At 45.7% G+C, this 60,948-nt stretch overlaps 4 protein-coding genes, 1 long non-coding RNA gene and 1 pseudogene across 6 annotated transcripts in view; 3 read left to right on the top strand and 3 right to left on the bottom strand.

Annotated features, from left to right (window-relative positions):
* The first annotated feature begins 1,125 nt into the window (after positions 1–1,125).
* Positions 1,126–5,424, top strand: LOC120692645 (haloacid dehalogenase-like hydrolase domain-containing protein 3). Its single transcript, XM_039976024.1, has 6 exons — positions 1,126–1,555; positions 1,839–1,945; positions 3,810–3,918; positions 4,012–4,173; positions 4,350–4,523; positions 5,048–5,424. Exons 1-6 carry the CDS (start codon positions 1,280–1,282, stop codon positions 5,084–5,086), a joined length of 867 nt encoding a protein of 288 aa, XP_039831958.1. The 5' UTR covers positions 1,126–1,279; the 3' UTR covers positions 5,087–5,424.
* A 12,704-nt stretch (positions 5,425–18,128) lies between these two features.
* LOC120687248 lies at positions 18,129–19,595 on the bottom strand. The gene has a single exon (XM_039969237.1). It carries the CDS (start codon positions 18,877–18,879, stop codon positions 18,172–18,174), a length of 708 nt encoding a protein of 235 aa, XP_039825171.1. The 5' UTR covers positions 18,880–19,595; the 3' UTR covers positions 18,129–18,171.
* Positions 19,596–24,801: 5,206 nt separating this feature from the next.
* On the bottom strand, positions 24,802–25,664 carry LOC120691745 (homeobox even-skipped homolog protein 2-like). Its single transcript, XM_039974922.1, has one exon. It carries the CDS (start codon positions 25,454–25,456, stop codon positions 25,109–25,111), a length of 348 nt encoding a protein of 115 aa, XP_039830856.1. The 5' UTR covers positions 25,457–25,664; the 3' UTR covers positions 24,802–25,108.
* Positions 25,665–28,355: 2,691 nt separating this feature from the next.
* Positions 28,356–30,432, top strand: LOC120691462. Its single transcript, XR_005682240.1, has 3 exons — positions 28,356–28,655; positions 29,377–29,427; positions 30,201–30,432. It is a non-coding gene; the product is annotated as an uncharacterized LOC120691462 (long non-coding RNA).
* Positions 30,433–42,990: 12,558 nt separating this feature from the next.
* Positions 42,991–53,581, top strand: LOC120689245 (annotated as a pseudogene). Its single transcript, XR_005681212.1, has 16 exons — positions 42,991–44,198; positions 44,861–45,025; positions 45,121–45,494; positions 45,783–45,976; positions 46,085–46,164; positions 46,241–46,325; positions 46,512–46,802; positions 46,921–46,976; positions 49,656–49,938; positions 51,189–51,353; positions 51,450–51,615; positions 51,701–51,817; positions 51,950–52,143; positions 52,221–52,327; positions 52,412–52,481; positions 52,774–53,581. The product of XR_005681212.1 is annotated as a phosphatidylinositol 4-phosphate 5-kinase 6-like (transcript).
* An 831-nt stretch (positions 53,582–54,412) lies between these two features.
* Positions 54,413–60,948, bottom strand: part of LOC120687856 (rho GTPase-activating protein 7-like) — a 13,012-nt gene continuing 6,476 nt past the window's right edge. Inside the window, exons 11-22 of the mRNA XM_039969929.1 lie at positions 60,782–60,869; positions 60,122–60,365; positions 59,723–59,947; positions 58,501–58,818; positions 58,289–58,338; positions 57,506–57,566; positions 57,344–57,427; positions 56,584–56,697; positions 56,328–56,497; positions 55,940–56,006; positions 55,014–55,202; positions 54,413–54,928 (exon numbers count right to left, since the gene is read on the bottom strand). Coding sequence (XP_039825863.1) covers positions 54,740–54,928; positions 55,014–55,202; positions 55,940–56,006; positions 56,328–56,497; positions 56,584–56,697; positions 57,344–57,427; positions 57,506–57,566; positions 58,289–58,338; positions 58,501–58,818; positions 59,723–59,947; positions 60,122–60,365; positions 60,782–60,869 — 1,799 coding nt within the window. The 3' untranslated portion in view covers positions 54,413–54,739. The remainder of the gene's footprint in view (positions 54,929–55,013; positions 55,203–55,939; positions 56,007–56,327; positions 56,498–56,583; positions 56,698–57,343; positions 57,428–57,505; positions 57,567–58,288; positions 58,339–58,500; positions 58,819–59,722; positions 59,948–60,121; positions 60,366–60,781; positions 60,870–60,948) is intronic.

The raw sequence follows: 60,948 nt of genomic DNA, 5'->3' as shown, positions 1-60,948 counted from the left end.
CTATAAATAAAACTGACTACTAATTAGTATCAAAATAATAACACTAAAAATAAAAATAATAGGATTTCATGCCGCAAGTTTTCATATTTATTGTGTGTGTCATATGCTTGTTTTAAATCTATACATCACCATCAAATAGTAGGATAGCATGTTCTTTCTACATAGTGTGTGGTCCTGAAAGGACACTTAAGGCGACGCCAACCATAAGTCATGCAATCCGTCTCTAGAGAATTTGATGACACAATCAAAGATTTTGATGGAACTATTGTACTATGCGATAGAACTCGCTAGTTTACTCCAACCATATTGGATTTGATTATATAAAGTTTGATAAGTAAAACATAATTGCTTGCACAAGGATATATATTTTTGTAATAAGCCACACTAAATTTTTACCTTCCGTCAATTTTTCTACTAGAAATGAATTTACGTGATAACGTTGTATTCCTTCCCGTGATATTTTTAGATAACACGTACGTAATCTTCTACCCAAATATTTGGCTACGAAGAAAATGCTTTAAAATCAACCTGTCATGGCCGTCAAGCTGGCAAAGCGAGGAGCGGCGCTATGCGTCGACTCGGTGAGGTTGGCGCGCCTCTGCTCTTGGCGGCTTCGGCAGAGCAAGCAGTGAAGAAACTCTTTCACGAAGGATCTTCGCCGCACCACATGGACGTATTGCAGGACATATTTCCAATGTTGAAGAACAAGAACAATCGCTCTCTTTTCGTGGGATGAAGCGTTGACCGAGACCTACGTTTAGAGCCAATCATTTAGGTTGTGCGGGATGTAAGTAGTTCATGTTGAAGTTTATCTTTCGAGTTGTGTTCAGCTGGCTTGCCGTTTGTGTCCATCTGAAGTTCGTTCCATTTGGGTTGTAACCGAACACTATATCAATTTTTTCTTCATTTTAATACATTGATACGCTGCACGCGTATTTGAGAAAAAATAATCAGCGTGCCATGTTATCATTCCAAGCTGCAAGGTTTTCCCTGATGAACATGTTCCAGAAAGCCCCGAACCCAAGTAGTCCAAAACCAAACGAAAAACCGTCCTTGCCAAGAAGAAAACAAAACCGAAGCAGTACACACCACCACTTTGGGCAAGGAAAGAGCAACAGAAAAGCCACCGCCTGCCGCCGCACGCCCGCACCTCCCTCGCTTCGCCGCGCACATCTGACATCACACATCTCCATCCCCAGCGCCGCTGCCCATAGCATTTCCTGGTGCCGGCCGCCGAGCCCCGCGACCCCTCCCACCAGCTCCACCTGCACACGCGGAAATGGCGGCGCCGGCGTTGCGCTCGGCGGCGGCGAGGGCGCGCGCGGCGGCGCTCCCGGGAGGGCGGTGGCTGGGGACGTCGTCCGCGGCGGAGACGGAGAGGGAGAGGGAGAGGGAGAGGGGCAGGGAGAAGGAGGAGGAGAGGGCCGGGTGGGAGCTCTCGGCGGCGCGGGAGTTCTACGACTACCGCAAGTCCATCTACGGCGACGTCACGCACCGCGCCCTCCTCGTCGACTCCGTGGGCACCCTCGTCGTCCCCGCCCAGCCCACGGCACAGGTCGGTGAGATTTGCCGTTTCCTTCCTCTTCAAGGCCGCTTCTTCTTGTTCTCGCGACTCGCAGCGTCAGTCGGCGATCCTTACCTCAGGGTGTAGCGTGATACTGTGATTTGCAGTCTGGTTGGCGCTTGAGCTGCGCTCTTGTAGCGTGATAGCCTTATGCTACTCGGATTGAATTGTCGGGTGTCGATTTTATACTGCGTCAATGTGGCTCCTATGGTTCAAATTTGTCTGTAAATGTTTGTTTTTTTTTCTGAATTGTTTGTCTGTTCCCTCTGCTTAGGTGTATAAGAGCATTGGTGAGAAGTATGGAGTGAAGTATTCTGAAGATGAAATCTTGATGAGGTACAGGCGGGCATATGAGCAACCATGGGGCGGATCTCGTCTCAGGTGCGAATTTCTGATGCTTAAATATGCCATTTACTGACAGTTTGTCTTACTCTGTTCTGATGCCTGTCAGCCTGTGTAGGAATATCTGGTTATTGACAGTTGTCCATTAGATATTGTTATGCCATACTGCTCTGTTCCCCATCTGTGTACTCTTTTGGTTAGACTTAGTGACTGGTTGTTGGTGATGCTAGTTGATTAGCTGAAAAGGTCAATTTGCTGGCATTGGAGATTATTCTTCTTCCTTTTTCAGTGATTTGATTCCATGTGTTTTCAATGTTGTCAACTCCATATGAACCTGCATGAAAATTGGTGTGCAGTGCCTTGCATATCGTGCAAAACGATATTTAACAGTGATCAGTTCATGGAAGGATTAAGGATTCCTAGTACACAATTGCCTTGCCACTTGTACACACAAGGGCTCTCAGTTCAGCTGTTACTTATTAGCTGCCCTAGATTCACAAATAACGACAAATTGGAGGATAGCGGCTCCCGGTTCACCTGCTACTTATTAGCAGCCCTAGATTCTCAAATAACAACAAATTGGAAAAAAGGAAGGCCAAAAAATAGTGAAACGGTTAGATGAGGCAAGCTATTGCATTACTTTTCATTCATTACGATCTATTTTCACAAAAAAAAGGGTTGCTGCTTAAGGCTTCCATATCTCTATGTCCCCGGACACATATAGTTAGACATGTCTTTTATGGATCCTCAGACAACAAACCCTGCAAAATTACCCTTTTTCCAAAAGAAACTATGCCGCAGCTAGCTTGGTATGGTTAGTGGATAAGCAATTGCTTGTATTTTAGAGCAGGACTATAGTGTTACTTAATCTTATTCTTTGTTTTACAATTGGAATAGAGTTGCAGTTTGAAGTATTTATCATTATCATTTGTATCCTAAGTTATCAGCTTTATTCATCTCTTTACTTTCTAGTGCTATATTTTCATGATCTCATAATTCATGTGTTGACACCAAATTTTTTGTGGCAACATCATGTAAACACATTTATATGCTGTGTTTCCCAATCGCATGGTTTGATGAGAACCTTACCTCAAAGGTGCATCCATAGACCAATTTAATCTGGCACCATTTTTATTTCTTGTTTCCCATACTTTTTTTTATCGAACACGCTTGTTTCCCATACTTGGTACTGCAAATATACATAGATTTTTTTGGTTGATAAAATGGGCCCTCTTTAAGACTACCAGGAGAGCTTCCCTGGTATTGGCAGCCAGTAAGCTGTTAAGTTCACTTTTCTCCTTGCACTCATTTGTTCTTTTGTGATTACTTATGGGCAGCATCCTTTTATGGAAACCATCCAGAGATAATGTTATTTCTAGACATGTTTGGATGTGGGCATGTGCTGATCATTGCAAGCCTTTTATTTGTTTACTTTTTTGTTTATGTTTTTATTTCAAATTGATATGGTAGATCTAGGGATAGCACGAAGAACCTGTTCGTCGCCCTCCCTTGGAGGCTCTGACTACTTTTAGGGTTCTTCTTGCTTGCTTCTAACTGATACATGATAGTCTCTTTTATAGAGACAACTGACTTGACCCCTAAGCAATATCCTAACCGAATCAATCTAACTTATCTCCTTCCTAACAAACCAACTAATCCTTTATCCCCGGCACTGTTCACGCGGTAATGTTCACGAGGTACTGTTCACGCGCTACAGTACCTCGTGGGCCCTTGACCGGCTCCACTTGCCATAACACAAACCCATTGACTGTTATTGTTATACTCGTTCTGCTGTAGTACTACATGCTCCTGCTATTCTCTAAATTATCCTTTTTTAGAATGCCTGTTCTCTATATTAACATTGATCCATTTAGAGATTAACTTATTGCATAACATGGAGCAGGTATGTGGATGATGGGAGACCCTTCTGGCAGCACATAGTAACTTCTTCTACTGGCTGTTCAGACGCACAATACTTTGAGGAACTGTATCAATACTTTATGACGGAAAAGGTTACATTAACTATGTAGTCAACAAATAGAAATAACTTAAAATGTTGTCTCTGACTTCAACCAGACTAATGAGAAGCCTTTTGTGCTTGCTAGGCTTGGAAGCTTTGCGATCCTGATGCTGAAAATGTATTTAAAGCTTTAAGGAGAGCTGGTGTTAAAACTGCCGTTGTCTCCAATTTCGATACCCGTCTACGGCCACTTCTGCAGACCTTGAAATGTGACCACTGGTTTGATGCAGTTGCTGTTTCAGCAGAGGTTTGTTGACTTATATTGTCATTCCTCAGCTTTGGTTAGAAACAGATACACTTGCAACTGCAAGTTATCATGCAAAAACCTGTATATTCAGTTTGAAATATTATTGTCGTATAGTCATTATTTCCAGGCAATTTTCTGTGTTGAAACCTCTTCGTTTCTGTATACTCTACAAACAGGTTGCAGCAGAGAAGCCGAACCCAACAATATTTTTGAAGGCCTGTGAGCTTTTAGGTGTGAAGCCTGAAGAAGCCGTGCATGTCGGCGGCGATCGCAGAAACGATATATGGGGAGCTAGAGATGCCGGCTGTGATGCCTGGCTCTGGGGCAGCGACGTTCACTCTTTCAAGGAGGTACTTCTATTTCTTCTGTACACCTTACCCCCAGCATTTACCATTTCTTTAGCTGAAATTTTGTCCTGGGCAAAGTAGCCCCCTTTTCTTGGTATGTTGGTTGTACCTTGCAAAAGTGGTCTGGCAATCAGTGAACAATCCGAGCTAATCAATTCCACCATCCCAGCACATGCCAGGATTGTTCACTGATTGGTGTAGGCACGGGCGCACGTCCCACTGCGCTGTTGGTGAAGGGTAATGGGCAGCTCCGTCACTCACTAGAGGGAAATGATGGGTACATTTGTGGCCCAGTGAGTCCTATTTGCCACGGCCTAAAGAATAGTCCCGATGGGACCGGCACCAGAGATTCTGGATAACTATCTAGATATAGTGTATATCTGCATGCGTAGATTTGCCAAACTGATGTACAATTTTTTGAACTGAGGAAGTAGCTTTTTTTTCTGGGATAAAATAAAATCAGCGAAGCAAGGCGCCTGCTCTGACCTTTGTTTACGTTTACGCGTGTTTGCGCTCTTGGTGTGCAGGTGGCTGAGCGGATCGGCGTTGAGGTGACGAACAAGTGACCCAATCCACCAGTAGGGGTGCCGCCGCTCGCCAGCGACGAACACAGACACACAGTGCAGAACAGTGCCCAGGAGTGCGGTCGTGAAGATGATGGTGTACATAGGACATAGGATAGAGACTCTAAGTGACCCATCCTTGCTGTTGCTGTTGCTGGTCGTGCCCGTCGAATGGAAGGAAGACCTAGTAGAACTGTAGTAGTACTAAGCTAGTGAGGTGGTTCAACTCTGGAGCCATGTTAGCTGATGGCACCGCAGCCGTGCGGATACCAATACCAGACTGAGATTTAGCGAGCTAGGGCTTGCCCTGCTGAGACCTGGTTACTCTGGTTCATCTACAACTAGTGTCCCTCTGGGATGGTCGTGTCGTGTGACAACCACGCTGTGCGCGCGCGTCAAAGTTCATCGCGCCGGGTGCTTCTCACGTTGAATTGAGCCTTTCGTCCTACCCCCCGTTGGGCCCGCTGCCCCCACCCGATGGGCTCCCAGCCCTCGGCGGAGTTGATTATCCCGGTCGGCCCGTGACGCAAGGTTCGCTTTCGCACGCAGGCCGGGCCTTTCCCTTAGGCCTGTGCGCGTGTGGCCCGCCGCGCTTTTTTCTTTTTTATATTTTTAAAAAATAAAAATTTCAAAAATATATGTCCATTTTGAAATATTTCAAAAATATCCCCCGGTCGGCTCCCATAGGGCGACAGACCCTAAGTGTAATTATTTTTTTCTTCAAATTTGCAACGATGTCCCTGGAAAAAAAAGGGGGCCTGTCGCCCATTCCCCCTCGGGCGACCGCTGGGCCCGGCCCACGGGCGCGGCAGGGGGGCCTGTCGCCCCCCCGTGGGCGACAGGGGGGCCGTCGCCCACCCCCCCCCCCCACGGGCGACCGGGGCAACCCCCTATATAAGCTCCAACCCCCCCCTTCCCTCCTCATTTGAGCCCGAAAATTCCACCAAAAATCCAGAAAAAAAGAGAGAGGTGAGGAGAAGGGAAGAGGCGAAGCCCTATCGGATTCAGCACTTGTGATCTGCAGGTTAGTACATTTAGTTTATATAATTTTTTATTTAAGTACTACGCATTTAAGTAGGAGTAATTTAAGTAGGGGTGAGTAATTTAATTTAATTAGTGCTATAGTAGAACCATTTAAGTAGGAGTTTAATGATGCTTTAGTTTGTAGTTACGTAGTAGTAAATTAGTTTAGAAAATTAGTACTACGCATTTATTATTACAATTGCAGTACTACTAGAGACGTGTTTATAAATTAATTATGATTTAGAATAGAATTTGGCATATGCAGTATAGAATTTGAGTGTCACCACGTAGTTATGAATACTTATACGTTGTAGTTGAATTTCATACTTAGTTTTTACGGATTATTGAATAAAGTAGTGAAGTAAAGAGTATAACTCGATAAGTATTATGTAATATACAGATATGTCGAGCAAGATGCAGTTTCAAGTATTTTATGGTGACTACAATGTTATATATGTGCCAAATGGAGTAGATCTTTCTGCCTTTAAGTGCACATCTAGCGCCATAGATAAACCTCTGGAAAGGAGTTTTGGTTCCATATGTAAGTGGCTGCAGCGTGGATTCCGTGTTGATCCGTTGACATATGTGATCACCGTCCAGTCTCTTGTTAATTGGGAGGTAGAAAGTGAATTATGGGAATTGATGATGATACACAGCACTGATGACTGACAGAAGTACATGCAAGCAGCTCTAGAGTGTGGGTGGCCTCTGGCCATTCTTGTTCAAATTCGGGAGAAGACACAAAATGAAATCCAACATTGTGCAGATCAAGGAACTCCGAGTATTCGAAGAGAGACCAATTATTTTGAGCAAGATGAGTCAGAAGAGACGGAGAACCAAAACATGGGACCACAGGGCCTTGCTGATGAGGGAGAGAGGATACATATCATTGTCGACGAAATGGAGGCAGAAGACCAAACCGCAATAGAGATGGAAGAATATGAGGACTCATCTGATGACGAGCAGTACTCATTGCCAAAAGAGTGGAAGGAGCATGGTTTTGGCAGTCATGTCGCAGAAGATGTACGAAATCAGGAGTGGGAGTATGAAGCGCCCCGACCCAAAGATCAAGGCTAAACCATGTATTAGCTACCGAATAAGGTCTCCGGCATAATACATGTTACATCAAGTGGAGTCCAGAGTCATACAGAGCTTTATTTAACACGTACATGAGGAGTAAAGTGACAACACAAAGCTACACAGAACAACCATAGGATAACAACTAGCACAACGACATGCAGGACTAGCTCTTCATCCATCACGGCTCCACTCGATCAGCTTGGGTGCGGACGCGATCTACTCGTAGTCTTCTGGCACAAAGTCAGGATCCTCTGGAGAAAAATCAACAGGAGTGAGTACAAAAGTACTCAGCAAGCTCCACCTCACCCTACGGGAGGGGACTGACAGGCACGACACATAATAAGCACATTCTACTAACAATGCAACTAATGGTATGCAACCCTTCCCGACATAACCCACAATAGGTAGCTCACTAGTTGTCAGGACCACACCGTAGCCTGTCCATACCGTGGACACGGACCATTCGAATGGATTATACACTCTGCAGAGGTCGTACGCTTTACCCACACGCACTTCACCGTCTAGAGACGGCTCCGTCATAGCCGACACCCAGCCGTGGCTCAACCCCGACTAGTCGCCCCCAAACCCTCGGGTCTGGATCAATCCAGGTCTCACCCCAAAACATATCCACCTCGGACGACTACCAGGTTAGCCAGTGGGATTAGGCTAAGGTTTGCCCATACAAACTCATGTGGTCGTACTGAAAGTAAGCTAGGTGAGATGTCAAAACAACTCGGTCCTTATGGTTCACCAGGGCAGCAACCATCCCTCAACATATCAATTCGAGCCTACCACCACGGTAGCACTCACCTGCCAGTCTACCACCACGGTAGCGCCGGCTCCAGCACACCCAGCTGCCCTGGTCTCAGCCAGATCCCTTCGTATCCTAGCCTCAGCTCTGGATATGCATGACTACTCAGATGCATGCATGAGCACACTCAATCACTCAAGTACTGGTTTATGTAATCGATCCTAGACCCAGGCTACAGCTAAACGTCCTCACATGGATGCAACCGCTCACGTAGGGGTCGATGAAACTTGCCTTCGCTTGCGTACGCGTCGTCCGACGTGGCACGCTCCTGGTCGCCTTGGTTCTCCGGGTCCTCCTCCGGAATAGCGTCTGTCCCGCCAGCAAAGTACGAACGTACCGCCACACAACAGGATAAAACATATCAATACAACACACAAATATAATTTTATTTGATAGATTATACTTTTTGATGAGTTTTGGAACAATAATCGTATTAAACGGAGTTAAGATGAGCAAGATATTGATTTTACAAAGTGAAGGTTGTTTCTATTACGTCGATAAAAAGGTTAGGGGTACCAGCAAGGGTTAATATTTTGGCTATAAGTAGTTTGTGCGACTATTCTAGTGTATCAGAAAGAAATGGTAAAAGAGGCTCAGGGTAGCTATGAACGAGGGTGGCTTACCTGTGGTTTTTGGGTCTTGGGTCGGGAACAGTAGGAACTTGGGTTACGGAAACAGAGGGTATGGGGAAGCTTTTCTGGGTGGCCTTCCCGGAGGGCACGGGGTCTTTTATAGACGGGGTAAGGCAGTTCGCACGGGGAAAAATCTGGGCCGGTGCTGTGCGCGACGACTCAGCACAGTGCAGCCGCGATATGACGGAGCAGCGCAGCGGCAGGCAGGCTTGGTAGCTTCTTTACGCAAGCTGAAAGCATGGACGTTACAGCAGCACGGCTCTCGGGGACAAGGCAGTTCACTGGCCGAGGCAGGGGACAGGTTGGGCAGCTTCTTCACGCAAGCAAAACAGGGATGCTACAAACAGAGTTTTTATCAGCTCCCGGGAAGGAACAGCGACGAGCTGCGGATGGTGCGAGGCATCACGGTGCAGCACCCGGCTCAAATTATAGGCGGCCAAAAGCGGTTCGTGGCAAAAAAAAATCTCGGCCGGGATCTGTGCGCGGCGACAACGGCACAGCTACGTCGTGGAGTTCCGAGGCTGGTAAGATGATTTGACCTGCCGTGGGGCACGGCTCAGGTGTGGATTGCGGAGGTCATCGTCGAGCAGTGCGAGCGACGAGGGCGGGCAGGCCGTCGAGCAAAGCTGCAGCGGAGTGGGGGCACGACGCTGGTCGGCACGGCGTGGTGCCGGGTGCAGCGTGCGGTCCCGACGCGGGCCCATGTGCTCCGTGAGGGAGCCAGGCAAGCGTAGGAGACAAGCAAGCCTGGTTTGTGAGCTCGTACGTGGAGTGGACTCAGCAGCTCGAGCATGTGCGTACCGCAAGGATTGCTTAGTAGTTTAATTATGTAACACCTCTTATAAAGATAGTATTATATTAATTTACATTGCCTGTTTAATCACAAAATAAGTTTTATTTTAGTAATAAAAATAGGGATGTTACAGAGTACAGAGGGAATGAGGTAGTGCAAGGTGCAACATATCCAAACATTGAAGCCGTAAAAGATGCTGTGAGACTATGGGCAATATCATTGAAACGAGAATTCAGAGTCGTAAAGTCTGGCAGTAAAGAATATGAGGTGAAGTGTGTGAATGATGGATGTCCATGGCGAGTACATGCATTCAAGGGAAAATGGAAGTCAAACTGGAAATGTTCCATTGTGACAGAGCACACTTGTTTGCTGTCAGAAGTTCTTTCCTCGCATCGCAATATATCTTGCGACTTTGTTGCAAAGCAAATGTATGGGTTTATTATGGACAATCTAAATTATGAGCCAAAAATGATTGTTCGACACATTGAGCAGACTTACCAGTACACCATCAGTTATTTAAAGGCATGGCGGGCTAAACAAAGGGTGTTCGAGATGCGGTTCGGCACATATGAGGCATCATATGATAACCTACCTCGTATGTTATCCCAGGTTGCTGCTAGAAATCCTGGAAGCTTTTATGACACATACCTCGTACCAGCCGTGACTAGGGGACAAAGAATTATGCAACTAGCCTTCTTTTGCATAGGTGCTTGTGTTAGAGCATTTCAGTTTTGTCTTCCGGTGATCTGCATTGATGGCACATTTTTGACTGGAAGGTATAAAAGTCAGATACTCACCGCAATCGGTGTAGATTGCAACAACCAAATAGTTCCGCTCGCATTTGCATTTGTTGAGAGTGAGAACATAGACAGTTGGTATTGGTTCCTTGAACGAGTGAAGATTCATGTTGTTGCTGCACGTCCAGATGTGTGCCTTATTAGTGATAGGCATGCAGGTCTGCTGCAATCAATACTGAAATTGCAACGTGGAACTGCGACAACGCCTCCATTGTGGCCCGATGTCCAAAACAGGTGGTGCATTAGGCATATGGGTGCAAACTTCTATGACCACTTCAAGAACAAGGATCTTAAGAACCTGTTTAAGAGGTTGTGCACCCAAAATCAATAGAGAAAATTCAATGCATTATGGCAGATGCTTGATCAGTTGACTGTAGAGCTAATGAAGGTAAAGGCATCAGGAGCAGGCACGAGTCAGACTGCAGAGGCTAGGGATTCAATTGAGAAGCCATTTTCACACTGGATTCGAGGTGCAACTAAGGAGAAATGATCATTCCTGTATGATACCAACGGAATACGGTATGGTATTCAGACAACGAACCATGCAAAATGTTTCAATATGGTTATGCGTTCTTGTCGTGCCTTTCCTCTTGTGGGAATTGTTGAGTTCATCATGTATGGGTGCATGAAGTATTTCAGAGAGTGTTAGACGGCTGCAAGCATAAACATTAGCAACCCCCAAATTCAGTTTTGCAAAAGAGTGACACAATATATGCAAGAGAAGATTGAAAAGGCCAAACTGCACCGCGTCATATCGACAGGTACAATGGAGCATAGATTTGAGGTTCTATGCAAGGATAGAAGTGGTCGTGGTATCCGTAGAGATAGGATGGTACAGGAGAGTTTGATTACAGTCGATGGCAAAGCCTTCTGCTCCTGCATGAAGCCTAAGTTATTGCATTTGCCATGCTCCCATCTCATTGCGGCATGTGCAGAGTCTGCGTTGCAGCCAGGAGTATTTGTTTCACCTTACTTCAGCAAGGAAGCAGCTGTATCCACCTGGGGACATGAGGTATACGGAATTGGAATTGTGGGGCCTTTCACTCAGGATAATGAGAATAAGACGTTTATTCCTGATCCAGCCACTAAGAAAGGCAAAGGCCGCCGTCAGACACGTCGTATTCGGAATGGTATGTACGAGTCGGAAGCAAGCAAGGCACAAAAGCGTTGCAGCCAATGTGGAGCATTGGGTCACAACTACAAGAAGTGTCCTCAGAATGCACTTCACGATGCTGCTGACGTCGGTCTTTCCGGAAATCCCAGAGATGGAGCACCTCCTACGTTCAGACGAGCATCGGCGAGAATTGTTCATGGAAGGCATTCGGTGTCATGATCCACAATTGTATTTCATTATTTGTAATATGTAGTAATGAAATATTGCAGGTATATAATGAAATATTATTATACCTATGTGTCCAGTTTGTATGAAACATATATGTACCTATGTGTTCTCATATATTTTTGAAAATGTAGGTATGGAGATGGACTCCTTGCTAGACCCAGTTATCGACTCGAGCCACAGGTGTTACTTTACAGCTGTTGAGCACCGAGCCCTAGAGGTGCTACGTCCTCGTCCACCCGGGGAGGCGATCTCTATACACCACGATTGGTGTGACAGGTATGTAATGAAATATTATTGTTTATCACTTATGTATTCGTCGGTATTCCTTTATTTAGACAATTTTGTTTATTGCAGGTTACTTGAGGCCGGTCTACTGACTCTGAGCCGTCTTGTCGAGGTTGGGCCTATTCAGCTCGACCGATCCCTCCTGACGGCGCTCGTTGACAGATGGAGGCCGGAGACACACACGTTCCACCTCCCGTGTGGGGAGATGACTCCTATGCTGCAGGACGTGGCCTACCTCCTCGGCCTCCCTATCGTCGGGGAGGCTGTAGGTCCGCGTGTGGTGGCGGCCTCGTGGAAGGATGACCTGGAGGCCCGTTTTGCCCTGGTTGACCGCGTGGAAGAAGCAGGTCCGATCAACCCTAAACCCTATCGCCCCTGTCGCCAGGGTCTATATAGGGGGAGGGGACCCTGTCGCCCCCCCAACGGGCGACAGGCCCCTGTCGCCCCAGGGGTGGGCGACAGGCCCCTATCGCCCGGGGGGGGGGCGACAGGCCCTTTTTTTCCCAGGGACCTCGTTGCGAATTTGAAGAAAAAAAATTACGCTTAAGGCCTGTCGCCCTATGGGGGCGACCGGGGGGTATTTTTGAAATATTTCAAAACGGACATATATTTTTGAAATTTTTATTTTTTAAAAATATAAAAAAGAAAAAAGCGCTGGCCCGCCCGCCCGCCCTTGGACTCACTCACCCGGTGCTGCTCCTAGTGCTCTGTTTGCTATGCCCTGCAGTCGGTGGGAGCCGATGGAAGGTGCACGTTTTTTTTTTATAAAACCATATCTGTATTAGGAGATAAGGAATACATACAAAGACGCATACGAATACAGATACGGGACTACATGATACAGAGACAGCTGTACCACCAAACACGCAAAGAAGGCCCTAGAAAAAGCAGAAATTACAAGAAGGACCCTGGCCTCCATGCGCTCCATCCTCAACGGCGAACTCCGCCGCCGGCCAAGACCGGCGCCCAGAGGTCCCGAAGCCCAGATCCGGAGAAGCCCCATCGCTAAGAAGCTTTGAAACGAGCAGCAGTAGTTACCCGTCACCATGGGCGGGAAGAAGCCATCGGCGAAGGCACATCTGCCAGGGACGCCCCCCGGACCTCTCCGGACTTGGATCAACACTCGTCGTCGATGGAAGCCGAGGAGAAGTCGAGGCCGATCTACTCTCCGAACCTCCGCATCTCCCGCAGCTACCACTACCTGCAAGACAAAACGCGTCGCGAGCAGCGCCTCGTCGCCGAGGCGATGCCGACGCACACTCCTGTACAGAAGCCGGCGACACCGGACTCCACCTCCACGAGCTCGCCGGCAACGCCGGAGAAAAGCGCCACCGGGACGAGGACAAGCCCGAGAGGACTTATTCCCACACAGCGCCGTCGCCGCCACCATCTCGCCGCCGACGTCGGAAAACGAAAACCTAGATCTACCAAGATCCGAAGCTCCACACCCTCCACCGATCGGCGCAGGCGCAACGGTCCCGCGACCTCCAGATGGCCCTGAGGCCACTGGAGGCGGAGGGGACCGCCGGCCCCGCCGGTGGCGACTGCGTCGCCCCTTCTCGCCTCTCTCAGCTGTAGCAAAACGAGAGGATTCGAGAGAGGAGAAATTTTGGAAGCAGTGGCGCCCGTCTGTGGCGAGAGAGATCGAAAAGGGGGAGGTCGTTGGAAGGTGCACGTTGCCGTCGATGTCGGTCGAAAACATCAAACGATGCGCTACCGATCCCGATCTTTGGAAGGTGACCAACTTCGTGACAAAATGGCATTATTGCGGAAGCAAAGACGTGCTTCGTCGTTCAGCTCCCTGCCGGCAGCGCATTCCAAATGCAAGCACATGTTTTTTTTTTAAAGCTGCCAGGAGCACTGGCCCGCCATTTAAAAGAGAGGAGCGGCACCCGTGTCCAACCGCTGGTGGGCTGCCAAGCCCCAGCCAGACAACTTACCGCGCTCCCACAGCTCGGTCCCAGGTGCGGAACCAGGGATCGATCCCTGGTCGGCAGCTCCCAGACCGGAAGCATTACCACCACGCGATAAATCGCGTGGTCCGCATGTGCAAGCACATGTTCACAGGAGCTAGCAGGACCTTATCCGATCGCTACGTACAAGTCCGGTGTACGACAAGAGATGGAAGCACCAACCGATAGGGGCGCTCGTCTACTTCAATTAATTGACTTGATCATCAGGAACCACACTCTTCAACCTGCTGATGTTGCTAATAATATAAGCTGCCTGTTTGTGAAACGTGTTTTGTACCCGAAGCCAGCGAAATTATTTGAACCTGGCATAACCGCCTATGTAGAGAGAGAGGGAGCATGCATCCCACGTGTGGAAAGTATATAGAATAAAGAGTAAACTGCGTCACCGGTCCCTAAATTTGTTCGACCGTGTCATCCCGATTCCTAAACTCGTAAATCGATTGTTTAGGTCTTCAAACTTGTTTGGCTGTGTCATTCCGGTCCCTAAACTTATAAATCATCTGTTTAGATCCTCAAACTTGTCCAATCGTTTCATCCCAGTCCCTAAATTTGATTTTGAGTCTCATCTAACTCCAAACACGGACGATCTAAAACCTCTATATCAAAAAAATAATATATAATGTTTTCATATGAACTCGAATGAAGACAAACTTTATATCAAAATTGTATCTCTCGATACGATCTACAACTTTGCAGTTGAAAAGTTTTTGAATTAAAATTATTTAGAGTCCCAAAATTTAATTTTAACTTTCAAATTTCCAAATCTATAAACTTACAACAATATTTTGAGACCCTAAACAGTTTTAGTTCAAAAATATTTCAACTACAGAATTGTAGATTACGTCGAGGGCTACCATTTTGATATAAAGTTTATCTTCATTCAAGTTCATATGAAAAATTATGAATTACTTTTTGATATATAGATTTTAGATCGTCTTGTTTTGACCCATATGAGACTCAAAATCAAGTTTAAGGACTGGAATGACATGATTGAACAAATTTGAGAACGTAAACGTTTGATTTTCTAGTTTAGGGATCGGGATGACACAGTGAAACAAGTTTATGGACCGAGATGACACATATGCACAAGTTTGAGGATCTGAACGGTCGATTGTGAGTTTAGAGACCGGGATGACACAGTGACACAAATTTAGGGACCGGTGATGAACTTTAATCTAGAATAAAAAAACACAATGCACGATGCTGTCAAACGGAGACCCCCAAAAATGTCGTCGCTCCACCCAGAAACAAAAAGAGAAACAATGTCGTCGCTTCGATCCATAGGAGAAGATTGACTAGCCATTATTTAACGCACGAAAAGGGTTGCACTATCTAAGGCCAATTTCAATGAGGTATTATAGAAGTATTGTGAATATTAAATTTGCTGACATGATAATTATTACAAAACGGGAGAAGGAGCATTTTTATGAGATGTGAGAAGAGTGTCATCATCATAACAGGCTCAGTTACCTAGTTTACCGTTTTAGTAACTATACTATGACACTCTCTGCTAAGACTGGTCTAATTCGGAAATGGATACACGTAAAATACAGCCGCAATGCAAACAAGCGGCGGGCAGTCGTTGTCAATACAGAACCGATAGAAGCAGAGGATAGGTGGGAATGGAAACTGGCTAGAAATGCTAGTACGGAACCTGTTCGAGAATTATAGCTTGTGGAAACTGAAGGTACCTCTCAAGATTAAAATCTTTTGCTGGCATCTCATTAAAGGTGTGATACTCGCTAAAGATAATTTGCTAAAAAGGAACTGGAAGGAGATAAGTCTTGCCGTTTTTGTTGTTCCGATGAAAACATTCAGCACTTGTTCTTTGATTGCCATGTAGCAAAATTTGTGTGGCATACAGTTTACTTGACATTTGGCATTCATCCTCCAGTTAGTTTCACACATTTGTTTGGAACATAGTTGAGTGGATTCCCTCAAAATTTCAAAAAACTGTTGTTAGTTGGAGCTGTGGCTTTGTGTTGGGCCATATATATGGCTAACACGAAATGAGGCAGTTTTCAACAGAAGTTATCCTAATTTTTACCTGTAGGTAATTTTCAGATGAACCTTCTGGGCAAGACGATGGTCACAACCTGCTGAAAAGGAAGCGGAGCTGTTTGTGAAGGGCAATTGTAGGCTCCTGGAGGAAGCGCTGCTGGAGCTTTGTGCGAGGAGTGGCTGGAATCTCAGAAGGCGAATTGATTATTAAGGTTTCCCGAAATTGGCTTTTGCTAGAGGGTTAGTTCTGGTGCATTGCGGGTAATAGTCTGAGCAGTCTGTGTACTGCAAGTCTATATCGCTGTTAAGAACTTAAGCAGTATGCTGAGGTGTGCTGCTGGGGATGTTTTGTTGGCTACAGACATTCACTTGTGAATGCTTGAGGTCGAGATTTTTCTTCATCTAAAAAAAATTAAGCAGTAAGCACGGCACGGCCTTAAATTCTATTAATTGCAGACCGGATGGATCTCGTCGTCTCCCCGACGTACGCGTACGGTGCTCCATCCACTGCTGCCTGCTCCGAAGCCGGAGCATTTACAAGCTGCCTATGGCAGAATAGCTGACAGTGGGCCCAGGGCCTGCATTAATTTCGAAGGCATTGAGCCTAAGTTAATAGGACTGGCTTTATTTGGTTTCCCGGGCTAGGAAGTGCTAGAAAATTTTGACCGTTAATTACGGTGTCAAAGAAAGACAATTTATAAAACCAACTCCAGAACCCCTGTGCTAGGAACTCTAAAAAATCTAATGACGTCTTTGACCGCGTGATTAGAGGATGGTTACTATAGCATCACTGTAGTCAATCATCAATTAATTACCGTCATTAGATTCGTCGCGAAAAGTTATACTCATCCCTGAAAATTTTTTGCAAATAGATTTTATTTAACACTCTATGTATGCGATAATTTTTTTATTTGGGAAACATGCATTCTAGAAAGGGAACGTATTTAGTGCAAACCACAGTCTTCGTGAAAACCCGTGCAAACTATGACAAAAAAGTCGTCTAAATTCATCAAAAAAATCACACATATAGATGATATGATGATACACAATCTTGTAAAATATCTTGTCCAAACTCGACTTCGTTTGTGAGATATAAAAATAACAAATTTCTAACAAACTTTTTGGCTTTAAATTTGTTATTTTTATATCTCAAAAACGAAGTCGAGTTTGGACAAGATATTTTACAAGATTGTATATCATCATATCATCTACTTTATGTGATTTTTTTGTGAATTCAGATGACTTTATTACTATAGTTTGCATGGATTTTCACGAAATTATAGTTTGCACCAGATATATTTCATTCTAGAATCCTAGAATGGCGCCGGTAACCAAACAAGACCACTCTCCCGGGGGTTTGGTATCTAGTTCGTTCATTCCATGCATGCATGGCTCCCTCCACACACGCTGGCCGCCGGAGCGAGACGCACCGGACGACGAACGCCCTGGCCTGTTTTGATTGGCGCGACGTTCTCTGGTGCTGGCGGGCTTTCCCCGACTCCGGCCGAGCGCGCCGAGCATCATCAATTCATCAGCAAACCTTGGCACCTCACCTTGCTTGCCCTTCGTTTTCGATCCGCATGTTCGTACCGTCGCGTCCGGACGACGACGGTGCCAGTAACAGCAGCATCACCCCCCCCCCCCCCCCCTTCTTGTGTTCTGTACTGTACAAATATACAACGACGCACATAGCTAGCATCGTCCCCTCTCACTTTCTTCGTTCTCGAATGCTCGATGGATGGATGATATATATCAATCACGCCAAGTTTGGATTCCATCCGATCCCAGAGACGACATGCTCACATGCGTGCCTGCCTCCCTCGCTCTACGGCTGTACTGGATGTTGTGGACGCATGGTCTGGTTGGAGATGGGTAGCTGAAAGAATCTGGAGTACGTGAGAAAATTAACGGTTGGATTGCAGCTCATGTGGATGAGATGAACGGTTTTGATAGGACATGTGGCCACAAATACATACACGTGGACATCTATACAGTTAATTTCATTCATCAAGTTCAGATCGACATCTATACACAGTTAATTTCCTCTGACGAAACAAGAGACTCTGCAAATAGTACAAATCATCAAACCCCTACGACGCACTAAACTGGAGTACCAGCTAATTGTCTAGCAGCCGCTGCTGCTGCGCATCGCCAGCTTCTTCCCCGCGGATCCAATTTGCTTCGATCGATCTACCACCGACGACGACCGAAGAAGTGAGTGGCACGGTGGATGGATCACCACCAAGCTGCACGCAGCTGCTCGGCCGAGCAAGCTTCCCCTTTTTTTTTTGAAGGTTCAAGCTTCCCCTTTAGCTTGCACCTGCTGGCTGCCTCGCCGCGCGCGCTCGCTGCTATCTTTCCCCCTTGCTGGCGTCGAGGCCCAGGAGCCTGACGGCGACCGGCGATAGCCTCCCGGGGCTCACCGCGCCCAAGCCCCTGATCCTGCCCTTGCGCTCCTTGATGGTGTCCAGCCGCGGCGACCACGCGCGGCCCCTGGCGGCGCCCACCAGCTGCTCGTAGTGCTTCCGCAGCTCGGGGGTGCTGCACAGCGCCCCGGCGTCCTCGCCGCCGCGGGGCTCTTTGGGGGTGGAGCCGGCCTTGGACGTGACGGCCCCGATGAGGAACTCCGGCGTGACCTTGATGACGGTCCGCCCGTCGTCGCCCCTGACGTACTCGAAGGGGCTCTTGGGCCCCCCCGCGATGGACGGCGACCCCCCGCCGCCGGCCCTGTCGTAGGAGAGCGCGGCCAGGGACGCCGCGGTGAGCGCGTCGCAGCCCTGCGGGAGGCGCTCCACGGGGAGCACGAGGTAGGTGCCGCCGGCGAGGAGGCGGTCCTCGATGGCCAGCACGGGCGCGGGGCGGCCCAGGTAGAAGCCGTCGGCGCGGCACACCACGGTGCCCGCGAAGTCCAGCATCACCTGCCCCGCCAGCTTCCCGTGCCGCGCCGCCCGGGACTCCCCGCCCCACAGCACCAGCCGCGCCGCCCGCCGCCGCGACACCAGCGCCGCCGCGCACAAGTACGGCGCCAGGAGGCAGCCTACACCTCCACCATTGGCCATGTCAAAACTTCAAGCAGGTCGCCGGCGATCGACCGATCGACGACGGACCGGCCGGTAAGCGATCGATCGAGCTACTATACTGGCGAGATGGATACCGCCGCAATGGTGGGCAGGTCTGTCTGTAACTCTGTACACTGGCGGCTTGTCCGGGCGGGCCGGTCGCTGGATATATGGGTGTGGTCCGGACGACATGGCCGGAAGGAGTAGGTTTGACCGCCGTGAGAGGACGCCGCATGTGAGCAAAAACAACCAGGCCGCGAGCAGCTCGTCGGCGGTCAAAGTCGACGGCGTTCCGTCCGCGCGCGCGTGCCTCTCGCCCGTTTTGCCTCGCTTTCGATTCGGGAACAAGTCCAAGAAAACCCTTTTTAACGAGACGTGCCGCTGGTGTTTTTGTGTCGACCAGTGTCGATCACCGATATGACTCTCCGGGGTCTGGTCCGAGCGAGGTCGTCGTCGCCTTTAATTTGCGCCTTCCTTCGATGCCATGGATCCGGCCAGGAATCGTGTGTGGTTTTGAGGTAGCTGATGGGCGCTGTCAGAGTGCTCCTCCGGTGGCAATGCAAGCAATGCTGTGCGTTGGATGCGATGAGGGAGCCGGATCCAACGGCCAACGATTAGCGTGCCCCTAAACCACAAGTGTGTAATGCTAGCTAGCTTGACGAACACTATACGTATATACATTAATTAGACGTCGCTGTAACTTAATTGAGGTGCTTTTTTTTAAAAAAAAACTTAATTGAGGTGCTTCCGCCTACTTGTGGATGCCGTGCTGGCGTGGATTGCTCGAGTGGTGGTCTACATTATGCGTAACTAGCCGGGTTTTAAGACGAGATCTTTGGTTGACATTTCTACCCAAGTTGCCGCATATGCCGGTTACTAGCTACCTCCTTTTAGCTCAGATCTCATGACTTCTTGCATGCATGCATCTTGGTTTGCTGTTCTGTTTTAATTTGTTCTTCTTTTACGACGGTGAACTCCGGTGTTTTTTGGGTTTTCACCATTCAATTCAATGAAACAACACCTGACCAAAACATATAAAACACCAAATGGTCTTCGGTTCCCTTTTGACCGGCCCTTGGACAAACTTTTTTACCTCATCTCCGTCTCATGTGCGAGTTTTATTTGAGATACGCGTACCCTATTTGCATTGAGCTCTCAGAACGAAATTAACATATAAACGATTTTTCTCTCATCGCGATCTCTCACATTCAGGGATTAGATATTCTATTAAAACCAAGAATTCATGCGTCCACAGTTCTTGGGTTTAATGTTTTGGGATAAGTCTATTTTACAACCTCGAACTAGTCAAGAAGTCCGTTTTTCAACCTCCAACTAAGAAACCGGGTAACATAGGTCCTCGAACTGGCAAAACCGTCCGAATCACCCCCTCGATCACTGTAGCAAGCTGTTTTGAGGGCGGTTTTGCTACAGTAACATTTCCGAATTTCTAGAATTTCACACCTCTCAATTAAATAATAAAGAAAACATAGTTAATATTGTCTAAAAATCATGATATTTTTTTGGGAGGTAGATAAAAAGGCAAGGAATTTATTTTGGCTAGATGTGCTACATTAAACATAAAGGAATTTGAATTATAAAATTTAAAAAATAGGTAGAATTCAAAATTCCTTGAATTTTTAGGTCAGCTAAACCTTTGATAAAAATGCATTAAAATATGATAATTCATAATTTTTTATTTAGTTTAGTTAGGTACTTTTTATTGGCCCAAGTTCTTATGAAAGTTTTTGAATTCCTTCGCAATGCTCAAATTTGAATCAAATTTGATTCCTCAAATTTTAATTTATGAATATTCTATAGAACTTGGGCCAATAAAAAGTACCTAACTAAACTAAATAAAAAATTATGAATTATCATATTTTTAATGCATTTTTATCATAGGTTTAGCTGACCTAAAAATTCAAGGAATTTTGAATTCTACCTATTTTTAAAATTTTATAATTCAAATTCCTTTATGTCTATTGTAGCACATCTAGCCAAAATAGATTCCTTGTCTTTTGATCTACCTCCCAAAAAAATATCATGATTTTTAGACAATATTAACTATGATTTCTTTATTATTTAATTGAGAGAGGTGTGAAATTCCAGAAATTCGGAAATGTTACTGTAGCGAACCCGCCTTTGGCTGAGCCAGGGTTGTTTTTCAAACGGTTTCGTTAGTTGGAGGTGTAGGATGTCCGGTTTCGTAGTTCAAGGGCCAAAATCGGACTAGCGTGATAGTTCAGGGTTGAAAAACAGATTTTTCCCTAATGTTTTTCCCATGAAGATATGCTGGAGAAGAAAAATAAAGAATAATAAGTACATGATTGATGTATGCATGCATGCACCTCTAGGGGGCTCCAATTCTGTGTTCTTTCCATTCATGTCTGAGAAGTATAAAGATTCGTCAACTCCTGAAAACTTCATTTGGAATTTTGATCAAATGGCTTCTTCATCGATGAAATTTGACAATTATCCTACTATGGGAGTCTGTCGTTAGATCACTAACCTGGATTGGTTATATTTTTCTTTTCTTTTTACTGAAAACCGTGGCACTGAAAGGAAAATGAGAAGAAGATGGCTGAGAGTCAAATTCCAGGACATGATGACATGTTGTTTGTTCATGGCTAGAATAATTGCCGTATGTTATAGAATTCCAGATAAACTTTCACTGAGACTACAATCTCCGCCCGCATCATCTACTCTCATTATTGATTATTTCAATTCGTATGCTTCAGCAACCAAGTTGTTACGACTTACGAATTGGTACGGTGTTTGTCCACATTGTCACTGTACGACTAGTTAAACGACCTGAAAGTAAAGGAAAACTAAGGTGCCGCCAATTAACTTAGAAACTTACTCAATTCTGCATGTTTTATTTACTTGAGCTGAAACGATCAATGGTCAGTCTCGTAAGATTTTGATTTTCATTAGGCCACCAGGTCCTTAAAGTACCTGGAAAAACACACAGTATTAGTCAAAACTAAGTACTCCGATTGGCTGTTTGGTCAGACATCACGATCAGTGAGCTCACGAGAGATACGTCAGAGCCGTCACAAGAACAAAAAGAAACAGCACGGGCCGGGGTTCCAAGTCTTCACATGGTGGTTGGATAAAAAGTTTCAGTTCAGACGGAAAACGAATTATTCTTGCTTAAATTACAAGGGAAATTAAAAGGGAAAAAATATGTATACAAATATATATATGTTCCAACGAGGAACACATGGGACTCTCGACGACTTTATCTGTTCAAATTCATGATCAAGCATTCCTAGTTCATCTAATAAAAAGCATTCCTAGTTCCTACAGGTCCATCAATTTAAATTTAAATGTCCATGCATGTCGAATTTGAATCAGCTTAATCACAAGCGCGCCCTCGCTCAGTCTGTTGGTCATTTGTAGGTTACTATTATTTTGCCCCAAGAGAAAGTGTGGGTTCAAGGTGTTCCGAAACACCCAATTGTATTCCACAAACTCATTCTTCGTAATGATCTTCGGTACGGTAGGGGCAAATAATGAGTACCATCATCTTGAACCACACTTAGTGAGCATCGCTTTCATTTAAAATTGGATATACATAAATGTGATGTAGTATAATCTTTGTTCGCAGTTCAGAAGCAGCTCTCTTATTAGTTATCGTCATACTTAGCCAGCCAAATTGCAATTAATAATGTTCATACTAAGTCTGATGAATATTAGTTTTGTACGCGATGGAAGAGAAAGGAAATTATTATGGAATGGACTTTTCGTACTACAAAACAAGTTTTTCCTTTTCTAGCCATAAGTTCGAGTCCATAGTCTTGAGCTGCCCTCCCAGAGCTTCCAAGTAATGGATATGAGCCTTGTTTGGGTTGGCGCTAGAATCCTAGCACTAGAAGAGAATCTTTCCCGCATGAAAGACTGAATGAAGTCTATTTGTAAAATATTTTTAGGGATGGGTGTAACTTTTCGCGACGAATCTAAGGATGATAATTAATCGATGATTTGCTACAGTGATGCTACAGTAACCACCATCTAATCGCGCGGTCAAAGGCCCCATTAGATTCTTCATGGTCACTAGCGCGGGGATTCTGAAGTTGGTTTTGTAAACTGACTTTGTTTGGCACCGTAATTAGCGGTCAAACTGTCACTATTTACTAGCACGCTGTAAACCAAACGGAGCCATGGGGATGTGAGTTTTGTGATAATGTGGTCGTACACATACACTCCCTCTATTCTAAATTATAATTCGTTTGATTTTTTTGACATCAAGTTTAACCACTCGTTTTATTCAAAAGCTTGTACAAAATATTACTTTTTTATTGTGACTTGCTTTATTATTAATAAAAGTTCTTCAAAAATGATTTAAATTTGACTATGTTTACATATTTTTTCTTGAATAAGATGAGTTGTCAAATATAGGGTTCAAAAGGTCAAACGAATTATAATTTGAAACGGATGATGTACTTAGCAGTCTAGACCAACTGCAAGCATCATTTGCGTCCATGATGATTATTGAGGGATGTGTCCGCGCCGCGTCAGCCCCTTTGGAAAAGTGCAAGAAGAAACGCCACGGCCAGTATGTATGTATTTCCCTTTCAGGAAATGAACTCGTACACACTGACAGAGCGTGCGTCTTTCAACGGTCAGTCCTCGCAATCTCTCTGCTTTTGGCATCTACGCCGTGTCGATCAATTGCTTACTAACGTGTACTAGACCAGCATCGTACGTCTGGTCTCGGAGTATCGACATCCATCGTCGCCTGGGGCCTTGTTTGTTTCAAACATGCTATTCCATTCTACAAAAGAATCTCGCATGCATGGTATACTAACTGAAGTCTATTTGCAAAATCTTTCCAGGGGTGTGTGTAACTTTTCGCGATGAATTTAATGATGGTAATTAATCGATGATTTGCTATAGTGATGCTACAGTAACCATCCTCTGATCGCGCGGTCAAATGCCTCATTAGATTCTTTAGGATCACTAGCGCGGGGGTTCTGAAGTTGGTTTTGTAAACTGACTTTGTTTGACACCGTAATTAACAGTCAAACTGTCACTATTCACTAGCACAGCACCAACCAAACGAGACCTGGGTCATGCATGTCAATGATCGTCCATGTGCCTAGCAGCTGCTCCATTTGTTTACGACCTCGTCGCCGGTACAATCTGCTTGGCGGGAGTGACACCAGCGTGTTTGAATCAAAGAAATTAAACCATTATTCAACAGTAAGTGTCTCGTAAGCGCGCGGTTTAGACTTTTGCGCTTGCTAGCTGCAGCCTGCAGAGATGGTTGTTGATTTGTTCGAATCCATGCATATTTTACGTGCAATTAATGTATGTGCAAAAGTCTAAAATATTTAGTAGACTTGATCTTGGAAAAGTCTGACATGCATGACGGGCACACAAGGGCCATGAATTGAACATGCAAAATATAATGCAGCTACCACTCCTTCTTGCGACAGTTTTGTGCTAGTAGTAGACTAGTAGTAGTAGACCGTGGAGCAGGCTACCTACCAGCTGCTAGTGCTAGATCGATCGTGTGGCTCAACGATCACCATACTTATGGCCGTAAGAAGCAACCTGCATGCAGCTTAATTAATTTACAGTAGCTGGTCTACATACGGTTCTTGATCCGTAGATTATTAGCATTCTACTTGCATTTAATTTGGGACACGCGTGGGATTATCTTGATCTGATTAGCTGTGTGGTTGTTGATAATAAAACGTAGAATATTGATCTTTTTTAAAATGGAAACAAACTGATCTTATACAACAAATAAATAGAGCATATTATTATATGCTTTTGCATATAGCTTGACTGCTTGAGTCAGACCGATACCACGCGTTCGGCATGTCGATTGTCAACTCACTATAATAGTGTCACGTAGAAATCATTGCGTACCGGCACAGTTCATAAAAAGAAAGAGAAATAATTGTGTACGTATAATTCTGGACCGGTATGGTACGGTTATTCAAAAATAGCAGTACAAATACAAATTCTGGATAATAATAAAATACATGTAGATGAGTGCCCAGCGGCACGTTTATACGTGTATGACTGTATGTATATACTATGTACTGTGGATCTAGATTGCAGAAGAAGGTTGGGTACGACGTGGCATGGCCTGAACCGTCCGATCAACTAACCCCATCGACCACCGTCGAAGAGTGTCCTCAAGGCACGTACGTGCACCCTGTCCATGGACGTGAGCACGCGGGCAGCAGCAGCAGCTGCTGGCTTCATTTCCGACCCGCTACCTGCACCAGTCGTTGCAGTTGTCGGCCTTGCACCGCTGGTAGCAGCCGCCCCACTGGAAGAGGTTGTTGATAAGGCACTTGACGCGGCACGTCGCCTCGCAGATCTGGCAGTCGATGCTGCTCACCAGCTTACTCCGCGCGCCGCCGCCGCCACCACCACCGCCGCCTCGCCCGCCGCCGCGAGCGGTGCCGTTGCCGTCTCCTTCCGCGTCGATCGCCGCCGCGGCCTCCGCGGGCGCCTGCTGCGCGACCGCGGCGGCCGGCAGGAGCAGCAGCACGCAGATCACTATCGCCTCCGCCTTCACGGCGGCGGGCGACGACGGCGGCCAGGACGCAGGCCCCATGGGTACTGTCACGACGGTCAGGTGGGAGGATGGCGGGCTCGAATTGGCGCGAGAGGATGATGGAGGGATTGATTTGTACGTGCGGTGGCGGCGGCGGGTGCGCGCATGCCTTGGGCGTGATGGCAGCGGCCGGAACGGTGCTGGTGATCGGTGGTTGGGTCATGGCAATTGCCCTCGCTGTTGGGGTCAACTTCAATCTCCTGCTATGTAGGACTTTAAGCAAAAACTAAAGTTGAGTTGAGAAGTGTCAGACTGTCAGTTATGTTTTTTTAAGGGATCAGACTGTCAGTTATTGGTATAATGGGTTGGTATACTCTCTCCGTCCCACTATATTTGCACATCTACCATTCAAATTTTATCCCAAATAAAAGTGCACAATGGACTATCATGTCGTGTGCATGCTACTAACTGGCTGCTGCAGTTTACCGGAAGATGAGAACAAATAAATAAAAAACGAAAGAAAAAAAAAACAACCATGCAGCAAGGGAGGCTCCAGAAGCTCCTGGACCAGGCTCATGGCATCGCATGGACCTGACTATTGGAATTGTGAACTTTTGGTTGGAAAGGAGAGCCCCCGCGTCGCCCACCCCGCTTGGGCGACTCGGGCGGCGGCAAACCCTAGCTGCTGCCAGAGGGCACTGCCGGGAAGCCCCGCGCGGCCCTGGTAACGGCGGCGGCGAGGCTCTTCCCCTTGTTGGTCGCGAGCGCGCAGTGCGGGGTTGGTGCTCGCCGCCCAGGTTGTCCCCTGCCACACCCCCTCCAGCTCTCCTTCTCCGGCAAGGTTTCTCGGCCGCCCGGCGGCCGGGTCTGTACTCCCGGGGGGCGGATCTGGCGGCCCCACCCCTTTGTCCTGCACGACGGTGACTCGAGGCCCGCCGCCTTCTCCCTACCCTCCTCCTCCTTCTCCGGCGTCCAAGCAAGGCCTGCCGGCCAGATCCTGGATCCATGAGGGCGGATCTGGCGGCTTCACCTCCTCTTCGCCTCGCGGTGCCGGTCGCTGCCGCCCTGGGCCACGCGACTGCTGGTCGGGGCCCGCGGAGTGTGTGGGCGACCGGCGCTGTCGGTGCGTGCCTCCCGTCGTCGCGGCGTGTGGCGGTGGCCGGTGGCGCTGTCGGTGGCTTCTATTCTGCCTGATGGCCGGCGTTGTGCCCACTGCTCGTGTGAGCTGTCCAGGGCTCAAGCAGTTGGATTCACGCCGCTTGTTGTCTCGTCTTCGGGATCTCTTGCAAGAGTTCGGAGCGAAAGCTCTGCTCAGTTTTGACTGGGCCAACGATGATTGACACTTTCAGTCTTCCCTTGTTGAAGGCATCGTTGAAGAACCTCTTCTTGCATCCTCCCCATGGTCGGTCAGATAGGTGAAGTCGCTCCTTGGCACAAGATTTGGGCGAAAGCCCTGCCGAGCTCTGTCTTGGTTGATGATGATGGCGTTCTGGCGTCATTCTCCTCCCTGGAGGCATCGTCGTTGAAACTCTTGTGCCCGGGTGTTGTAGTCTCCTTGTCCTACCTGTTGTATTTGTGGATTTGCCACATTTTGCCCTTGTGCTAGGGCCTTTGTTGTTTTTCTTTTTTGTGGACAAGCCACAGTCTCGCCCATGTGACTGGGCTGCCGTTGTATGGTTTTAGTCCGGTTTCCCATAATTAACTGGACGAAAGGGTTTTGCCTCGTTTTCCCCTAAAAACGGGGTTGTTGATTCATTATCAATATACATTCAGGTGGGGATCCCCCCTTGACAGTTTGAAAAAACTATTGGAATTGTTCTTTTTATTTTCTGCTCTAGAATCGTGACAAGGTGGCAGAGGAGGATCTTTTCAAGGGCAAAAGTGTTATTTTTCATCTGTCTTGGTATACGTGCCTAAATCTAGAAATGGAATGCAAATATTTTGGGAAAGAGGGATTATTTTATTGAAACCGTAAGGTCTATTTGGGAGATAGCTCCACTCTAGAAACTTCACTTCACCATTTTGCTCAATTCCATCAAATTCACTCTATCATGTTTGGCTATTGTATGGCTACACTCCACCAGCTTAAGAGACCGTCCTAACTCTTTCGCACCACAAACCAGTGGCCCAGCTAAACCCACCATTCCACACCTTACTTCCATGTAGGTCCTGCTTGTCTAGCTTCTTCCACCTCCACTCCACTGTTCCCCTTCTTTGGCCCCTTCCAATCGAGGCAGCACAACACAGCACAAAGGAGGAGGTGCTCGTCGGGGAGGGCCTGCCGGGGTAGGGTGCGCGGCGGAGGGAGGCAAGGCCGCATGGAGGGCATGGTGCACGGTGGAGCGAGGCAGGGCCACTAAGGCGCCAGTGGCGGATGGAATCAGGGTGTGTGAAGTCGGCTGCGAAGGGAGGCAGGGTCATGGACTCATGGCGGGATCCTAGCAGCGCAACCTCCGATGCGGTGGTGAGAGCCCGAGGGCGGGCAACACTAGGATCCCCGACAAGCGGCGCGACCTCCGTGGCTGCGACCTCCATGGCGGGACCTCCGGGGCGACGCAGGACAATGGTGGCGCGACCTCCGGGGCTTTGGGATCCTCGGCGGCGGTGCAAGGTGCCCGGCGAGAGGTGACGAAGGATACCCAATGGTTCGCTCGGGCGACGACGTAGGAGAGCGAGGGGAAAAGAAGACCTCAAACCGTGATTTTTCACTAACTAGTGACATGGTGGGTAATTTCTCCCTACTCCACCTGCTTCAAATTTTGGTGTCCATAAAATTGGTGGAGTAGAGCTACTTTTTGGTGGAGTGGAGTGGAGCAGGTGGTTGTGTTTGGATATTTTTTTCGGGAGTTTTGTTTTAATGGTCCCTTCCATGAAATTTGCAGGAATATTAAAGCAGCCATACATTTTTTTAAATTTATTTTCGCTTGGGTTTTGTTTAGACCCGGCCCTAAACGTACCCTATAGAGGCCCGGTCCAAGATCAAGACCCGGTGCCCAGGTCGGAGGCGCAGCAGCCGCCGCCGCCGCCGCCTCCCTCCGCCCGATACAGCGCTGCCCCTGTTTCTTCGCCATGTTTTCTCACGTCGAGTTCAATTCGACGGCAGTGGCACCTACACCTCGCGCACCCCATCTGATCTTATTTCATCAGGCATTGTGGCAGCGGCGGCAGTGGCAGCGGCTCCCCCTCCCCCGGCAGGCATCATAACCTTTCCTCGCGCGGCGAGCAGTGGCGGCGTTTCTCACCGAACAGTTTTCGTCAGGTGCGACAGCGGCTCCCTTGCAGTTTCATCCGTCGTTGTTTACGTCTCCATCTCCCCTTCATGGTTGCTTGTGGCGGTGTGCTTGGATGGTGGCACCGGATTGGGGAATTCAGCAGGGTAGCGGAATCTGTCTTCCGGTTGATCCAGTTTAACTCTTCTCCTATTGAAACACTCAATTAGCAGTTGCACGCTGGACAAAGTGCAGTCTGGCTTCTGAAGACGTGAAGATGCTTGCAGAAACAGTTGTGGGAGAGGGCCACTGAGCCTGAGGTCAGAGGATGTAAAAGATGATAACGCATTAGCATCCTTTAACATAAATTCCGTTAGTACTGGCTATTATTAGCCTCATAATGAAATTAGACAAATATTAGTTACGAACTATTAGAAACTTTCAGATAGAGATTGACTAGTTGTCATCTCTGCATCGAGCTACATGTATGGCATGACATGAATGTTTGTTCCTATTTGATTTGAAGGCTTGTGGTTGAGAGATGATTACATGGGGGAGCGGGCATGCACATGTATCTAAATAGAGAAGTGGGCTGATCAGTATCAACAATCACAAAAAATAAGTAAATATATATGGAATCACAAGCAATTACGGTGGATGCCCCACTGGAAGTAGCTGAAATAAATAATATGGTTAATGTTTATCCTGTTTGCAGACCTTTTTGTAACGAATTGACCATGAGCTGACGCAAACTTCTCTTGCCAAATGTAGGCTGAGCCTGGAACATCAAGTAGAAGCACCAGACAGCAATCACGAGTTCAAGTGAGTTTAATTTAGTTATATTCTGTCTTCGTGGACCAAACATAATGTGAGGTAAATTGGCATAATGCTTGGAGAAATTTGGCTTTTTATCAAACATGATTTATCAATGGCTAGTAATTGGTATATTTAACAACGATATGTCAGTAGCTTTTATATCAAGATGCTTTACCTACAAACTTCCCTGTCATGAGCTATTTTATATACATTGTTGTTATCTGAGAACTGGCCAAAACACCTCGTCAGAGTTTATCCTTACTTGTTTGCTCATATTATATTTAGAATATTTCAATAATGTGCAAGCTACTGAATTCGTAATCAAACAAAGGGTGGTTGCATACTGGTGACCTTGGAGGGTTTGGTGAAAGATGCCAATGAATCATGTCTGATGGCCCTTTCCGATTAATGAGCTCTGCAGCAAACAGTACAGGCAGATTAGTTTGTTCAAAATTATTTGATTTCATGGAGCCTAGCTGTGATGCGTTAGTTATTCTTATATTTTGGAATGAACCCTGAATTGACTCATATGGTGTACTCCTTCAGGTCAGCTCTGTGTGTATGTGTTGTTATGTTTGATGACAACACAATTAGAAAAATAATTTACTTGCAATAATGAAATAGAGCCTCATCTCTTATCATTTTAACTGCTGTGTTGGTTATTGAATCACCTTCATATGGCTTCCAAAGTTCTGACTACACAATGCAAAAATTCTCTTACTGCATATCATGCCTTCCTGCTTCTTACTCACGTTACCCACTTCACTCGATACGTGCAGGGAATTTAAACAGATCTGAACCTCGAAGAATGGCTTCCTGATTCTGCCCCGTCATGTGGCCGCTGCTGGAGTGTTGGAGATGCTTTACTGGACCATTTGGAGTGCTGGACTTGTTATTACTTACTGAAGTCTATACGTGTGGAAGTGATACTTGTGAAATTTGATCTTGTGTGTTTTGCTTAAGAAAATGATATGAACCTTTGATTTTAGTTGAATATCTCTCTTCTGAAGACATGTGTTGTAAAGTCTGAACTCGTGCCATTTAGATTGAGAAGCCAACATACAAAGAGAGGGGAGGGATGGGAGGGGTGGGGGGGGGGGAGGTGGAGAGTAGGGGAGAGGAGTAGATAGTAGAGAGATAGAGAGAGAGCGATCGATATCTAGTTAGGAGTATAGGGAGGCGAGAGATAGATTAGAGAGAGAGATAGGAGAGTCTACGAATAGATATCTCGGCTTCTTATATTCGCTGTGCTTTCAGTCTTTATGGTATTGTTCTTGGCTTTTTTCTTCTGGCTCGCTCTTCTACTCTCTCTTGCCTCGCTCTCTCTGCTACTCTCTCTTCCTCTCCGTGAGACTTCGTGATCAGTAAAGAGTGGAACATCAATCTTGGACAAGGGAGCTCTGGCCCATGGAAACGGTGGCAGAGATGGCAAATTTCATCAAGCTTTGGGATTGGGTCCAGGAAGTACATCTCACTGATGAACTTGATTGTCGCATGGATGCTTTGCTGGTTGTGCAATAAATCAAGGTTGGATTACATACTGCCTATTTGAGCTTGAGTCACTATTTATTTATGTAATATCAATGTTGTAAGAAACTGAGCTCCTGGAATCCTTTGAAAAAAAAAGATAATGATGCATTGGCACTCAGTTTGAGAAAATAGAAAGTGGGATATTGCTCATGTGAAGTCTTTATTTGTTTGTTCCATTTTTCATATGATCCAATACATCTTATAGACAAATCAACACAGAAACTGGTAGCACTCGCAGAAACTGCTAGCACAATGAATATCATTGTACAGCTGCTAGAGCTTAACATAGTGTTCAACCATGGTGGCACAACCATACATCACTCGTTGGAGAGCATCATCTAGCTTAGTTGTGCACTTTTCTCATTGCACAGCTCCATCTCGGTCTTCTCTGCATGCATCCTGTCCTCAGCAATAGCTAAACTGAAGCAATAGCTGATTCAAAGTTCACACTGGTGGTGCCAACTAATACGCATCACGGAGCTCCACTGTTTGTGTACCAAACCAAATTGGTAGTAATATGCAAAGGGAGCAGGCAAACAAACACTAGTAGAAAACACGCCAAAGGTCCACCCTAAAAGTACCAGAATAAAGATACTAACCGGTGCCTAAGGCTCACCATAGGTACCGGGTGGTAACTTTTATATTAGTACCGGGCGGTACCATCAACCGGTACCTATGGATGAGCCTTAGGTACCGATTCTTTAAGAGCCCTAAGACTCATCCAAGGGTTATTTCAAAATGAAAGTATCTCTCTTCTCATCAAAAGTGGTGTGTATGCGAGATAGTAAGAAAGGTACACGCGGGGAGATTCTGTGTTCGAATCCCGCCCAATCACTTTTGCTAAAAAAATACTAGCCATAGACACCGGTTTTTTTACCCGATGCTCATGACCGTGATTATTGGTCTCGGTTTCCGAGTACCGGTTCAAAAACCGATACCTTAGCCCTTCACTAACCGGTGCCTATGGCCACTTTTCCAGTAGTGAAAGTGAGACGTCGAGGCCGTTGCAGCTTCCGATCAAAGTGGACGACTCGCGCGGTATGCCGCCGCCACTTCTGTGCCCGTTGACAACGGATCAGAGCAGCCGATCGGTGCAGCAGGGGACGTGCGAGGTAGGGCGGGGAATGACCTGCGTCGCCGCCACCTCAGTTCGCCGCGACAAAAATGATGGCAAAGAACAGTGGCAGGATGGAGGGGTCAGAAGCAGCCAAGCAGTAGTCTTCAACATCCAATTCAGTCCAATCCAACTACCCTTAATCCAAATCCATCCAATATAATCCAAACTTCAAGCACCCAGTGGGAGGCCATAAACCATCAGCCATCCATGACGCCCGGCCACGACAAAAACTCGTCGGAAGGAAGCTGCTGCTCGCCGGCCGCCGCTGTTCGACCACGCCACCTCCGCCCGTGGCTCGCCAGCTCGTACCTGTCTCCGCTCGCCGTCGCACCAGCTACTTCTCGCCGGTCTCCGTCCGCAGCTCGCCGGCATCGCCGCTCGCTGGCCGCGCTGCCTTGCCTCTGTTTTTCGGTCGCACTGCCTTCGCTCGCAGCTCACCGGGCATGCTACCTCGTACCCTCGCCTTCGTTTGTCGTCGCAGGATCCCCGACCAGCCTCCGCCCACGCGTCGCCGCCTTCACGCCCACGCCAACTGCTGCTCGCCGGCCGGCCGCATGTTGAGGGCACGCGAGAAGAGGCGCAGCTGCTGAGGTAGAAGAGGAAGGTAGGGAACGACCTGCACCGCCGCCACAACCTGCGCCGGCCACGACCTGCGCCGCCGCCGTCGCGAGAAAAATGGCGAAGAAAGAACATGGGTAGTGGACGGAGCGGGTAAGCCGCGAGAACCTAACGGAGTGGGTTTTCAGGGAAGCCTACCTAGGTGCTGGACTTGGACCGGGCCTCGGTTGGGCATGGGTACGGCCAGGCCCAAACAATACCCACTCGAAAAAAGTAAAATTAAATATCACGTGCTTTAATATCCGTGCAAATTTCATGGAAGGGTACACCGGAGCATTCCTCTTTTTTCGGAGTGGAGCTAAAATTGTTGAAGTGAAGTGCTTCCAAACAGACTCTTAGTCGCAATAATGTGATGAAATTGTTAAGAATCTTTGACTGAGGATGTTGGAATGTTTGGTTTCCAATGTATTGTACTGGAGATAATCGAAAAAATTAGTTTCGGAAAAGATATTACCTTGCAACAAACGCATGGTCAATAAACTAGTGCCCCGTATAAAAAAAGAAGATACCAGCACTAAAAAAGGCTGCCACCTGCAATGAAATGCCTGTTCGCCGGTTAGCATATTTGTTCATCAGCACCGGTGGTAATATTATTAACCTGCGCTTTTGCAGCATACCTGTTGCAGGATGGCGCCGATGCATTTGGAGAAAATCCCCCGAATCCGCGGTCGTGTCATACCCCCGCGGTGCCCAGGAGGAGGCAGGCGCACGGTCGGTGGTTGGTCGAAACGCCCGAGAAAATCGACGGCCCAAAGATTATGCGTACGCAGCCCACTACCACGGCATAAATCTAGCCCTGATAAGCTAGAACATGGGTCAGACACATCGCAGCAGCAGCAGCAGGAGGCGGTTTTTTTATTTTTATATTTTATATTTCTGTTTTTTACAAAAAATATATTTTTGATTTGGAAATTTACAGAAATATACCCCGCCGCCCCGCTGCCGGGCGGCCGGGACCTGGCCGCCTGGCAGCCGGGCGGCAGGGACTTAAATGCAAAAAAAAAGAAAAAATTGCAGACAGGTCTCTGGGGCCGGTCACCCGGCAGCGGGGCGGCCGCCCCCCCTGGCCGCCCGGCAGCTGGGCGGCTGGCCCCCCAGCCCTATATAAGGTGTTGGCAGCCCCTCACCCCCATTTGGCTTACTAAAAATCCAGAAAAAAAAAGAGAGGGAGGGAGGGAGAGGAGAGGTGACGGAGAGGCAAAGCGGCGAAGCCCTGTCGGATTTTCAAGGCGGCGACTTTAGGTAACTAAAATTTTCTATATTTTATAAATAGATTATGTTGTAATTTTTTTTGAAACAGTAGATTAGCAATCAGTTCAATTATTGTTAGGAGTGATTAGTGGTACATTTAGATGCAGTTACTTATAGTGATTAGCGTTGATATAGTACACTTAGTGTTAGATTTAGTATTAGAAAATACTAGAAAATTGTTAGAGAAGTATTAGAAAATAAAAAAAATGCAAGATAATATTAGAAAATTTTAGAAAATGTTAGAAATTTTTTTAGAAAATGTTAGAAAATAGTTTAGCAATCAGTTTAATTATTATTAGGAGTGATTAGTGGTACATTTAGGTGTAGTTACTGATAATGATTAGCGTTGATATAGTATATTAGCAATCTGATTGCTCACTTGTGATTGCCAGGGCTCAACACCATGGCATCCTCAGGATCCACCTACATTCCATGGAATAAGGTGACGGAAATAGTCCCCCAAGGAGTCCAGGTGCCTATGTGTTTTTGCGGATCCTTGTGCAAACTAATGAAATCAAGGGTTTTGGGGAACAACTTTGGCAAGAGATTCTTCATGTGCGAGAATTACGAGTACGACCCGCCCAAGCATTACGGCAAGGACCGAGCAAAGGTACTACAAAACACTATCAGAGTTTGTCACTTTCTGATCTAGTAATGACTTTTAACATGATTTGGGGAAAGACTCCACCGCCTCTATGTGATTTCGTGCAGTGGTTAGACACCGAGCAATCTCAGCAGGATAAGGACTACGTGGAGCGTCAAGTAAGATGGGCTGCACAAAGGTGGCAACGAATGCTGCATGAAGAACAGATGGAGGAGAAGCGCAAGAAAAACCAGGAAGATATTCAGAAGAGGATTGCAGAAGTGGAACGTCAGAAGGCAGAGGAACATGAAGCTGATAGGGAGAGGAAGCGAGAGAGGGCCCGCCGTGCTAAGGTAGCAGGGTCTGAAGCTATTAGGAAGGGAAAATATCCCCGGTGCACTCAATAAAGCACCACCATGTAATCCCGGCATTTTACATTTCCTAAGGCATGTTAGGTTTACTCACAACACGAGGTTATCGTGTTGCACGTGCCATGGTTTTCATTGTTCAAGTATCTAGTAGTACGAACGCCTTAGGCCTCTAATTTGTAATCGTAGCATTATTTACAAAACTGTATTGCAAACCGAAAATTTATGATTCGTAACTACCCTTCTATTTTCAGTACACTTTCCAGTTTTTCCAGTGAGATATGAATTTTGAGTTACCACTCTCTTCTGTGTTCTTGGATTGTTCTTCCAGCCATCATATATATAATCAGGGAGCGTATAGTGGAAACTCTATTAAATGCATGAACACTTCTCATCTTGTACAAGTTGAGTCTTTGATTTTTCTTTTCATAATTCGTCAAGGAGAGTTGAAAAGTACAAAACAACTCAAATAAAGCAAAACACAGAACAATTCAAATAAAGCAAAACACAGAACAATTCAAATCAAGCAAACACACAGAACAATTCAAATCAAGCAAACACACAGAACAATTCAAACACAGAACAATACCTTCGTAATATTACATGCTACAATCTGGTGCAAATACATATCCATACATAACGAAATGTAATTATTACATACATGTCGGAATACATATCCATACATCTGGTTCAAATACATATGCACACATAACGAAATCTAGACGCGACGGGCTCCAAAATCCGAAGTCAATCCATCGGTGGGATTTCCAGAAGGTCCAACCTCAGCACCAACATTATCTTCTTGCATTTTAGGGCACTTCTTTTAAGTGTGACCATCTGCTCCACACAGGTTGCATCTTTTTTTCTTCTTTTCTGCCTCAGACTCATCCATTCCGTTACGGATACGAAGTGTCTGCCGTCGACCTACCCCTCTCCTAGCATCTGGATTGGGAATGTACATTGGAGAGATATTTGGTGTAGTGAATGATCCCAGACTGCCTATGCCATATATCTCATGGCCCCAAGTGTGCACAGCGGTTTCTTTTCTGTAACATTGTGAAACAAAAACCCCAGGATCCAACCCAGATTCTGAACATGCCGCAATGACATGGGAGCATGATAACTGAAGAAGCTGTGGCTTCTTGCATCTGCAAAAAACCTTGCCTTCTGGCGTTATCAAGCAATCCTGAACGACCCCTTGTCTGCGGACACCCTGCCCTGTCCTGTCCTTGCATGAAACCTCAAACCTTTGATCCTTTGTGCCCATGGAGACCACTCTGTGGTATTGAGCCTTTTGAATCTTTTCTTTCATGTAGTTAGTGACCCTATTACAAAAAATCACACCTGGATCATTAAGTAAGACAACAGCTGCCTGGTACCGCTCTCTGAAGTACCTTGTGCATCCGTATATGATGAATTCAACTATGCTAACAAGAGGAAATCCACGAACATGACGCATTACCATATTGTAACACTCTGCGTGGTTCGTTGTCTCGATCCCATATCGACGACCACCAGTGTCGTATAGAATTGACCACTTCTCCTTAGGTGCATCCTTAATCCACTGTGTGAAAGGTCCGCCGCCGGAACGTCTCCGGCTGGAGGTTGAGGCTTGTTCCTTTAGCAGCTCGGCGCACATGTTATCTAGCACCTGCCACAATGCATCAAACTTCCGCTGCTGATTCTGAGTGCACAATCTCTTGAACAAATTTATAAGTTCCTTATTCTTGAAGCGCTCATAAAAATTTGCACCCATATGCCTTATGCACCACCTACTCACAACATCTGGCCATAGAGGAGGCTGTCCTCGACTTCCTTCATGTAGTTGCCTTATTGCCGCTAGAAGACCAGCATGTCTGTCACTGATGAGGCAAACATCAGGCCTTCCAGCAACAACGTGAATCTTCACACGTTCAAGGAACCAGTACCAGCTCTCTGTGTTCTCATTCTCAACAAAAGCAAAGGCGATGGGAACAACCTGCTTGTTGCAATCAACTCCAATCGCTGTCAGTATTGTCCCCTTATATCTTCCTGTCAAGAATGTGCCGTCAATACATAGAACAGGAAGACAATACATGAATGCCCTCACACATGCACCAAGGCAGAAGAAAGCACGAAGCAGAAACCCAGGTCCCCCATCTAAACTCGGTACAATGTAGGTATCAGCCGCACTTCTAGAATTTCTCTGCACAATTGCTGACAGCATGTGAGGTAAGTTATCATATGAGGCATCATATGATGCCTCATATGTGACAAATCTCATCTCAAACACCTTTTGTTTTGCCCACCAAGCCTTTGCATAGCTGATTTTGTATTGAAAACGGTCGTCGATATCCCTAATTATCAATTTTGGCTCATAATCAATTTTGTCCAGAATCACCCCATACATCTTCTTGGCAACAAAAGTGGATGTGATGTTACGGTGAGTTTGAGCAACAACAGTTAATCTACATGTATGTGGTGTAACAATTAACCACTCCCAGTGTGTCTTGTACTTGCCCTTGTAGGCATGTACTCGCCATGAACAATCGCCATTGACACACTTCACCTCATATTCTTTGCTGCTAGACTTGACAACTCTGAATTCCTTCCTCAACGATATAGCCCAAAGTTTCACAGCATCTTTCACAGCTTCAATGCTAGGATACTTTGCCCCCTGCACAACCTCATTCTCTCTGTATTCGTACTCATTACTCCTAATATCCTGTATCACTGGATTTCCAAAACCCTTGCCTCTCCATTCACCTAGCAACGGGTAGTCCTCATCGTCTGATGAGTCCCCACATTCTTCCATCATTCGAGCCTCTTGGTCTTAATTCTGTACAGCTTCCACAATTCCAGGTATCCGCTCACCCTCATCAGCTAAACCTTGCGGCTCAGGTTGAATGACATGCACGTTCTGATCTTCTTTTTCTCCTACCTGATCAGCTATACCTTGCGGCTCAGGTTCTGTGACATGCATGTTCTTATCTTCATTTTCTTGTTCCATTGCTTGGTTCATATGAGATGATGTACTTGTTGATCCTTCACCGAAATGGCCTGCCTTCTGGTGAATCTGAATTAGCATTGCAAGAGGCCACCCGCGGTCAAGAGCTGCTTGCATGTAAGTCCGCCATTCTTCGGTGTTTGCTATAAGCATCAACTCCCAGAAATCCCCTTTAGTTCCCCAATTTGTCACAGTCTGAACGGTTAGGAAATGAGTCTTTGGATTCACATTGAATATCTCGTGAAACCATTTGCGTATGGAACCAAAACTCATCTCTAAGAGTTTATCTATTCCGCACTCTCTTCGTTCAAAAGCTGATAGATCTACTCCATACGCATCATGAGAAATATATCCATCACCATAATGAACTTGAAAACAAAGCTTGCTCGACATATCTGAACACAGAATCATGATATTAAATTGATTGCTAATCTACTATTTCAACAAAATAATTACAACAAAAATAATTGCTCGACATATCTGGACACACAATCATGCTATTTGTAAAGCGTAGAAGAATTTTGGTTACCTGCAGTCGCCGGCTCGAAAATCCGGCAGGGTTTCGCCTCTCTCCCTCCCTCTCTTTTTTTTCTTTGTTTCTGGAATTGTAGTGATGCAAATGAGGGGTGGGGGGACCAGCCAACCCTTATATAGGGGCGGGAGAGCCGGCCGCCCAGCTGCCGGGGGGCCAGGGGGAGGGGGCGGCCGCCCCGCTGCCGGGCGACCGGCCCCAGGGACCTGTCTGCAATTTTTTTGTCTTTTTTTTGCGGATATGCCCCGGCCGCCCGGCAGCGGGGCGGCCGGGGTATATTTCTATAAATTTCCAAATCGAAAATATATTTTTATAAAAAATAGAAATAGAAAATATAAAAAAAGTTGGAGGTACACCTAAAGATCCTACTAGAAGTTTACTGTCCAGTTCCAGGACCCAGACTTACAAGTTCTCAACCATTCAGCCACATGATTGGAAACGACCGGCTAATCACGATCATATGGAGAATAATTGAACAACTAATCGCGCCCCAGGATCCAAACTTGAGCAGAGAACAGAGATATATCTCAGAGATTTGCATATGATTACATGACAGGGCATAAGAAGAGCCTATCATGAACCGGCGGCTCTCCCGGATGGCAATACACAATCTCGAGCTGAGTGTACGTGATGGGCCCTGTTCTCTATGAAATTGAGTGTCGTTTTGATTTCTCTAAATATATGATTCTTCCTATGTATCTAGATGTAGCATTTATCTAGGTGAACAACAGATGTTACGTATCTAGAAGAATCAAAATGGCACACAATTTCAAATAGAGGAACTATATTGTTTTCCTCCATAAAACTGCCACTGCAAAGCTCAACAGATACGTTTTTGCTTCTAAGGATTTAGTTTCTCTTTGTGAAATAAATACTCCCTCCGTCCCAAATTATTAATTATTTTAATTTTTCTAGATACATTGATTTTATTATACATATAGACATGATATATATATAGTAAAAATTATGAATATAAAAAAATTAAAACGACTAATAATTTAGGACGGAGAGAGTTAGTAGTACATTTGGCACAATGCATGAGCTGATGGTGATCCGATTCACCTGGTGGGCTCCAACGGGAATCCTAGGAAGGAGGAGTGGCCGCGCACAACTTAATGAGGAGGTGACAGGGAGGTGTCAGCTTAATTGGCCGTCTCTTTTTTTTTGGGGGGGGGGCGGGGGGGGGGGGGTGTGGGGGCCTAATTGGCCGTCGCTTTCCGACAGACGGGCACCAACACGGACAGTATGGGCCGGATGGACTGACAGCACTGATACTATGCAGATGATTTACAAAAAATTTAGATTTTGGATCAAAACACGGTCAATAGTCTCGCAAAAAAAAGTTTAGCGGCGCAATCGAAGAGGATCAAAACCCAGGCCCAGCAGCGTCCAATCCCAGCGCGAGATCGATCGAGCGAGGGATGGCCGGCGAAAGGCGGGGCAGCGAGGGGACACGGCGTGGAGCACCCCCGGGCCCCCCCGGCCGGCCACCGTGTCGCCCGTCCGGGCGGCAGCCAGCGACGTCCCGCTCCCCCTCGCGCGGGCGCTCTTCCTTTCCGCGCCGCTGTTCCGACGGGGTCGGCCGGTGGCCGCCCGTTCCCGGGCACAGCTCCGAGCGCTGGTTTTAATGGCGACACCAGACCGTGTCGCGTGTCTGCTGCTACTTGCCCCGTTCCGTTCAGGCGTTCACACGGCACATGGTGAATATACCATGAAGCCTGAACGATTATACGCGCCGCGTGTACGGTATTACAGGACAGAGGACGTGCAATCACTAGCTTTGAACTCTTACAAAAAACGACATGTAAAAGTTATGATATTGTTAGCAGGGTGGGTTTGTTCATCTAGAAATTGGCTGGAGAAATATAGGTATATTTCCAATGAGAACACGTGGGGTTTAAGAATGGGCGAGGGAGACATTGGAGCGCTACAAAATTTTCTTTTTTCTTTTCCCTTTGGAAGTGCCAGTGGCCATCGCCTATGGGTGTGATTGGTTGCTTGGCTTAACTCAATTCTGGTTAGGAGTTAGCCATGGCCAGACTAAGCCTGGTTGCGGCATTACCGAACCCCCCTGTTTGATTACTACACTAAGTTTAGCCTAGTTTAAGAAGTCTATGTTTGGTTGATCGGTTAGAATAGGATATGACCACCTCTTCTTTCTCAAGGTGAGTGTAACTCCACTTCACCACTTCTCAGAGGCAGCGCGGTGGCAGCGCTCGCGGCGAGGCTCGCGGCGACGAACGCCACCACGGCTAGGGGCAGCGTCGCCGCGGTCTCCGCACGGCCGCGCGCCTCGCAGCAGCTTATCGAGCAGGGGAGCCGCCATGGCCGGAGCCCAAGGGCGCCATGGCCGGCATTGGGAAGGTTGATGGCGCAGGCGTCGCCGTTCCGTCGAGCAGGGGACGGAGCTCGAGGAGTCGCTTGTCCGCGCCGGATCTCGAGCAGCAGGGGAGGAGGGGCCCGGCCGGAGGAGCAGATCCGGCCGCCGAGATCCGCACATGCATTTGGATCCGATCGGACGGGGTGTTGGATCTCCGCCGCGGCCGGCCATCGCGGGCAGGATAGCCCTCGTCGCTCCGCGCCGCCGAACGCGCCATCGCCGGCGTGCGCTTGCGACCATGGCCGCCGGGGCCGCCGCGACCATGGCACCTCCACCCCGCCGCCGTCGAGAGCTGCGCGGGCCAGTCACGGCGAGTGAGCACCGACGGTGACAAAACTCAGCTGGGCGCACCAAACTAGCACAATGCAGACTGCACTAGCTGGATACGCTCAAATCGGCCGTTCCCAGCAATGCAGCCCGGAGGGGTGCTTTTGCACTACCCAAACCTGGCTTAGAGGTCTATGCAGGGAACCAAACAATGGTCGGCTGCACTGCAGAAGCCTGTAGTTATATGGATGGCTCCGTGGACAACTCAAATAATATTATGGCCTAGTTTAGATCGTCTAAAAATTTAGACAAACTTTACTGTAGCAATTTTCAACTGAAAATTAGAAGGACTAGATATGATCTAATTATAAAACTAATTATACAGATGGACGGGAAATTGTGAGACGAATCTATTAAGTCTAATTAATTCATCATCAAAACATATGTTACTGTAGTAATTTAGTATCTAATCATGACCTAATTATGCTTATTAGATTCATCTCACAATTTACAAGCAAACTCTTCAATTAGTTTTTTATTTTATCTATATTTAATTCTTTATGTGGGTGCCGCAATATTTGATGTGACACTTTTGAAAATTTGAATTTTGGATATCCACAAATAAGGCCATAAAAATACAGTATATAATTTTATCAAGTAAATGTCTTGGTCTAAAAATTTATAAGCTTATCCATCTTATCTAATGCTATATAAAATACAGATAGTACTAGTACAAGTTATAATTCTTATTGGGGAATCATCATTCAAGTGTACTAGAAGCAAATCTTTGGCCCATACCAACCATCCGACGGTTATAAGAGCATTTCCAACAGCTTTTCTATAATCTTAGCTAAATTTAAAGTTTTAGAATCTTTGTAAAGAGATAGAAGACTTCCAATAGCGTGAGTAAACCAACAGACTCAATAAAACTACACTCTCCATATGTTACTGTGCCTGTTGACCCCACACGGCATCCTCTATTTTCTTATCTTATTCTCCACCTCCTCTCCTCTCCTCTTGCTCCCGATGGTCCTCGTCTGCACGGCGGCCGGCGCGGCAACGACGCCCAGGCTGTGCGTGGGCTCCTCCATACGGGGGCGGCGCTCAGCAGTCGGGGACGGTGAGGCCGGCGCTCGACGGCGGCCTGGGATGGCGAGGCTAGAGCTCGGCGGCGACCTGAGACAGCGGGGCCGGGGGCGGCGCTCGACGACGACTTGGGACGGCGAGGGTGGGGGCGGCGCTCGCCGGCAGCCTGGGATAGCCGCTGCGGTGCTCGGGGGCGGCCCCGGACGGCAGTGGCAGGGCCAACGCTCGACGGCGGGGTCGGCGCTTGGCGGCGGCCAAGGACAGGCGTGGGCGGCGCTCGTCGGCGGACCAGGATGGCGGGGGCGGTGCTGGGGGCGGGAACGGCGGTGGGAGGGGCGGCACTCGCCGGCAGACAAGGACGGGGGGCGGTGCTCATGACGACGATGGTGGGGACGGCGCTTGCCGGTGATCTGGGATAGCGGCGGCGGTGCTCGGCGGCAGGGGCGGTGCGGGAAGGGCGCGGACTGCAAGAGCATAGCAAAATACAGAGTCTGTTGGATCTGAGTTTTGATGAATTTTTTTTTCTTTTAGCTAACTCATTAAGTATATAAGAGCTCTTGAAGATGCTCTTCCATTTTTATTGATTGATACACACGAAAAAAATCCAGCTGTTGACGCCTCGATGGAATGGAATGCAATTATTTGCAAGGATTTTTTACCGATCCAGAGATAATATTCCAGAATAGAAAACCACGAGGAAAACAGAAAAGAAGCACGCACCTCGCTGCACGTTCCACCTCCCTCTCCTCCTCGGCCTCTGACTGACGGAGACATCCGCGCTGGCCAATTTTTTCCCCTCCTCCCTGGAAGTGGGCCGCCTCCCGATCTCTCCCACACCGACAATGCCGCCGGCGCTGCTAGGATCCCCGCGCGACCCCGCGCCGCGGCCGGAGAGAGCCCCCGACCACCACCCGGCAGGCTCAGGCCGACCAATGCGCGAGCGTGCCCGGCACGCGACGCGCGTGTCACCGATGCCGCCGCCCGCGGGTGGCGAGGACCCCGATGCCGACGCGGCGCCCTCCTGCAGCGGCTCCGCCGACGAAGGCGACACGCAGACGCAGGAGCGGTCGCTCCCCAACGGCGACATCTACACGGGCCAGTGGCGCGGCGCCGTGCCCCACGGCGCCGGCAAGTACCTCTGGGCGGACGGGTGCATGTACGAGGGCGAGTGGCGGCGGGGGAAGGCCACCGGCCGCGGCAAGTTCTCCTGGCCGTCCGGCGCCACCTACGAGGGCGAGTTCCTCGACGGCTTCATGTACGGCGCCGGCACCTACGTCGGCGCCGCGGGGGACACCTACCGCGGCGCCTGGGCGAAGAACCTCGAGCACGGCGCCGGAGACAAGCGCTACGCCAACGGCGACCGCTACGACGGCGAGTGGCGCGCGGGGCTCCCCGACGGCTGCGGACGCTACGCCTGGCGCGACGGCACCGAGTACGCCGGCGGCTGGCGCGCGGGGCTCATCCACGGCCGCGGCGCGCTCGTCTGGGCCAATGGCAACCGCTACGACGGTGGCTGGGAGGGCGGCCGCCCGCGCGGCCAGGGCACGTTCCGCTGGGCCGACGGCAGTCTCTACGTCGGCTTCTGGGGCCGCGAGGCGCCCGGCGGCGCCGTCTACCAGAAGGGCGTGTACTACCCGTCCCCCGCGGCGGCGGGCGACTCCCCACGGGGGCGCGACCCGAGGGACGTCTTCGCGCGGGAGCTGCCGGAGTGCGTGCGCTCCGGCACCGGGGCCCAATCGGCGCTTGCGTCTCTGAGATCGCTCAAATGGCTGATGCGGTCGGTCAGCGGACGCGGGAGCTCCTCCTCCGGGCGGAGCAATGGCTCGGGAGGCAGCCTCGTGCACTTCTGGGGGTCCGATGGAGATGTCAAGTGTGACCTTGGGGACGACTGGAGGCGCTGGAGTGTCAGGGAAGGGAGGGGGCTGCCACCGCCATCACCAGCCCCAGCGCCGCACCTGGCCAACATCGCGCCCCTGCGGGTGTTGAAGCGGCAGGGGGCGACCATTGCCAAGGGGCACAAGAACTACGAGCTAATGCTCAACCTGCAGCTCGGGATCAGGTGCATTTCTTGGCCGTGGTGATTATCTGCTTGATTTATTTTGGTGTGACCTGTAGCTGTAGCTGAACCTGAAGTAGTCGAGAAGCTTGAAATTGCAATTACATATCTCACATAGTTCTTCAACAGATCACATTGGGTCTCTTCAATAAATCTACGTTGGGCAATGTGAATTAAGCCTTAATACTGCCTCTTTGTGACAGCCTGCTATATCTACTTTTCAGAAATTAGTGAATCACTTAAATTTTGCCATCATGCATTGAGGATGCAAAACATCAAAAGCATCTAAAGCATTGTAGTGCAGAGTAAAATGGCTTCAAACTGGAACAACATTTCATGTTCCGGATTTTGATGAGCAAGCAGAGGGGATTGGGTGTTGTATTTTCATCAGCGTAGCACTGCCTTCTGAATTGTCATTATTAGTTAAACCTGAATGAAATTATATTTATATTGACTCGGTACTGGTTCTGCGTTGTGAAGTTTGATGACCTAATTTACTCTACTAATCACGCTTTTATGTGGTACATATTACATAAGCGCCATAGATTCCTAGTTCTTTTCATATATTTTCGAGGAGAGAGAATTTGTTCCTATCTTCAGAATGTCATATTTCTTTCTGACAACAGAAATAAATTTCTTACTTCCTGAATGACATTATGGAATAGGCATGCAGTAGGAAGACAAGGTCAAGCTATATTAGACCTCAAATCATCAGCATTTGATCCAAAGGAGAAAGTGTGGACAAAATTCCCTCCTGAAGGCTCAAAATATACCCCTCCACACAATTCGTGTGATTTCAAATGGAAGGATTACTGCCCAAAGGTGTTCCGGTTGGTCATCACACTCATAATAAAGATGCATAGTATATGTTCTTAATCATTTGATAGTGTTATGCTCATCAAAACACACATATGTTCAATATCAGTACTCTTCGTAAGCTGTTCAAGGTTGACCCAGCTGACTATATGCTGTCCCTCTGTGGAGATGATGCTCTTCGGGAGCTTTCATCCCCTGGCAAGAGTGGAAGCTTCTTTTACTTGACGAATGATGATCGCTACATGATAAAGACAATGAAGAAAGCTGAAGTGAAGGTATATCTTTTGCTGTCTTTTTCCAAACTCTTTCTAAGCTTCTTAAATTGGCAAAATTTTGTTCTAAATATATGGATTACCTATTACCATACAGATGCTTCTGAAGATGCTTCCAGCTTACTACAATCATGTCCGTGCATTTGAGGATACCTTGGTGACAAAGTTCTTTGGTCTACATTGTGTAAAGTCTGGAGTACAGCAGAAGAAGGTTAGAAAATTATATATTGTCCATCCCATCCTCATCATTTATCCTTGTTTCTTTTCCTTTTCTTTTGGAAACGGATGGCAGGAGATACTATTCACTAAAGAGAAAATAGAGCTTTAAAGATAAAAACTGACAGCAAGTTGTTTCACCAGGTGGATAAACACTGACACACTAATTTCACACCAACACTTAAAACATACAATTGCATACCAAAGCATTATCCTTGTCATTTGTTTATGAACAGAACATGTCTGTGGCTGATTGCATGTGTCCTTCATACTTACTACTCAGGTTCGTTTTGTCATAATGGGAAATTTGTTCTGCTCTGATCATACTATCCATAGGCGATTTGATCTAAAAGGATCATCTCTTGGCCGTATAACTGACAAGACACCGGCTGAGATTGATGAGTATACAACTCTGAAGGACCTTGATCTTAACTTTATCTTTCGATTACAGAAACAATGGTACCAAGAGTTTCAAAGGTGTGAACATCTTATGCATGGTTCTCATATCATTATGACCTAAGAATGGTCAGTAACCTTGTTACTTTTACCATTGTGCTAATGTAGATGTTAAATATCTTGAAGCAGGCAAGTGGATAAGGACTGTGAGTTCCTTGAGCAGGAGAAGATTATGGATTACAGTCTATTGGTGGGTGTACATTTTAGAGGTAAGGAAGACATATCTGCTTCTGCAGGTTGGTTGAAAACTCAAACCCTGACTTTGGTTATGTGCATTCATTGAAGGTGCCGTTGACGTTGATGGTGAAAAACTTGCTACACCTCGCCTTTCAAGATGGGATAGGGATCATTTTCGTTCTGATCCAAACAGGTAAAGATCCTTAAATATAGAAAAAAAATCCTAGTTATTGATTCTTGTTTATCTAGTCACTTTGTATAAGGTACCAGAACTCAAGTCACCATTCAGTTAATTAGTTCCTGAGCCTTCTAATCTGATAGTTCGTATTTACACTTCATGTATTCTGACAGTGGGGTGATTAATTTTCTGACTGAGCAGGTGGTCGAAAATTAAACTTGGGGCAAACATGCTGTCAAGGGCTGAACTGACAACCCGAAAGAATGATGGTGATATTTTTGGAGAGCCAACTGGGGAGTACTGTGATGTTATATTGTATTTCGGGATTATTGATATACTTCAGGACTATGATATTGGCAAAAGGCTAGAGCATGCTTACAAATCTTTTCAGTATGATTCAACATCCATCTCAGCGGTTGGTCCAAAACAGTATTCCAAGCGCTTCAAAGATTTCATATACAAAGCATTTCAAGAGGATAAAGTAGACAGCTGAAAGCATTTTGAGATCTTGTAGTCTGTGACTTGAAAAGGCGAGAGATCAAGCTGAGAACATTGCAGTGGGACAATTTCTTGATAGACTTGTACATGATCGATTTACTGCACTATACAGGAGTTCAGCAGTTTCCTTAGAAGGCACCAAGGCCATAGTTGCTGGAGCTTCTAGTGGTATTTCCAAGGATCGGATTGGCGGTCATGTAAATACAAGCAATGTGCACAGATACAGAGTTCAACAATATCCACGAACATAGGAAATGTAACTGACCGAACAAATTATACATAGAAACATGCAACCAAAAGTGCAAATCAATTCAGGGGTTGTAAATGTTCTTTTCCTCAGGAATTATTGTCCTATCTGGGAGCCTTTCAAATAGATTGAGGGGAAAATTTTGAGATTCTCAGTCTTGCGCTTCACACTTGATGAGGCGTCCAAAATCCTATTTTGACTCCTTTTCTGTTTTTTCCCCTCAAACACGCTGGAGAACTGCATATCATCGCATTAACGATTTGTACCTCTATCCCGTCGTCCATTGAGTTATCTGAATGCTTCCAATTGCTAGAGGAGGTGCAATGATGGCTTTTTTTTTTTGTTCTAATGTAAGACTGGTAAGGCAGGGAGATTAATTGTATCGTCAGTTAATGCCAATTGGAAGATCATCCTGCTGACGGTTTGTTGAGAGTGACAATGTATTTGGCATTTGCTATGCAATGCTGAGGTGGGCCCACTTATTGGCAGCAGAGGCATCAAGTGCATCAGTTTTTGGTCTGCCTGAAGGTTAGCTTGTGATGATGGCATTATGCTTCAGATGCTAGATTCCGTAATCTTGAGCATAGGTTTATGGCCTGCTAAATTGTTCACAGAATCAGTTTGTCCTGCGAAATGGCCCATCCTTAATACTACTAAGTGGAACCAAACAGCACGGAACGGAGGCTCGGTTTTTATAGAGGTGTTAATTATCCTTAGGTGCACCCCTAACTCTCTTTAGTTCAAAATTTTGTACTACTACTTCAAAAATAGATCTCATTTTGAAAAATTAGTATAAAATTTGTAACTAAGGGTTGGAGGTGCACCTAAGGGTCACCAATTTGCACCCCTAGATTTTTAGATCGGATGGTCCGTCAGAGCGCCTCATGATCCAAACCAAACAGATGTTAGTGGCTTGACCAACAGCACGGAGGAACCGGGCATTTTTGACAAGTTGTTTTTTCTTCTCGTGATTGATTTGTAAACAAGTGGACAATGATTTTTATTTTGAATTTTGAAGCTAGAGGAAGCACGATAAAGTACGACTCAGAACTTGTGTAGAATTTTTATATGTAAATTTAATACAAGAAAAAGGAAAGTAAAGACAGTAAGAGATTCTATAAATTTTAGGTGGAAACATTTTTAATAAAATAGGAAAAACACATAAATAGCTGGGCGATCAGAAAATAATAATAATAATAATAATAATAATAATAAGGTAGTTGTGGTATTGTGGAAGCTAATCATCTGTAAGCATACATAATCAAAAAATTAATGCACCTTAGTCATCCTTAGGAAACAACTAAATTGGAGATAAAGTAAAATGTGATTCTTGATAATATATAAAGCCATATAAAACATAACCATGCGTGCAACAAGTGGGATGCAGTGATTTTATCAATCTCAAGATCCTCAGTTTCTAGAGTGAAGTGCTTGTAGGTGTAGAGTGTGCGTGTATTCATTCATGGTGTTGAGTGGTTGCATATGCAAGTTAGGAAAAATAGTTACGCCATGGTTCCATTATTCAATAAAATAATGAAAAAGACTAAAAACAATAGCGTTACTTCCACCTGTTATTCAATACCTTAGGTGTAGCTACACCTAACTAATTATTGAACAAATTTTCAGTAATAACTGTTGCGTGTCATTACTAAATAATTCAGTAACTCACTAACTCGGTTCAGTAATTTATGATCAGCCCGGTCAGTAATTTTACAACTGGGTGTAGAATAGCGCATTACCATAACTTTACTTTATCTTTCAAGTGTAATACTTTAGTGTTGCATATAACTTAGAGGTGCTACATATGCACAACTTACAGTTGTATACTTTCTAGGCGTATACAATAGACCTTTATTTTAAATACAAATGCGCTTTGATCATAGATATCAGATTTGTAAATATAGAGAAAATAATTAACCATAGAATAAAGTCTAGCTAGCCACACAATTTAGCAGTACTTAGGGTCTGTTTAGTTTCAAAAAAAAATGTACAGTAACTTCAAACGTTTGACCATTAATTAGGAGTATTAAATATGGATAACTAACAAAACTCATTACATAACCCCCGGGTGCAATCGCGAGATGAATGTAATGAACATAATTATGAAATAATTATACAATGTTGTGCTATAGTAAACGACCTCTAATGACAGATTAATTAGACTTAATAGATTGGTCTTGCGATTTCTCATCCATCCGTGTAATTAGTTTTATAATTATTCAATGTTTAATACTCCTAATTAGTGTTGTAAATGTTCTAAAAAATACTTAAATATTTTTGGGAACTAAACGCGCCCTTATTGAACAAATGACATTGGTGCTTCGAAAAACCGATGGTATCTTGGGAATTTAGAATGGACACATGGCGGAGTCTAAAAAAGGGTTGAAAGTGGCTGGAATTATGCAAATTGAAGGCTTTCCTAGTAAAGCTGGAGCCTGAAGCAGGATGACGTGCGTGGCTGCTGGGGCGGCACGTGGTTGGGAGACGAACCCGGGAGAGCACACAGCTCGGCGGGGCGGGCAGCGAGCGGGCGCGCGAGCTCGGCGTCGTGGCGGAGCAAAACTTCCGGGAGCGGGGGAGGAGAGAGAAACTATGAAAAGATCCGGTTTTGCGGGGCCGCGGGTCTGGATGGGGACAACACGTGCGGCATTGCGGAGAGGAGGTGCGAGGGTCACGCGGGAGGAGGACGAGGACGACGACGAGGGGGCTCGCCGCGACGGTGAGGGTGGAGGACGCCGGCGATGGGAGGGGGCTGCCGCCGCCGTCGCCGGCGACGGGGCCCTACGCCGGCGGCAGGTCGCGAGGCCCGCGGCGGCAGGGAGAGACCATCGCCAAGGGGCACAAGAACTACGAGCTCATGCTCAACCTGCAGCTCGGCATCAGGTAGGTGCCCACCCTCACCCGTTTCTCATTTCTCGATCCCATTGGCTCTTCTGATGATCCCTTCCAAAGCAAAAAAAAAACCATTTTTTGGTTTACCTCATCAATCCGGTCAGACATCCGGTGCTAACGTTCTGCTTGGGAAATTGTTCCTACATGCGGTTGTTGATTTGCAATGTAATGCCATTGCCATGAGGGCCGAGGAATTTGCATTTGGTTGGTGATCTTATGTTTACCATTATGATATTCGATCATCCTGGTTCGATGCCAGTGTAAAAGTTGACAGATTTTGCCCTTTTTGATGAGAACCTATATGATTGCTAAGCAGAACAGAACACGTGCGGTTCCTAATTCCTAAACGATGTGAAGCAATGATTAATGATCTCTTTGTCCCCTTCCCATCCAGTCATTGATATGGTAGTTCATCATTTCAAGTATATAACCTGTGGTCATTCCGGTATCTTCGGTATCTTGCAACTGTTGAGAGCTATACTAATGGTGCCTAATGTCCTGGACAATTATTCGCCTAGAAGCAGAGGATTGGTCTCCCTCTGGTATTTTTTTTTGAACCGGTCTGCCTCTGCTAATTGATTCGGGAGGGCATGAATGATAACACCATGTGCCATTTTACTGAAAAGTAACAGACAGGGATGGATGCAGACAAGTACTTTAGAGCTTGGTACATGATATTTGGTTGGATGCTCATGCCTGGAAAATCAATTTTTTTATATAAGGAGCACCCAAATTTTTAGTCATTTTTTTCTCAGGAGAGCTGCGCGTCAATATATTAAGAAGAAAAGGGGGAAAAGATCACCAAAATGTTACAGAAATAAAGGGCCTGCAACCCACCCTAAAACAAGTTTAGAATTTTTAATCATATGACTTGAAAGCATGAGAGTTTATTGTACACAGAGAAGTCCAGGTGTAAAGAGACTACAATAAGATCCATGATGGCGCCATGCTCTTTAATTTGGCATTTCGGCTTAGGGTAGCTGCTTGCCGATTGAAATATTACAAGAGATTAGCCCTTCTGCACTGTAGTTTTCAACAGAATAATTTTTTTTAGGACATTAAGCGGTGTGGCATAATAAGAAATATGGAGCTACCATGTGGCAGAAGAATATAGAATATTTTTTCTTTACTATTAGATAATTCAGTTATCATGTAGAGATACATATTAATTATCATATTAAGAATGTCATACGCCTTTTAATAAGTATATTTATGCCCCAATCATCTTTTCTGCATAACAGGCACGCAGTAGGAAAGCAAGGTCCAATTACACTTGATCTTAAATCATCAGCTTTTGACCCAAAGGAGAAAGTATGGACAAGGTTCCCTCCGGAGGGCTCAAAGTACACCCCTCCACACAGTTCTTGTGATTTCAAATGGAAGGATTACTGCCCACAAGTATTCCGGTTGGTCATCACTCCGAGACATAATATATATCTTACACCATCCTTATTGTGGCATGCATGACATTAGCAGTTAATTTGTTCTGGACTGAATCTCAGGACATTGCGCAAGTTGTTCAAGGTTGATGCCGCAGACTACATGTTATCCCTTTGTGGAGACCAGGCTCTCCGGGAGCTTTCATCACCTGGTAAAAGTGGAAGCTTCTTTTATCTTACGAGCAACGACCAGTACATGATAAAGACAATGAAGAAATCTGAAGTAAAGGTTTGTGAGTTCTTCCTCAACTTCAAAGATCATCAGTGGTTTTGTTCTTAATCTACTGAACATTTGTTGTTATAATATCATATAGATATTTCTGAAGATGCTTCGAGCTTATTATAATCATGTCAGGGCATTTGAGAACACTCTAGTCACAAAGTTTTTCGGTCTTCACTGTGTCAAATTAGCTGGAGCGAACCAAAAGAAGGTCAGAATTTAGTATTTATCTAATTATCATGGTATAGCTAGTTAGCTGTGATGATGAGTAGACTGACTCCTTCCTAGCTTACTTATCATGGCTGTATCCTGACTGTTTGTTTGCTTTTGCACTATCACCCAGGTTCGTTTTGTCATAATGGGGAATCTGTTCTGCTCTGATTACCCCATTCATAGGAGATTTGACCTGAAAGGTTCATCTCTTGGACGTACAACTGACAAACCACAAACAGAGATTGATGAGTACACTACTCTGAAGGATCTTGATCTCAACTTTATATTTCGACTGCAAAAACATTGGTGCCAGGAGTTCCAAAGGTGAGTAATGCTAGGGCTGATAAGAAACCACACCAACCTTACACATATTAACGTAGAGGTTAAATCTGTTGAAGCAGGCAAGTTGACAGGGACTGCGAGTTTCTCGAGCAGGAAAATATCATGGACTATAGTCTCTTGGTTGGTGTACATTTTAGGGATACTAGGGATAGGCTATTGACTGGAGGTTGGTTGAAACAAAACAATTTTAATAATCTTTCACATGGTTATCATGTACCTTACAAAGTGCATTGCCCTGCATTGCTTGAAGGTTCATTTGATAGTGACAGCAGCAGAGGATCATCGCCTCACTTGTCTAGAGGAGATACGGATCCAAACAGGTAAAACAAGATAGTCAATTATTCTTGACTTGGGTGAAACTAGATACCAATTGAAATACTTGCTAGATGCAATAGCATTTCCATCCTTTGATTCATCATGCCTCAACCTATTTCCCAAGTGGATCTGCTTGATATGTCTCCCCACGGATCACATCACACCCATATGTCAAACATGGAGGCCAACATTTTGGCAGTCCCTTGATGTTTGCTGGCTGAGTTGGCTCTAGTTTGTGATTCTGGCTGCATTAATGCATTGTTATGTTATTGTAACAAAGACTGTTCGTTTGGACAGGTTCGCCAAGATAAAACTTGGGTCAAACATGCCAATAAGAGCTGAACGGACAATAAGAAAGAGTGACATTGAACCACAGATTATTGGCGAGCCTACAGGAGAGTTCTATGACGTTGTATTATATTTCGGGATCATAGACATACTTCAAGATTACGATATCAGCAAAAAGCTTGAGCATGCATACAAGTCTTTCCAATATGACCCAACATCCATTTCAGCAGTCGATCCAAAACAGTACTCGAGACGCTTCAGAGACTTCGTATTCAAAGCGTTCCAGGAAGAGAAGTTTGACTTGTGAAAAAACACATGGAAGCTCAGGAGCCAGCGTTGCTGCTGACATGGATACCACCAGTGTTGAAATGTAGAAACATGGCGCTGCTCGCATTGTGGCAGAGCTTTTGGTGACCTTGCTTGCTACTTCCACACCAGACTGCAGCGCACGACAGAAGCTTCAGTAGAAGGCATCAGGTTGGTGAAGCCCCTGACTGCGGACTCCTGAGGGATTCAGCTGGCTCTGATGTAGGAATAAGGCTCCAACTCGAGATATCGGTGCATTTCAATAAGCAGGTTCAACAGTTTTTTTTCATAAAAAGAGTTGCCTGGCAAACTGCTGTTCGCTCAGCTGCATTTCTACAGCTGCTATTTACACTGCACTGTAATGCCAAGCTACGCCTAAAACAAGTACCCGTGCATATAGAAATCACTGATATTAGTGTAGACGCTGACAACCTACAGAGAAATTTGTAATGACAGTTCAGGGATGTAAATCTTTTTTACATGAGGCGACAGGTCACAGTTCTTCTGCTTATCTGGTATAGTACTTGCTAGTAAATACGCACATGTAAATCTTTTTTTATATGCTGATGGAATTGTCGGGTTGGATGATTTTAACCCACATAACATTTTGATCTGGCCTTGGGAGCAAACGGCACCAGGCAGGAACATGTGATAAGCTCTAGCGGCATGGACATGGCTGCCGCCCACCTCCTCCCTCCATGGATAGCTTGCTTGCGTATCGGATCGCAGCTGCCGACTGGACCGGCTCGTAATGGCGGAGAGGTGAGGCTGAGGCGGGTACGGGGGACGCGGCAGCAGGATGGAACCTGCGGGGAACGGAAAGGGGGGATCCGGAGGAGGTGCGCGAGTCCATTGCTGACAACGACGGCGCCGGAGCCGGACGGGAAGCTGATCAGCCGCGGCGAGATGGTACCCGTTTCAGGGGGCTCGCGATCAGATTTAGAGGTCTATATGAAAATTATTGGGGGCTTATTTGTAAATATTTAGATCGGGATCCACTTTAGGGTGTTTGGGGTCTTCTGCAAAAATACATTGCCGCGCCGGTGCTAGGCATCCTCCATGGCCGCTCCGAGCTCACCGCACAGGAGAACCCGCCTCCTTAGTTGATCTGGCCACCTCCATTTGATGCATCTCAGTCTCGATCACCCCAAAACGCGCCCCGCACTGGACAGAGAAGCGGGGAACGTACATATAAATTGGCAGGAAGACAGAAGTGCCTCAGAACCATGCTACATGTGGACAATAATTGCGAGGAGAAAACACAGCTCCAACCTCCGAGCCTTCACCGTATTATTTATAAACTCATGGTGGGAACATGCCCTCAATGTGATACCTGCTTTCCTCATCATTTTGCACTAGGTATGAATCAAACGGGCCATACAAGGAGTCAGCCTATCCTTTTCTCAAAAAAAAAAAGTCAGCCTATCCAGTTTCTATGAGAAGACGCACAAAATACATATACACCACAACACTGGAAAAACTTGTCTAGGAGGCGCCTCCATGACAACATTACATACAGAAGACATCACATCCCCCACTCGCAGCACGACAGCAAAATCATATTGAAGAACAAACAGATTTACACTCGGATAGGCAGTGTTCTACAATTGATTGGCAGGGAAAAGAAGCAATACCAAAGAATATACAATCATGGAATTGAATGGTCATCCTACCTTGGATGGTTCCAAGGAGAGGGTGGCTTGAATGGAAAACCCTGAGAAGCAGACCCATGTCCTAAATCAAGGCTATGAAGTTGTTCCATCAGTTGCGACCTCCGCTCTTTGAAGAAATCTAATCTAGTCGTTAGTTCTACCAAAGTGGAGGAAGCCACCATTGGTTGCCTCCCATATTCAATGCCCTGGCATACAGAAATGTAAATCATCTCAAAATCTAGGCATTATATGTCTGTATTTAACAAAAAAAAAGGCTGTGAGTTCACCTACCTCAGCTAACTTTGGGACATTGATGGCCACAGAGGTGTTCTCCGTTGACATGCTTGTTGAGGCTTCTGTGCCTCTTGATTCACTCGAAGAGGCATCAAATGAAAGCTTACGGGTCAGTGGCCTTGAAGAACCATAAGGTAGCACGTGCTGCTTGATGTTTCTCCATTGGGATGACTCCATTGAACTCTCCTGCTAACATGATCTAATTTAAATATTGCCAGATGCAGCAGCATCCACTAACTTTTCGTCAGATTTTAAAGGGAATGCCACATATAACCAGTCATTTATCACATTGAAATTTCAAGTTGTTAGAACCGCCAGTTGAATCAAAGCAGTTGATAATGGATGATTATGTAGAGTTACAAGTTGTGACAACAAAGATAATGCTCAGAAATTTTTACTTTGTGGCATGCAATTCCGTACTCATACTCCAATATTTGACTGGTAACTTTCTGTTCTAGGAAAACGCAATCTGATACTCAGAAAGGCTCATGAACTGGAACCCAAATTCTGAAATTTCTCCAATCTCAACACATGGAAGTTTGATAATTACAAAACATCCAGATTATTGGTCCATTTTTACCAAAACATTGCAAATCTGTGGAAGTTTATTTTAAAATTACAAGCATGAAACTGCAATGGCTGCTTCTGGGATATTTGACTACTAAATAGATTACTCAATCAAGGCATGATACCAGCTGGACAGTTTTTAATTTTCACCCTACCGCAGTGGGGGTTTCCCCCGCTGTATAGCTTTCAAAAACAACTAATTTTCTCTTACCAGGCATGAAAACAACAGTACCGTTCAAACTGAAGTTTGTTATCAACATAGCAGTTCAAAAGTGCATTGAATCATGGGATTTAGATTTCAACAGGTTTCAGACTATCAATGAGAACAGGTGTAAAAAGAGTATCCCACAGCATACCTCATTTCTTTGCTTCTCTTGATTGCAGAAAGCAAGGTTCATATCAAATCCTTGTTGAACAAAGTTTCTGGTACGGCGAAAATATTATGTCAAATTGAAAAATATCTAGAGAACATGGCATATACAACACATGTCTAGAAGCATCGAACTGTTAATTATGAATGCAAAAATAATGTCAGTGACAGTGCATGCATAGAGTCTATGTTACAGCTTACAACAAGTTGAGCATGATTCACTGATGCAGTGATAAGAAATGAATTTTCGTATATGGCATAAACTGTTGGCAAATCCCTTTGGATTCAGACAGTTGCAAGAAACCAAAAACTACTGCCACCAGAGATCCAGAAACATCTCAAAGGAACTTAAAAGAATAGAATTTGTATCTTACTGCTGCAAGAAGTGACCAGGAAGGCGGTGATGGCGATCATTTGCATCCACTGTAGAGCCATACTGGTGTTGCCGTTGTTGATTGAGTTGGAGGTGAAGCTCTGCAACCTTCTGTTTTAACCTTGCAACATCAGCTTCAGCAAGAGCAATCTCCTCTAGCTCTGCCCTTGTCTAAGGTGAATAGGTAGGTAAATGAGACTCCATAAAATAAAGCCAGCAAGTGTAGGAACAGTTCAAGCTTCAAGGTAACAAGGTACCTTCCCGTCCATAGAACGCGCACTTGAAAACTGTCCAGAAGACATGCTCAACCCAACCTCCAATGCAGCTCGAAGATCTCTCTCAGCTTGTAGCTGTTCTTGCAACCTGGACACCTACAGTTATACAGTTGCAGAAAGTATCTTTCAGAACATTATAAAAGCCATCTATTTAGCTGAACAATTCAACAATAACAGCATCAGGAAAAAAACAGAGAAAGTACCAACTTGACCCCTCAACTTTTGGAATGTTTAAGCCTTGAATTTAGCACAGCTAATATTTATTGCCCCTCGAATTTTTTACAAATTGCCAACAAAATATGCTCCTATATAATTTCCATCTATAGGCAGGACCACAAATGATCGAACCCCAGCCTGAACATGGTTCCTTCTGGTTACCACAAATCCTAGCTAGGACTGAGAAATAAAAAATCTGTGAGACATGGGTGTTTGCACCTACTCTAAAGAACCATCAAACTTGATTATAGTATCATAGGTATAGAGTGATATAAAACTAAAAATGAAAAGGAAAAACATATGAAAGCCAGCAGGAATAAAAAAGACATCAGACACCTCATCTCCCAACAGACAAAAGCTCTAGAGAGTTTGAATATCCTGCTCCTAGAGATGGGGGCCTATACCTAGAAGTTCAGGGTAAAAAGAACCTAAATGTGGGGCTGAGGGACAAATATATACTTTCATCCTAAAACACACAACAAAGCATGGCTAAGTAAAATTGGCAAGGCAAGGGGATAGGGCATACATCCTGTTCCAAAGCCAGTCTGCGTTCATGTAGCGCTTGTTTTCTTCTTTCCAAACTCGCTTGTAGAATTGCATTCCCCCTAGCCTGAGAAGCAATTACTATTAGGCTACAGGAAGCCACTACACCAAGGTTAATGTGCACATGTGTACTGCCTTCGCTTACCTCTTTGGCAATTCTGTTTTGCAGATCATTCTTTGCGATCTCAAGCCTTTGAATAGCAAGCCTGAAATGTTTAGTTGTGTAGAAGTGAATAAACTGAATTCTGGTTACATGCATTCGAGAAAAGACCAGGAAATTTCCAAAAGAAAGCATGCTTTGTTTGTAAATCTTTTGAGACAGTTGAGGCAACATGACCACAAAGCTAAAAGATACAATTACTGTTATGAACCTAGTTCATAACGGGGTAGACATCCGCCGGGAAGATAGCCGGACGGCGACGGCTGATTAGGTTGGGATTGGATCTAGATTGGGGAGATGAATTGGGGATTGGGACTAGATTGATTTCTCATAATTCTTGCCTCCCTCGATTGATACATCTCCTCTCTTTATATAGAGAGACTTACTTAACCCCTAAGTAACTTATCCCTAACCAACAAACCCTAGAGGGCTGGCGGAGCTACAGTACCGCGGCGCGCTACAGTACCTTGGCCCAAATGGCCCAATAAGCCCAGCTGACTACCCATAACAATTACCTTCATTATTACACATGTCAAATCAGGGACAATATTACACATTTCCAATAATCTTCACATCAAACAATATTACACATTTCCAACAAAGTAGTAAGCAGGGACAATACATATGGACAAGAACTGCCATAAATGGTTGTATAAAATGCCCTCAATGCAATATTTTTTTCACAGTTACAGATATCAACAAAATCTACTCCGTGAAAAATATAGTGTAAATGCATATGGTTAATACTTTTAGTGGCAAAGAGCTTACTCTTCTTCACCAGATGAATCGACTGATTCCGAGTGTTGGCTCTTTCTTGCCTGCATGAATGATGCATATGAATCAGACTTTTAACCAGATTATACTTACAAAAACCCCCAATAACAAAATGGAATTCAGTGTGCCAGAAAGAGGCTTTACTCATACTAAAAAATAAGGCAATCAAAGGAAAACAGGCAAAAAAAAGTAGATTTCTTGCTTACATTATTTCGTCCCCAAAAGTTGCTCCGCTTCACGTGTGGGTGAGATCCATTAATTTTGTTTGACTGTCTCTCTACAGAATATTCCGAACTCTGACTAGGTATAGAAATTCCAGGATCAAAAGAAGAAAGGATCTCTCCCACAGACAAAGGAGTCTCATGACCAGATGTTGGATTAGAAGGATTGTTTTCACTGAGTAATGTGTCAACATTTACTGAACCATTTTCAACTGAATGACTATTTTGTACTTTGCTCAAATCCACATTTCCTTCCAACACCTCTACAGGGCGTTCAGCATCTGCCTCATCAGCATTGACTGCCTGTTGTTCAATCCAGAAAAGGACAGTAAGCTACAGACAAGATACAGCATGGAAACTAGCAAGTGGCCAAAAAGAGCATTAATCAGAACTTGCTATAAAAAAAAAACTAGAAATGTCAACAGTGAACACAAGGGAATTTTGGAGCCAGAAAGGAATTTAACAGTAAGCGAGATTAGGGTGCATAACAATGGATTGATTGATGATTATGGAGTACAAGCATCTATATTGGCAAGGGAACCCTAGTTTGGTTTATAGAAGTATGACCACCACCATGGGATCAACTTGCCTGTGATCAACCATCTGGAGTGCACACGGCCTCTAGGCCCTGCAGCACAATGCCTGTTGGCCCAGAGGGTTCCAGCCTTGTTAGGCTAAAGCTATCTGTCTAACACTAACAAGCGAACCTGCTATCATAAAACTTTGAAATCCACTGCCAAAACTTAACATGAAGCTTCTTGCAAAAACTGTCATTTAATTGCATACACACTAGATGCTGCTAGGCAATAAGAAAATTTGACAACATTTTCACTGAAGTCATTCATATAGGACACACAAGACACAACATTTGCTACAAGTTCTATCATCTTCTGTATGCTGTTACCGCATGGGCCAAAGGCCCAAGGAGAAGACATAGCAGGTGAGCAGTAGCGAGGTCCATGTAGCAGTGCCCAAACAGAAGATAAGACCAGTTAGCTTGCCCATTAAAGTTAGAGGCTGTTAGGGATTAATTTCCTTTTAAATAGGTTTCTATTTGTCACTTGGTTATTAAATAAACTCTATTTGTCCATCTCTCTCCTTATCTATCACCACGTAATAGTCAATTCGTAACATATCACAATTGTAGTACCAAAACCACTGAACACCAAGTATCTCAATAATCAAAAGAATGGACACAAAACCGAACCTTATAGTCATAGAGGTCACTGCCAGCATATCCACTGCTCTCACTCAATTTTCCACTAAGTATACGTTCCGCACCATTATCATCATCCATTTCTTGATCTACATCATTTTCTGCATCATGGAATCCGTTGCCCTTGGCATTCAAATTCCCATCATCAGTTGATGCTTCAGTACCACTATCTTCAATTTGAGACTCGGGAGACAAGGAACACCTGAGGTGTTCATCCTGTAAAATGGCAATCATAGATGATCATAGGGAACAATCCCTCGTGCAAATTTTTAAGCACCAATAAAAAGAAATATGCCCAAATGGAATAGACTCAATTTGTAGAGCCTTCAATGTGGATAAATGCAAAGATTAAACCCAGGGGGGGCTATACTGTAGATTGAAGAATCTTACATGAAAAATGCCCTCATATTCCTCTAAAAGAGTCGCGATGATGCCTTGAGCGCTGTTAGCAGCATTTGCAGCAGCAAGAAGCTGAGCAGAATCGTCACCATCCATATCAAATACCTCATCCATCTCACACTCACCAGCCAGAAGTGGACGCAACAGAAGAGGTGCCATACAGGCAGCAACTGCTGATGCAGTCATTCGATTTTCAGAAGTGTGAGATGCAATAGTGTGCATCATTTTCAAAATTCTACAACAAAAGAAAAACATTACAACTCTTTGAGGAACGAGTTTATGTAATAATAACATGTTTCAGTAAACAATAACCACTTAAAACATGTTTCTCATATTAATAGCAGGGATGAAGAAAAATGAAACAACTACAATGAAGATACATTGTGAAACTGAACAAACTAGACAAATACTAAGAAGAAAAGGAGTGTTAGTGATTATATTAAGTGCAAGTACCAAGTAGCATCTGTAAGACAATGATAGCATGCTCAGGCTCAGTAACCGGATGTCACACATGAATGCATCATGCAGTGCATTTAGCATAAGCTGGCTGACAAAGGGAAGTCTAATGACAGGATAATTTACAACAAAATGAAGAAAGTAGATGTTATCCAGTGCTTAAAGATATTGTTATGATAAACATGCAAAACTAACCTCTGCAGAAGCCTCCGATTGGGCTCAGGAAATGTCTCAGATATAGCTGAACGCATAGCATTTATCTTAGCATCCTTAGCTTCGAGGCCTAGGCAAGTAAAAAAGGGTGTGAACAGTTAGCCAGATAGAAAACATCAAAAGAATAGGAACGCATGTAGAATCATGGC

This window comes from Panicum virgatum, chromosome 9N (assembly GCF_016808335.1).
Source record: "Panicum virgatum strain AP13 chromosome 9N, P.virgatum_v5, whole genome shotgun sequence".
Classification (NCBI taxonomy): Eukaryota; Viridiplantae; Streptophyta; class Magnoliopsida; order Poales; family Poaceae; genus Panicum; species Panicum virgatum.
Note: the sequence above shows the minus strand (reverse complement) of the source record. Positions and strands in the feature narration are given on the sequence as shown.

Excerpts from the sequence above, each read along its gene's own strand:
- LOC120691745 (XM_039974922.1), bottom strand. The coding sequence starts at position 25,456 with ATGGGGCCTGCGTCCTGGCCGCCGTCGTCGCCCGCCGCCGTGAAGGCG.
- LOC120692645 (XM_039976024.1), top strand. The coding sequence starts at position 1,280 with ATGGCGGCGCCGGCGTTGCGCTCGGCGGCGGCGAGGGCGCGCGCGGCG. Across the intron at positions 1,946-3,809 it reads TGGGGCGGATCTCGTCTCAG|GTATGTGGATGATGGGAGAC; the intron begins GTGCGAATTTCT and ends AACATGGAGCAG. Across the intron at positions 3,919-4,011 it reads AATACTTTATGACGGAAAAG|GCTTGGAAGCTTTGCGATCC; the intron begins GTTACATTAACT and ends TGTGCTTGCTAG.
- LOC120687248 (XM_039969237.1), bottom strand. The coding sequence starts at position 18,879 with ATGGCCAATGGTGGAGGTGTAGGCTGCCTCCTGGCGCCGTACTTGTGC.